Here is a 64,514-nt window from a genome sequence, read left to right on the forward strand (position 1 = left end):
ATGGAGTCTGTGAAACAACCAGCCCAGAGATTGAATGGACGTTCATTTCCTGTCCCTGGCATTGAGCTGAATCCTTGTCCAGGACTCTTTCTCATAAATGACTCAGTCCATTTAGCTGTAAGTAGGTACCATGGCTCACTGCACTGGTGAAGTCAATGAGAATGTTTTGCTTGCTTGCTCTATTGGAGGAGTGGGGGGTCTTTTTGTGGGTTTAGGTGAAAAGCACATGGCCTGGTGGTTAGGGTGGTGCACTCATGATTCTAAGATCATGGGTTCAGTTCCTGGACTGGGTGGTGCATTGTGTTCTTGAGCATTTCACATTACTCCAGTCCACTAACCATTAAATGAGGAACCCTGTGTCCAGCTGGTGACCCTCTCAGAGGGAACATTGTGATTTCAGTCACTTATTTACTATAGAAACCGGGTGACCGACCCTGTGAGTCTGAGGACTTGAGACAGTCCAGGAGTGATGATGATGATGATGATGGTGGTTGTGGTGAGCTTAAGCCATGATAATCGTGCTTATAATGTAACCTTTCCTTCAATTCCATCACCACCACCACCATCACCACAGCCACCTTCATCCTTAGTAGATTTGATAATAAACTGTTTTTCTTTTGATGAGACACTGATAATTTTGAAAAAGAAAAAGAGAAAACCAGTATAACTAATTTTCATGACACTCATATATTACTGGTATTTGTTTCAACAGCTCTGCGAATGAAGAGAAGTAGAACTGTTGCTGATGTGATCTGAGAATGGTATATATGAACCGTCTGCAAGTGTGTCATAAGTCTTTGAGGTGAGTAGGAAAAATGCTAGAATATTTAATAATAATAATAATAATAATAAAATTATTGTGTACAGTGCTCAGGTGCACTACAACTCATTAAAGGTGTATGTATGGTACATAGAGTTATGTACAAAAGTCAGGAAAGTGAACAGTATATGAGTCATTATATACATGTGTGCATGTGTATGGAGGCGGAGATGTCAGGTGTAGTGTTGGCGAATTTCAGGAATCATGGAGGTTTTCGAGGATGCAATGTCTCGGCAACTAACAACTGATGCAAGTAGTTTGTTCCATGCTTCAGCAACTCTGAGAATGAAAAAAATGTTTCTGAAAATCATGGGAGCTGTGATGCTTTCTGACTTTGTTGGCATGCCCACATGTGTCAGACACATGGAGCTCAAAAACATGCTCAGATTGCCTTGGCTTTGTTATCTTATTTCATTTAACAAACACGCACTCACACATTCACATACCTCTCCCTTTTACATGCACACACATACATTCACACAGAGCTGAAACGCTGTCTGATTTATTTTTTCAGCGTACAATTTTTATCATCCCACTACCAAGTATGACATCACCCCTTCCTTCCTTATTCATCTATCACCGCTTCCTTTCTCATTCATAAACACAAGAGTATTATTATAGTAGATTATCTCGGTAACCATGGGAGCTATGAAAAAGTACAAAGCCCAGCAACACCACTGGATCATTCTACACATCTGTGTAATTTTTCACACAATTCCCCCAGCCGTTTGACCGTGAATCCCAAGACAAGAATGAACTTCCCCTGTCAAATTTATATGTATAGATAAAAGAATGGATTATTCATTTATAAGGTATAAATAAAGAGCAGAGGAGAGAGTATTTTTTGTCTTGTGTTTTAGCATTTCACAGTGAGAATCAAAAAAAAAGAAACGCAAGTATAAAATGGAAGCTTATTAGTTTTAAAAATATCAGTGAAAATCAATAGCCTATGAAGGGCATAGGGGCACAGCAAGAGATACAACCTTTTCCCAACATCTCTTTTGGTCATCAGCCAAACTTCAGGTTTTCCACCATCTGCCTGTCTGTCCAATTTTTGAGGTTGTTCAACCATTCATTTTATGCTCTTTTAATGATGGTTTGTTCATGCATGACCATCAAATATGTATAGCGATTTCTTACATTGGAACAATGCCACTAATTCAGAAAGCATAGTGAATTGGTACTTCCACTCAAGGAATGAAATGTAAAATCAGCTGAATAGGATTGAAGCTCAAACCCTAAAGAAAAATGGTTATAGACTGCAAAAATTTTCCTACCATTAATACTGCTCTTCAAATAAATAAATGCATACATGCACTGCATCATATTACTTGCATACACATGTGCAAACATGCATACATCTGTACATACATCTCCACCTCCTATGAGACTCGTTTGACCCGAAGACCCCTTTAAACTCCAGAAATGAGATCTACAGTCCTTGTCCGCATCTTAAACGTTACCTGCTGCAAGTATGTGATTTCCCGTTCGTTGATTAGGGTCATATAAAAAATAGTTGCGGACACAAACCAACCTAAGGGTGGTAATCCCCCTTCATCGCTTAGGGCCGTAAAAATTTGCTAATTCGGACCGGTCTTAGGGTGATAACCCGTCCCACTTAAGGCTCAAACAATATATTTGATTGTTTACAAAATTTACTGATCGTAATGGTTTTCTATCTCCAGTTTGAAAAGAGGTTATATGTCCGTGGCTATTGGAGTCTGAGGAGTTGTCTGTTAGGCTTAGCACTTTATAGAAGTGGAACCATTGGTCACTCTATGATGGAGGTAAATATACAGTCTTGGTCAGTTTGATGGTGAAAAATATTGGAAGGGAAAGAAGAGTTGCTACCCCTTGTACAGTTCCAGCAGTGGTCAAAATGGGTCAGCTGTGCCTGCATATGACTTTTCCATTCTCAAGTCTGCAAACAAATAAACCACTTTTTCAAAATTAATTTTTTGTCATAGGGGCAGCAGCTAAACATTTCACTCTTTGAAATCAGGAAGACAACTGGATTGTGTGAATTTTTTTTGTGTCATTGTCCTTTCAGGTAAGACTCAGGTTGTTCCAGCAGCTTCCTGCTAATTTTATATGGCATTTACTCTTTTTAATTGCCATATATAGCTAGCTAATATTGTAATGTTGTGCTTCTCTGAGATCCTAAAAGACCTGTGATTATTTAGCCTGGCCTTAAATGGGTTGTCCTTTGCTCCAACATATTTCTTCGTACGTGTGTGTGTGAGAGAGAGAGAGAGAGTCCTTTCATTACTGCTGCTACTGTTGGACACCATCTCTGCTTCATAGACCACAGCTTCAGTGTTGCATTGACCATTCACAGAGTACTCACTGCTAGCCCTACGTGAGCATCCTGCTTCTGTACTGGGCAAAGGATTTTCACTAATATCCTTTCTGTATGTGTGAGAGAAAGAGAGAGAATGTGTATGTGTGTGTATTATCATCATCATCTCTTAAGCTTTTTCTTCCATGCTGGTAAGGCCTGGATGGTTTGACAGAATTTGACAGGTTGGAGGGCTATCTCATACTCAAACAATTACTTCAGCATAGTTTCTATGGTGGGATGTCCTTCCTATTTATTTCTTTATTGCCCACAGGGGTCTAAACATAGAGGGGACAAACAAAGGGTTTTAAGTCGATTACATTGACCCCAGTGTATAACTGATACTTATTTAATTGACCCTGAAAGGATGAAAGGCAAAGTCGACCTCGGTGGAGTTTGAACTCAGAACATGACAACAGACAAAATACCACTAAGTATTTCACCTAGCATGCTAATGATTCTGCCAGCTAGCAAGTCAGAAAAATATGCCTAGTTTTGTCTGCTTTGGTATGGTTTCTACAGCTGGATACCCTTCCTAATGCCAATCACTTTATATACACACACACACACGTGTGTGTGTGTGTATATATATATATATATATATATATATATATATATATACACACACACACACATATATATGTACAAGGTCTGATCAAAAGGTGTTGGGACTGGTGCCTTAAAAAGAAAACTTCAACATATTTCAATTTGGCATTGAATCCCCTTTGAAGTGTTCCCCTTTTGAAGCTGCACATTTTATCCAGCATCATTTTCATTGATGGAAATATTCCTGGAACTTCTTTGTTCATCACATTCCCTTGGATTTCCTCAATGTCTTAAAAATCTTGTTGCGGTGGGGGTCTTCTACTGTGAAGACTGAGCCTTGGTTATGGAGTTATAGCCATTGACACCTGACACCTTTTGTCACCTGTTATGACCATTTTCAAACGTTTTCCATCTTCCTTGACACAAACAAGGAGATCCTTCACACCTGTGACCTGATCTTCATCTTGAGACAATCACTCTCTACACACCTTATTTCCAAGCACTGCTATAAACAATGGAAATGAGCGAGAATATTATAACTTAATGTATGCGTGTGACAGAGTTCAAGGTGAATCGGTACCGAGTAGCTTCACACTGCATATTTTACCTCTGTTACCATAGCAACAATCTCACTACATTTTGATTTATATCATCCTTATCCGCATCCTCATCATTTAATGACTGTTTTCCATGCTGGCATGGGTTAGACTGTTTGACTGGAGCTAGTAAGCTGCACCAAGCTCAAGATGTGTATTTTGTCTTGGTTTCTTTGGATGGGTGCCCTACCTAACATGCCCACCACTTTATAGAGCATAGTGGGTGCCTTCTACGTGTTACTGGCATTGGTGCCTTTCATGTGTCACAGGCACAGGTGCCTCTTATGTGTCACCAGCACTGGTCAGCTAGATAAACAGACAGACTGATAGAAAGAAAAATAGATAGATAGATAGAAAGACTAATAGATAAACAGACAGACAGCTAGCTAGATAGATAGATAGGTGGACGGCCGACCGGACAGACAGATAAATAGATAGATAGATTGACAGACAGACAGAGATAAAGAGACAGAGACAGACAGATGGCTAGCTAGCAAGCTAGATAGATAGATAGACAGACAGACAGGTAACTAGATAAATAGACAAATAGATGGACAAACAGAGACAGATAGATTATTATGTACTTCACCAGGCATGAGATAACTTATCTATAAATTCCTTGAAGTACCGAACAAATAGTTAGAGATTTATTAATGCTATGACAAAAATATCTGTATGAAGGAAATAGAACAAGATGCAGGAACCTTGAATTTATCATAAAAAGTGGACATGGAGGTTTGTCTGTATGTAAATATATGTGTATGTAGATATATCATATGTGTGTGTGTGAAAGTGCTTGTGTGCGTGCATGCGCGCACGTGTGTGTGTGTGTGTACATGCACACATATATATACAAGTTTGGTTTCCCCCAAAAGATGGTCAGAGTAATAAAATCATTCCACAATGCTATAATGGTTTCCATGATGAAAAGTAGTTCAGTTGCTGATTATTTCCATGTAAAGATTATTTCCATGTAAAGCTCTGTAATGGTCCTTGTATTATTTGCTATCTATTTCTCAGCCTTGCTGCAAAGTGCATCTAGGAATATCGATGAAATTGTGCATATCCAATTTCGGTCAGAACCAGAACCAAAGTCAGGGAACAACTTCTGTGAGCGTTTGCATTTGCAGATGGTTGTGCTTTGATTGCACTTTCACAGAACATCTGCTAAATTCTTTGGTCAAACCATCAGCTTGAAGAAGACCGAGGTTTTGCACAAGCCAGTACCTGGCCGCCTGAACAGGATCCTATTGTCCTAAATGCTGTGCCAAAATTTTGCTACTTGGAAAGCATTCTGTCAAATAATATCTAGCCTTGTGTCTATGTTAGAAACCATTATGCTTAAAATTTGTATAATTTCTTAAATTCCACTGTCTAGTTAATGTTAACGACCTAATTCTTGAACTACTATCATTATTTAAAAAATACCGATTTTGTCTTTAGGCGCGTTCCATAAACAAGCTGGTGAAAAAGGCGGGTACTACTAAAGCAGCACGGTCCCGAACGCGCAGTCGCGCTAGCTAGTCGTGAGTAGTCGATCCTAGCCCTGTCCCTAACCCTAACCCTGTCCCTAACCCTATCCCTAACCCTAACCATATCCCTAACCCGCGTTTGTAAATGAATACGTGTTTAGGGTTAGGGTTAAGGTTAGGATCGACCACTCACGACTAGCTAGCGCGGACACGCGACGGCGAGTTCGGGACCGTGCTGCTTTAGTAGTACCAAAAGGCGTAACGCTTACATTATATTGTAATTAACGAAATAATATAGATTATATAGGGGCATAACTACAGATGTGTGTCCTTTCATTGACTTTGTTTCTTTATGACTTTCTGAAAAATGCATATTTTTTAATGAAATTTTCAACAAACATGTTTGAGATTATGTGGATTACGATTATGTCGGAAGTGTAAAAAAAAAAAAAAGATTGGGGTAGGGGTCAGAAAAATCACACACCCAGTCTTTATTTCCTCTTACGTTCAAATGAGATGTAGGAATAAACCAAACCCTTTTTGTTTCTCCATCAAAATCCGATATACACCATGTGAAACTGTATTAAAAAAAGAAATATTCATTTTTCATAAAGTTATAAGAAATCAAAATCGATGATGGACGGGGTACACAACTGTATTTATACCGATTATATTTAGCTTTAATAACGTACTTAGTTTATTAAAAACGAATCGTCGTCTTTTTTATGTTTGTTTTTGCAATGTTTTTTCTTCCCTCAAAAGGCAAGTGCTCGAAAATCTAATTTCAGTTTCTCGAACTCTCGGCTGTCACTGTTACCACTTAAGTCCCTTGCTGTCAAGCCGCTGACAAGTTGTGTCCCTTTATCCTCCTTAACTGCAAACGTGTAGCAGCTCCTCCTTTGCTCTTTGCTTTAAACAAGTAAGTCGATTCTTGCACATTTTTCCCATTTTAAAACTAATTATTTCATCTTAATGCTGCCGATTTTAAGTTTTTAAAATCATCTTTGTCCTAAAGACATAAATCTGGAAATCGCCCTTGTGAAAGTATGCAATCTACATTGAAATATACATCTCTGATGTGTGCAGTTTTCATTTGAATATTAATTTGAAATGAAAATGTGAATTATTTCAATATTTAGGTCGGAATTATTATTTAAGAAATCTGTAATATTGTATTTTAATTATTGATATTTCCAATACATTGATGCGATTCCTAGCTGTAGCCACATGTAACTGTTTTATGACCAGAAACTGGAAACTAGAACAAAAGTGTTTAAACCACAAATGGTTTTTTTAGGTTAATTTAGTAGATTTAGTTTGTTTCGCAGGTTCGATTTAACTTTTATCGAATATATTGCAACTGTTTCAGTAGTTGGTTTGCCATGAATCGAAAATTATAAAACTTTATCCTGTTAGATAAGAAGTTAATGCAAACGATTTTTAAAAAAATGAGCTCTTATGAAGCCAGCGTTATCATGAGTCTCTTGACATATTTAGTTACAATGAAGAAGAGGTGGAAAGGTTTAGCAGACATAGGAGTTAGGTGGAATCTCGACAGCTCTCAGCGAAACTCTGCCGAATATGGTATTAGATAGGGATTGATTGGCATTTAATTGAGCACTTGTTAAATAACCGTTTAAGTTTAAAATTGGAGAATCCAGTGAGGTAGATTTCTAAGCGATCGTTCGATCTGCTAGATATAACAGCTAGATTCCCCTCGATAATGTCTTAAAGTAAGAAAAGTGCGTTGAACTTATGCAGTTTAACAGCGCCATCTGGTCTTTGGATGTCTTTAGTAACATCTATTGTTGCAAATATTCAAAGTGTCTGATCTGATTGTTTCTCCCAGCATTCCTCCCTGTCTCTGAGACCCCATTAAAAGGTCATGGGCCTGTCCTTTCTCATGTGACTTAATGAAATATAAAGACTCCAGTCACGCTGCTAGAACGCGGCGTGACGAGTCATACAACTGCTCACAATCTGGGTTAACCTGAGAATTAAGAGGGAATCCAACAAGATCAATATTTCTGATATATATGGGTGATGGTTTGAAAATATATGAGAGCCTATAAGCCTCAAAATTTTAATCTGAGAACAATTGAGAGAACTGGATTTTCACAGGACAGTAGTGATGGGCGATCTTTAGACTGAAAGATTGACTCATATAATAATACTTAGAGCATTATCTTAGTATCGCAACGAGTAAAGTATCAGATCCAACAAATTGGGGACAAAGTAGGTGTCCATTGGTTGGAATTCGTTATTTAAACCTAAGAAATAACTAGCATTCGTGATCCTTTATAAATTCTAAACCAGAATACAATACGAACAAGAACGTCATTAAATTTTCTCGTGTAACAAAAAATAATGCTTTAAATATCTATATTTAATTTTTTTAATGTATAAAATATGTAATTATATAAAATATATATTAAGCAAAGATAATATTGTTTGATCGAATATAAAGATCAACTCTACAGCATTCGTGTATTGGCGACTAAACACGTAATCATGTTTTTCACAAAGAATATGTTGAAGTCGCGACTGTACTGGGCGAAACAATATTGTTACATATATATATATGTGCGTGTATGTGTGAATCAGTTTTGGTTGGTTTCTTTTTTTGTTTTTTGTTTCTTTGCATTGAGAAAATTAAATGAAGTTCATGTTTGAAGTATTATTGTATTCTGGTTTCGGTATTTCTTCTGAGTTTCTGCTCTTAACACGAGGGATCGCTTCAGTTTTCTTTGTCTGTTTTCGATGGTCACTGATCAAACAGATCTACTACTGTATGTAGGAAATGGGCTGCTCTACCGTCTCAGGTCAACTGGGTAGAGTAACCTGCTCGACGAAGTATCACTCCAGATCCTCATCTATATCGTGTTTCCTTATGGCCGAGGACCACATTTCGACATACAGAGCAGAATTACATGTATATAATAGTCTAGACACGTTGCACTCTCTACATTCATAGATTCTAGTGCGTGCCACAGTGTCAAGAGTGGGTGAAGTGGACTTATTTCTTATTCCTCTCTACGTGTTAGTACGCTCCTGTTACAGTATTAGGGTCTAGTGAGCTATATCTATGCATTACAGCTATATCTGTTCATTACATTCTTTATGCTTGTTTAGGCTGAATGGAGGAAACAGTATTTTAAGATGTTGTAGCAGTCTTTTGGAGGGATTTCAAGATTTTTTTTTTTTTGTAGTGACGGACAGGGCTTGTGTTGAAGCTTGCTGTAGAATCATTCTGTGTCCGTCACATGTCTAAGAAGTCTTTTAGTTTTAATATTTTGGAGCTACTACAGTTTTGCACGACATCTGTTACGTTTTTCGTTTGTCACCTAACAATTCCGCTTTTTTTTAAAGACTTTTTTACTTGACGCCCACCTGTATGACGCTGCAGAATTCCTTTGGCCATTCGACCTGTTAGAAATAGCAGTCATATCTTCCTCAAAATAATTCGAGTCGCTTTTATTTTACAATTGGCTTTAATTTCCTGTAGAAACTACTCATCTGAATGTTACCCTCCTGTCATTCTTTGTTGAGCACCTTTAACAGACTTCATCTGTAGGTGTGCTACTGTTTAATGAGATTCCTATCACAAATGTTGACACTATTGGAACGATATTTAAAAAGTATTCTCCAAAACAAGACGTCTCAGGCTTTGCATAAGCTGTATCTTTCTATATCTTGAATTGTACAGATCAATCTGTATCAACACATAGTTGAATACCTCCCTGGGATCCTGCCTCATATTTAGAAACCACGGAAGTTCTTCATAGTTTATATAATTTCTGTGTGTGGCTCTTGTATAGTTGTCAGGCTGAAGCGAAAGTGTGAGAAAGCAGAACTGTTCCAAAAGGAAACCCGCGAGAAGTGATGGAAAGAGACCAGATGGTCTTACCCTTTGTCCCTGGGGAAGAGGTAGGTGCCTCATCTGGGGCTCCACGATCTGTGACTCTTTTGCTCCCTCCCATATCCTGAGTGTGCGGTAAATGGGAGGGTCACTGCTTCCGTAGTCGAGCGGAACAAAACCCTGAAGTATCAGGACCTGGCAGTGAACTATCTCTTCCCGCCTGTGATATTTGAGACGTTTGGAGGGGGCTGGACCTCTAACGATGAAGTTCTTGTCATTGTTGGTAGTTCGCCTTGCCGAGTTGTCAGGTGATGCCCATAAGGGTGCTTGGCTTTTCCAACGTCTTAGCCTCGCCATCGCCCGTATTAATGCCGCGAGCGTGTTGGCTTGTTTCAATACGTTCCGTTGAACCTTGTGATAATGCAACCAGTTAAGGCATTTGCTGATGCATTGTTGTTGTTTTCCTTTCTTCTCTTTTTTTTTTTTTTGCTTTGTTCTTCGTTTGTATAAATTGTACAGAAAATCAAATGTTTCTTAGAGGTAAAAACAAACAAACAAGCAGAAACAAAACCTATGAGGTAAGGTACGAAACTCTCCTGGCGCCGTTTTATTTATTGTGGTTTTGTTGTTGAGAGATTGAAGCCCCAGGTAGAATTGAATCTATCTTTTACTTGTTTCAGTCCTAGGAGCATGGCCATGCTAGGGCACCACATTAAAAAATTTTTCTCGACCCCAGGATTTATTTTCATGTCTGGTACTTGTTCCTTTGACCTCTTTTGCTGAATCACAAGTTCACGGGGACGTGTATGGGCTTCCACATAGTTTCCTCTCTACCACATTCACTTAGAAGTCATTGGATGGTACGTTGCTAGAGTAGAAGACGCCAGCGTGCCGTGTAGTGGGACTGAATTTGAAGCCACGTGGTTGCAAAGCGAGCTTCTTAACCACTGTACACCATCGTTAAATATTCCTCTTGATCAAAAGTGGTTCTTGAGATCACTCTTGTTGGTATGTTTTGATTCCAGTGTCGTAAATGTGGGGATGTTGTGACTTCTACTCTTGTTGTCTTTTGTATATCAAGTGTGATGGTTTTATATGATGTCCTCTTGTGTTGCTGGTGAAGATCTGGTGTATGCTGCTGCTTTAAACTTGTTGTTTTGGATCCAAGTTTCTTAGTGACCAAAGCATTTTCATAAGTTTGTCCTTCATGTCTGAGCTTGGTTTCAGACTTTAAGTTAACCCTTGAAGTAAAGATTTTTGCCAACATAACATGGCAGTTCTGGTTTAGGACGAATGTTGCTGCAATTTAGCCCCAGGAGACATCATCTCTAGCTGGCTATACGACACGATCTGTGTCCTTATATTTTCGAACAAGGGAATCTAGCACCCCCTCTCAGCTCAAAACAATATCTGTATATCGCAGTTTCCAGGTTATTTCCCTTCAACAGCACAGAATAATTGTTCGGCTTGAGGTGGTGCTGCCAAATTTCCCCATTCAAAATATATAGTTTTCAAAGTGACAACTAGTCACTAATCTATAAATTAAAAAATTACTGTTTTTTTAAATCACACAACGAAAGAGATTAGTTAACCTTTGTTTTATATATTCTCAGTAATATAAAGCTTTCCTTTCATTAGTCTTAAATTACTCTAAGGTTGAAGGAAAAATATGGTAATGTGCATCATATACAATGCATAGACACCAAGGAAATAAATATATCCTGTGTATCACATGTGATTCAAAGGTCAAGCAAAGGTTCAAATAAAGTTAAAGCACCATTTGAGCACGATCGTTTCCAGCTTTGCCTTACTGGCACTTGTGCCAGTGGCATGTGAACAAAACATTGGACTGACTCCCGTGCAGGTGGCACATAAAAAGACACCATTTGAGCATGGCCGTTGTCAGTACCACCGAACTGGCACATAAAAAGCACCCACTACACTCTCAGAGTGGTTAGCGTTAGGAAGGGCATCCAGCTGTAGAAACTCTGCCAAATCAGATTGGAGTCCCCAGTCAAATCGTCAAACCCATGCTAGCATGGAAAGCGGACGTTAAATGATGATAATGATTTGTGGTGTGGTGTCTGGATAAAGGTGGAAGGGTGTGAATGTTATTACCCTCTGTGTGTATGGTTGTCTGTATGTTTTGTTGGTGAAAGAATGGATCCATGTCATACTTCATGCAAGAAATTGCATAGCCTTGGTGGTCTGACTGGTAGTTGGCTAGCTTGTATTTTGTGTTTCTTGAATGGACAGTGGTGAATGGAGTTGAAAGGTTTGTTAAGAAAGGGCACTGGTTGTGACCCTTTCAGGTCTGAGTGTGCTGGGAGGCTATCCTCAAACTGGAGACCTGAATACGTTTGTTGCAGTGGACACTACTTGAAGACATTCAGGTGCACTGCTGTGCCCCCTTCTTTGCAACCACTTTCATCTCATTTGTGTCTTTGAGTTGTTGTCCCCAAAGACCAAACAAGTAGAAGTCAGCACCAGATCCGGGCTGTATGGTAGAGGGTGGGGAAGACCATTGATCAATCCAATTTAATGATTGCCTGATTTTATTGCCAAAGATGTGAGATTCTTGTTTGGTCTTTTCTTCCTAATAGCTTCCCTAAGCCTTTTGGATATTTCAGTGTTTCTTTTGCTGTTCACATTGAAATTACATTCTAGAAAATCATGAATGACATCCTTGTCATCCTCCAAGAACATATTGCTATGACTTTCGGTGTCAATTGCTGGCTCTTGAACTTCTTATGTCTTGGAGGAGATATATGACACTATTTCGTAGACTCAGCCTTTGTTTCCTCAACATAAATACAATCCCATTTCATTCCCTGTCCTCAAATTGGAAAAAACCTGACCCCCATTGGCTACAAATGCAGATCAGAGCAGACTTCTTGCCTTCTTTCCTTCAAATGCCAAGGTAGCCCCCACTTTGGATAGACTTTCCAATACCCAAAATCTTTCACCATCTTCTTCAATGCATTATGACCACAGTCCAGTTGTGCAGAAAGCTCATGGATTCTGACATGTCTCTCTTTTGTGCAAATCAATTTGTCCACTTACTGGCAAATTTGTGTCAATGGTTGCAGCTGATGGTCTCCCAACTGTGTGGCCCGCCTCTAGTGCTGCTGGCTTCCCCTTCTTTAAACTTCATCCATTTGTGCACATTGGTCTTGTCAATGGTGTCATCTCTGTAATCAGCCTGATGCCTTTTGTGGATGTCAGACGGTCTGTGTCCTTCCTTCATGAAGAACTCAATGGCTGCTTGTTGCTGCTATTTGGAACCTATTATTTGCTTGCAATGAAGAAGAACAAAGTTAGTGTAGAAGATGAGTTACTCTGCCAACCTATGCCATTTGAACGACTTGTGCCATTTAAGATTCTATGCCAACATTTTTGCATTACTTGTAGTTGAACCCTCATATTGGACCATTGGGTCTCAGGAATGTCTACATTATTTCATGTTTATTAGTATGTAGAATAACAAGATAACATATTTAGGCTAAACCAATGGCTTTTAGCAGTGACTTTTATGTCACATCAGTATATGGAAGAACAAAATATGGGGAGGAAACGTTTTGGCGCAGCCATTTTAGTGCTGGTTGATTTGATGCTTGCTTGTTTGACATCAGACTCTTTAATGTTTCCCTGCCTCCCTTTCTCCCTCTTTTATTATGTGTGTATTTAGTTATGTGTAATCTCTCTCTCCAATTGGTAGGTTAGTTGATGAAGTTGCCGTTTTAAGAAAACCGCTAATCTCTTATTTTGGTTTTGCAGTTTAAAAAGATTTTTTTTTTTTATGGTGACTTTTCCTATGGTAAAATATCTTACAACAGTGTATATTTCTGTGCATGCACCTGTATTTGCTTCCAATACCAAACTGTACTTTCACCAAAACAGGTTGGATGTCCAGTCAACCATGCCAATTTGTTGGTGTCTTAACTGCTGTTGAGGTTTTTATCATCAAAAAGGCATGGCTGTGTGGTTTATTACTGGTTTCACAATCAGTCCACTGCACATCATGGGACATATCTTATTACACAGCCTCAAGTTGATCAAAACCTTGTAAATGAAATTTGTTAGTCAGAAATTATGGAGAAACTTGTTATAGAGGTTTTTTGTTCTTGGTTGGGTAGACTTACCCTGTCCACCATCACCTGGTGCATGAGAGTCTTTAGTGGTGTCCACTCTGTTGTAAGCATTAAGACCATGCTTCCCGTTTACCAATTACTTTCTTTTATTTTACCAGACTCCGAGACCTGAGAAAAGTCATGAATGATGCCTGACTAAGCGATTTATGAAATAAGCCTTATATCTTAAAAATCTATAATTTTACTTAGAATTATTTTTTCTTTTCTTTTAAGTTCTATTTTAGTTACTTCTGAAAATGGCTAAAGATAAAAAGAATAAAACTACTGAAGGGTGTGCCGAGAAAGTTGAAGTAAATTTGAATTCTTCAGGGGTTAACAAAAAACCCCAAAAGAAAGAACAAAAAGGTCCTAAAGAGAGTAAGGTAAACGAAGCGCCATCTCAAGGGAAAGATAAGAACATCAATGCTGTACCAGCAACAGGTAAATATTCCATTGTTGATTTTGATTTACCAGTTTTCTATATAAAAAAAAAGGGACTGTTTTATTAATCATCATCATCATCGTTTAACGTCCACTTTCCATGCTAGCATGGGTTGGACGATTTGACTGAGGACTGGTGAACCGGATGGCTGCACCAGGCTTCAATCTGATCTGGCAGAGTTTCTACAGCTGGATGCCCTTCCTAACGCTAACTACTCCGAGAGTGTAGTGGGTGCTTTTATGTGCCACCTGCACAGGAGCCAGTTCAACGGCACTGGCAATGACCACGCTCAAATGTATTCTAACATGCCAGTAAGGCAACGCTGGTAACGATCACGCTCAAATGGCGCTATTTACATGCAACTGGCATGGAAGCCAGACAGTTGCTCTAGCAATGATCACATTTGGATGGTGCTGTTAGTGCTCTGTTGATCGGATCAACTGGAACAGTTGTCATCATAACCAAAAGAGTACCAATGCGTTCACTTGTAAAAGATATGAATTCTTATGTTTTAGTTAGTGTAAGGTTTTTCTCATAACTGCATTACATCACAGATTAGAAAAGGATGGTCATGCCTGGAATGCTTTTGTTATTTGTAATGTGTGCTACCTACTAGTAGCTATGCAAACTGGTCAGAGCTATGTCTAGCTAGGATCATTATAGAAACTGCTCATCTCTCAGTTGGTTTTCTGTTAATTGATTCAATTGATTTTTATTTTCTCTGCTGTATTATTTCACAGAACTTGGTAACATTTTCTAATAAAAGGCTTTTTTTTTGTTTTAGATGCAGAGAAGAAGAAGAAGCAGCAGAAGAAGAAACCGAATGGACTTAATGCAGAAGACAGCAACAAACAAAATCATGTGGAAGGTGTGTGTGATTCGGTTCTCTTGTTACTAACATAATTGTTCAGTTCTATATGTCCACAGGCATGTGGCGTAGTACTTAAGAGCATGGGCTACTAACCCCAAGATTCCGAGTTCAATTCCAGGCAGTGATCTGAATAATAATAATATCGAAAAATACCTTAGGAATGAGAACCCAGGTTCAAAATTTCCCCAAGACACCTGATGAAGGCTGGAGGGTATATCAGCCGAAACGTTGTGTTAACAACAAACAAGATGAGGACAAATATCCATCAAATGTAAATAATGTGAATAATGAACATAATTGTTGGTATTAACATTTTTCTGTCCATTTTCAGAGTTAGCATGTAGTAGTGGTGGTTGTTTGACCTCAGTTCAAGCCTGGGTGATCAATGAGGGCTAACTTGGGGGCTAAACAGCAACAGTTGCTAACCCTTAAAAAAAGACTGTCCCGGTTTTCTTTTAAGGCTTTAGTAAAACTACATTAACCCTTTAGCATTAAACTGGCCATGTCATGCCCAAATATTTTGCTTGTTTGATGTTTAAACTGGCCAGATCTGGCCTCTCACATCAATCCTACGATGTCATTCTAAAAATAAACAAATCACATCATTGAAATTTTGTAGCTACAAGATAATGCATGATTAATTCAAAACAAAATCAATAAATATGCATAACATTTGGTAGAGTTATCTGAATGCTAAAGGGTTAATTCGTGGTCTTATATAATACAGTTTCATGTGCCCTGACAGATCACTAGCAGGTTGCATGACCACATAAGAGTCTCACTTGTTGACTCTTCGTAACCTAGGTTTATGCATCTCTTATACAGTTGACTAAAGTTTTTTTGTCATCTCATCTGTGACCATCATCATCATCATCATCAAGCACAAACGTTTTTGTATTTTTCTTTGTAGGAAATGTGAAAGCAACAAAACAAAAGAAATCCGAAGAGAACGTGACTGGCGGTAGGTGACTTTAACCATTCAAATATATGATTGGGAGTTTTTGTGAATAGGTGCAGGAGTGGTTACACAGTTAAGAAGCTCACTTTGCAACCACGTGGTTTCAGGTTCAGTCCCACTGTGTAGAACCTTTAGCCCCAGGCTGACCAATACTCCATGCAAATTTGATTGAAAGAAACTGAAAGAAAGTTGTGTGTGGTGTGTGTATGTATACATATATATATATATATATATATATACACACAAAGCAAACAGAAAATGGAGAAGTACTGATTAATAGCAATTGACTTACATCAATTATTTAAATTCAATACAAATAGACTGCATCCCATCTAACAGCTGTTTCTGCTTCCAGTGTGATATGGCATTGCCATTGATATTCAAAATATGTAAAAAATATTAATCATATTTGGTGATAAAACCGATCAGAAACAAGGAGCTTCGTATGATTAATATTTTTACATATTTTGAATATCAATGGCAAAACCATATAACATTGGAAGCAGAAACAGCTGTTAGATGGGATACAGTCTATTTGTATTAAAAAGTAATAGTTAATGTTAGTCAATTGTTGTTCATCAATATTTCTCCATTTTCTTGTTTTTTTTAAATTTTGATTCTTGATAAACTTATGTTTATCCTTGTCTTTACTTGTAATTTTATGAGCATGATATGTTTGCATATGTATGCCCAGGGTTAAACATAGGTAATATACTGGTAGTGTAATGGATACTTCTATCCCTTAGACAGTTATTTTTAACCTCTAACTCAACTAACCTATATGTATATATATATATATATATATATATATATAGATGTAAGAATTTACTGTGATTAAGGCTGCATGACATTTGATTATAAATAAATAAAATAAAAAATACACATTGTGTACAGGACATCACCAATGAGTGAAAAATATATAAATGCAGGAGAGAAAAGTACAGGACAAAGTACCAAAAGAAGATAACTCACACGTCAGTTATTAGACAAGTAATAAACAGTCCGACAACTGATGAGGGAGTCATCTTCTTTTGCATTTTCTCCTGTACTCTTCTCTCATGTGTTTATGTATTTTTCACTTGTTGTTGATGTCCTGTACATAATGTATATTTTTTAAATTTTATTTACCGTAAATCCTCAAGTATAGTCCGCCCTTGAGTATAATATGCAGGGGATTTTTAGGGAGCTGTACCTCTGAAAAACCTAAACCTTGTGTATAATACGCACCTCTTCTCTAACTTGAGTCAAGGAGGTCTATATAACGTCCTTTATTATTATTGTGTATATAACATAATGCAAACGTGTAGCTTTTTTGTGCACTTTGTTTGCAGAAAATAAAGAAATAACAGTAATAACATCAGTGAAAAATAAATATTAAGTAAATTGCCTTTACATATTTATCACTTAGAAAATTTTGCTTAGAAAATATTTTCCAGTTTTAATCTCGTATATAGTACATACTAGAAATTTTGACCAGTAAATTTTTGGAAAAATGTGTGGATTATACTCGAGAATTTACGGTATATATATATATATATATATATATATATATATATATATATATATATATATATATATACACACACACACACACACACACACACATACAGGGTGTTCAGGCCAAATTTGACAGTTTACGTAAAAATAAGAGAAAACACAAAATCTCATCCACAGATAAAAGTATTTTAAAAAATCAAAAAAAATATCGACTAAGTTATGGCTGAGAGATAACAGCTTATTCAGAAGCTGCCCTCAACTTCCACCACGGCCGGTTCAGAAATCTGGTGCATGCATTTCTCACTCTGTGCCTGGGAAGATATTCAAACACTTCCTTGATCTTGGCTACCAGCAGGCAGAGTGATTGGTGTTTTTCTCAACCATGCCCCACACATAGTAATCAATGGGATTGCAATCAGAGTAATTAGGAGGCAAGAAACAGGGGAGTGTGAAGCCTTAGAAATTCTCCAACAACCACTTCTGACTCTTTCCAGAGGTAATGCAAGGAGCCACACATATGGCCTTCCAGCAGCAACCCTCTCCAGGTCAGGGGTTGACCACAATCTCCAGCAGATGGACATAATGGTCTGAATTGAGCCTAAGACTGTGTTCAAAGATGTGGAGATGAATTCCATCGTTTGGGTACAGTTAGAACACCTGCTGTGTCCCTTCCTGCTGCCCATGGCTTCATAGTCGCTGTTGCAGCAATCTCTGTCATGTCTTTCAGCCTTTACAGTGTCCGCAGAGCATTGAGCAGCAGTCATCCTCATCATTTAACATCTATTTTCCATGCTGGTATGGGTTGGACAGTTTGACTGGAGCTGACAAAGCCAGGAGCTACACCTGGTTCCGTTGTCTGTTTGGGCATGGTTTCTGCAGCTGGATGGCCTTCCTAATGCCAACCACTTTATAGAGTGTATTGGGTACTTTTTATGTGGCTCCAGTAGTAGCAGGGTCACCAAGTTCCTTGCAATTGGGAGTTGGAGAAGTAGAATTAAGTGGCTGTGGCTTGGTGCCAGTTGAGAGATTTAAGGTATAGAAGGTACAGATATAGGTGTCTTGCTGCAGAGTAGATTCTTGGACACCCCAGTTGGGAAATAAAGGAGAGTGATAGTGAGAGAGATGATGGTGGGGATGTTTTGGGACATGCCCTCAAGGGACATTGAGGATGGCAAAGATAGGGGAGGTGATATAGAAACTTGGGCTGGGGTGTGGGCAGGATGAAGTGACTGTAGCAAATGATGGAGAGAACTATAGGAGAGGCTTGGGGGCAGGGGTTGCAGTACATATGTAAGGACATTGAGGGTGGTAGCAAAAAAGTGAAGAGTGGATGACAGAGAACAGTCAGATGGTAAATAACATGTCCAGAGAAATATTGCTTTCATTCATTTAAGATAATAATACTATTATTATTATTATTAATTTCAATATTATTGTAGAGCTTACTAAAAAGAAAACACAGAAGCAGCAGAAAGGTAAGAATTTTTAATGTTTTCTTTTATGAGTCGCTCATTTTAACCCTCTAGCATTTAAACCGGCCAGATCCAGCCTCTCACATCTATCCTACAATGTCAATCTTAAAACAAACAATCACATCGTTGAAATCTTGAAGCTACGAGACATAGCAAAGCATTACATTCGACAGAATCACCTGAATGGGTAGCCTCTCCTTTCCGTAGCTGCTTTTGGAAATTGGTCTCAAGAAAAATCTATTAAGATAACATAGAATTTGGTGTTGCTGAAGGAAAGCCTGAAAAATGAACCATTCAAAAGAAGTCTTGTTACTATTATCAGAAATAAGTCTATCAAGTTTCTGGAAGTGTGTTTTAGATTCTGGTATCAATGTCAGATTATCCTATCGGAATAGGCTACAGATTATCCTATCAGAATAGGATAATCTGTAGCCACAGAGAAGAGGATATGCACATTCACCAAATCTTGACCCTTTAGTATTTAAACCAGCCATATCTGGCCAAAATATTTGACTTGTTTTATGTTCAAACCAGCCAGATCTGGCCTCTTGCACCTACTCTACAATGTCATTTCAAAAATAAACAATCACATCATTGAAGTCTCAAAGCTATGGAGATAATGCGTAATCTAAAACAATGTGAATAAATAAACATTACATTTAACAGAATAGTCAAATGCTAAAGGATTAAAGCTATAATGCTACAGAGCTGATGCTTAATAAGATCAGTAGGCCTTTGTAGTCCCATGTCTTTTGGAATGTAATAGAAAGTCTGTCATTATTATTTTGTAATTTACGTCAGATATTTGTCAGGCTCATTCATAACTAATTGAAGCCATTGTGCCATAATAACAATTGGTTTTATGCTATAAATATGTTTTTTTTTCTCTTTCAGAAGAAACTCCTACACCAAAGACTGGGCAAAACAATGCTTTGAAAGGTAAACAATTTTTGTTGTTGTTAGATAGTTTTAAATGTTAATGTTGCTTCTACATGTTAATGTTGCTTCTACATGTGTGCCTAATTAACACAAACATCTTTGATGCAACATCTTCCACATTTTAGTGTTTTCTTTGTTATTTTTCCTTTATAGAAAATGGGAAAAATAAGAAACATAATACCAGTGGAGGAAATGTGACAGATGGATCTGCTGGAGAAGGTAGAATAATATTTAGCTACTGAAATATATATTGCTGCTTTAGAATTTTAATTTAATCTACATTAAAAGAAAGCAAAATAAAAGTTCTAAGAAATTGATGGCATCAATAAACTACCTCTAATTCGAGCTCCATTAAGCAGGTTATCATCTCATTTGGTGCCTTAACCAGTTTGTTCTCATCTCATTTAAGGTGGCTGTGTGGTAAGAAGCTTGCTTACCAACCACATGGTTCCAGGTTCAATCCCACTGTGTGGCACCTTGGGCAAGTGTCTTTTACTATAGCCTCGGGCCAACCAAAGCCTTGTGAGTGGATTTGGTAGATGGAAACTGAAAGAAGCCTTTTGTATATATGTATATGTATGTGTGTGTCTGTGTTTGTCGCCCCAACATCGCTTGACAACTGATGCTGGTGTGTTTACGTCCCCGTAACTTAGCAGTTCAGCAAAACAGACCTATAGAATAAGTACTAGGCTTACAAAGAATAAGTCCTGGGATCGATTTGCTCGACTAAAAAAGGCCGTGCTCCAGCATGGTCGCAGTCAAATGACTGAAACAAGTAAAAGAATAAAAATCCTCCCCCACTCCAGAACCAATTCTATTCCTCCTCATCTTCCTCCATCCCTCTGCTCTTTCCCCTCTCCTATACTCAAGCCTTAACACCTCCTTTATTCCCTCATCTCTCCTAATGCCACCCCCCCGAACCACTCCTATTTCTCCCACTATCAATTACTAGTCATCTCTGTTTCCTCTATCAATCTCTCCTCACATTTTTATGAGGCTTCCCCCACCTGTCCACTCACCCACTCCAGTCCTCTGTATTCCCTTCGGCTCTGTACCTCGAGGGTGTGTCCTAATACACATCCATCACCCTCTCTATCTTTCTCTTAGCCTTTCTCTCTATCCCTGATTCTCCAACTGGGCTATCCTTGTAGATAGGTGCCTTGTAACAAGGCACCTATTACTATCCCTCTGTTATTCTTTTAACTTCTCATCAACTGGATGGAAAATGGACGTTAGATGATGGTGATGATGATTTTCTGAGAAATATCAGACTGAGAACGGTTGGTTAAATTCTGTCATGACATCATAAAGTACAAATTAAATTGAGAATTGATGAAAAAACTCACTAAAGATACCTTAGACATTCACTTGGGGCTAAATTGTATAACGTGTTTATTTTGTATAAAGAATACAACATATTAATTCTTTTGTTACCAACCCAGCTGAAACTGGCTCTGGCTCTGTAGAACAAATGTTTTGTTTTCGTAAGTTCTGAATTAAAATCTTCCACCAAACCCTAGTCACAATTTATGTTCCTGACACTAGTTTAATGATAACAAAGTTATTTTGCTAAATTCTCTGTTATATTTAAAATTAATTGAAAGAAACACAGAGCATCTCAGCAAAAGTATGGTAACAAAAGGGTTAATAAATGAGTAATTTAACCCTTTTGATGCCAATCTGGCTGAAACCAACTCTGGCTCTGTAGTACAAATGTCTTGTTTTCATAAGTTCTGAATTAAAATCTTCCACCAAACCTTAGTCACAATTTATGTTCCTAACACTTAGCTTAATGCCAACTAAGTTATTTTTACTAAATTCTTTATTATATTTAAAATTAATTGAACGAAACACAGAGCATCTCAACAGAAAAACAGTAATGAAAGGGTTAAGATCCACTGAAATTCTCAGCCATGCGATCTCCTTACTGCTGCTCTGGGAATATTTATCAACAAACTGTTTAGTGTGGGAAAAAACATTTATCATCATCATGTTGCTTCTACATGTGTGCCTGATTAGCACAAGCATATTTAATGCAACAGCTTCCATATTTTGCTGTTTTCTTTTGTTGTTTTTCCTTTATAGAAAATTGGGAAAAATAAGAAACATAATAGCAGTGAAGGAAATGTGATACACACACACACGCACATACACACACACGCACACACACACACACACACACACACACACATACATGACAGGTTCATGTTTCTTTTTTTTATTTATGTGCAAATTAACGTTTGTGTACGTGGTGTTCCCATGCAGATAACTAACGCAAGGGAGGATAATCATTCCTTCAACGTCTTTGGCGGAATTAGAAGATGGAATCAGAAATTTGGCATTAAGGAAAATGATGCATTGGATGTGAATATTTATTTGATTTGTTGGTTACTTGATGTGAAATAATGTTCATATGAGTTGTTAGAATCTTTCTGAATTGCTCGTTATCATTTGTACACGTGTTGCTAACGATCATTGTAGACTAAGTCAGTCAACAAATAAACTTCATGCTAGACATTCTTGAGGCTTTGCAATGTTGTGATAGAACATCTCTGTTTTTTTTTTTTTTTTGTTATTAGCGTTCAACTCAATCACTATGTCTGCATCAAATTTTTCATGGAATTTGGTAAGATCTGCTACCAAGATCCTGTTCCGTTATTTCTTTTGTTTGAACCTGGTGAAGCCTCCTGGCTTGCCAGTCCCCAGTCAAACTGTCCAACCCATGCCAGCATGGAAAACGGACATTAAAAGATGATGATGATGATGATGATGATGATTGTCTTATGCAATCCCATACTGTGTCATCCTGTGCCTTCCTAGAACTTTTTTGTCAGTCATTGTGATTATTATTATTATTATTATTATTATTATTATGATTTAATTTCAATATCATTGTAGAACCTGTTAAGAAGAAGAAAAAGCATAAGCAACAGAAAGGTAAGGTTTTCTTCTCTGTCTAATTTCATATCCTTTCATATTCATAATTGCTTTTGAAAATTAACTTCATCTGATATTTGGGTCTCGGAATATATCTAATGAGTTCACAAATGGAGTTTGCTGCAGTTAAAGTGGAACAAATGATTGAATACATTAAAAAAATCGATTTTTATTAGTTTACAGTTGTCAGAAATGAGTTTGTTGCTTGTGGGTTGAGAGTGTCAGTATTTCTGGATCCAATTGGCAATTAGTTTGCTGAAAGCTGCATATAATAACTAGACAACACCGAACAAACATGTAAACAGGATTTGTTATACCACACTTGTCATAGAAAAGATGTTCACGTGTCATCATATATATTTAGGATCAACAAGATGAAAATAGTGTAATACAACATGCTAAAAACTGTCTTCCCAAAATTTAACACTGGGACTGGTTCTAGTTTTAACACAATGAATAACATAATGAATGTGTGTGTGTGGTGTCATGTCTAAAAGGAGTGTGTATTCATAATGTACTCAAGAACATGCTGAATTTGGTGCTGAAAAGGACTAAATTATTTTACTAAATTCTTTGTTATATTTAAAGTAATTGAAAGAAACACAGAGCATCTTAAAATAAATACAGTAATGAAAGGGATAAGGAAACTTCTAGAGCAATCCGGAGAAGCTGTCTTGTGAACACTAAGCCACCGATTGGGCAAAAGTTTGGCTGCACACCTGATCAAACCATTGCTGTGTCATGACATGAAATTCATAATATGGCAATGCAAGTTCACATCCTGCTACCAGTTCATCTACAATTTGTAAGAGATTGTTTTAGATTTTGTTAGCTGAATGTATTAGGGTTCCATGTAAAGGAAGAATATTTATGTACTCAAAGATGGTGGCCTCAGCAGCATCTTTAACGCTACATTGCAACAGCACCGAGGCTTAGTAAGCAGTGATTGGTGAGCATTTTGTAAAATATTGTCTCGTGTGCTGTGGATTGTAATGCAGTGTAGGAACAGACCCGACATATTTAGTTTGTAGGTGACCAAATTAAATATTTGTCTGGCTCTAGTTCTGCTTGTTTGCAGATGGCTGAATCTAGTGTTCCATGGCAATAATTGTGATAATTGGTGGTTTTATGCTATAAATAAGTTTCTTTTCTGTTTCAGAAGAAACAACAACTACAGCAAAAGCTGGGCAAAACAACACCTCATCAGCTCCAAAAGGTAAACAGTTTTATTTCTATTAAATATCTTTAAATATTAACATTTGAAGCATTTGTGTCTAAATACCAGAAACATCTTTGGTATAACTATTTTCCGTCTTTTATTTTCCTTTATAGAAAATGGTAAAAAGAAGAAATCCAATAACGGCGGAGAAAATTTGCCAAATGGATCTGCTGGAGAAGGTAGAAAACTTATTGAAATATTTTGTTGCTGTTTTAGAATTTTGATTTAGAATACATTAAAAGAAAAATATCAAATCAAAAACTCTAGATAAATTGTAGTTATCATTAAGATGGCCTTCATTTTATATATCGTTAAGTAAGAGCCAGCTCTCTCTGCAACATTTGACCTCTTGTTACTCTTTCTATATCTTAAGGTCAGAAGGCAGTCCTCAATTTCTAGGGCAAAGAGCACTTCTCTTACATGAGATTAATGGTATTATGTTACTTTCTGATGATATATTTGTGAGAGGCAGCTCTACAGCAATATGTGAAAGTATCTGATGGTATAGTTAGACAACTTGTCCAGTGAAATACGTTTTCCTTTAAAACAACAAAATAGCAAAGGCAGAGAGCTTCTTACAATGCAAAAAGAAAAAGTTTATGTATTTCAGGCACAACAACCCATCATCAGAAGTGAATGGAGTAAAGAAATGTGAATATGTGTAGAACCATTCATGTTGATTGTTGAGTGCAGACGGGTTGGTACTGTATTGACTCACATTTCTTGACTACATTTACTACTGACAATGGGCCTTTACACCTGAAATATATAAAGTTTAATGAACTTGTCCCTTTTAGCATTGTAAAAAGCTCTCTCTCTTCATTATTCTGTTATTCTACTTCTTTATCATATTGCTTCAAACTGGATGTCCTGCTCTTCTTTCTTAGTTTTGTTTATTTATTATATTATTTCTCATTTCAATATCATTGTAGAACCTGTTAAAAAGAAGAAAAAACATAAGCAACAGAAAGGTGAGATTGCTCTTCCCTTTCTAATTTGATGTCTGCTACCTTAAATGTTTGCATGTTTTTTTCACACCTATTATGAGTTTGTACGGTTTGCTGCAGTTGATGAGAAAGATTTAAAAAAAAAAAGAAACTCAAATTTTTGTTTGGTTACGATTATCAGAAATGAGCTCATCTATAATTTCTGAGAAGTAGTTTTAGATTTTCTTATCTAACTGTAATCGGATTTCATCTGAATATGGATCTTGCTCACAGCATATAAGAGAAGGACCTGCACACTCAGGAAAATGCTAGCCCCAACATCTCTCAAACATTGCTGAGATTTAATAAGCAACAACTGATGAACATTCTGTAAATCATTGTAGTCTTGTATTTTGCACAAAATAATAGAAAGCTACAACAAATTTTTTTTACATATTTCATTTGTTGGTTACCAATGAAATACTGTCTGGTTATAATTCTGTTCATTTATAACTAACTGAAGCCATTGTGCCATAATAACAATTGTGTTAATTGGTTTTATGCTATAAATATGTTTTTTTTTCTTTTTCAGAAGAAACAACTCCTACACCAAAGACTGGGCAAAACAATGCTTTGAAAGGTAAAGTTTTTTTCTTGTTGTTGTTAGATAATTTTAAATGTTAATGTTGCTTCTACATGTGTGCCTGATTAGCACAAACATCTTTGATGCAACATCTTCCACATTTTAGTATTTTCTTTGTTATTTTTCCTTTATAGAAAATGGGAAAAATAAGAAACATAATATCAGTGGAGGAATTGTGACAGATGGATCTGCTGGAGAAGGTAGAATAATATTTAGCTACTGAAATATATATTGCTGCTTTAGAATTTTAATTAAAAGAAAAAATACAGCAAAATAAAAGCTCTAAAAAGTTGCTAAAAGTTATCATTAAACTAGCCTACAATTTGAATACCTTCAGGTAAATTGTATTTGATCCATCTGTGATCTGTCAGCTATCAAATAGTGTTTGATTTTTATTATGAAATGGTCCAAAGCATTCTCTTATTTGGTTTAATCACTTGTCTATCAGCCAGATTTTCATTTTAAACCTTCTTTCACTTTTCTGTGCTAACGTGTGTGTGTGTGTATCACAATATTGTCGCAAGGTTTAGTTTTTTTTCTCATCTCATCTTTACACAAGGCACAAAGACACACACACACATAGAGTAGTTCTAGAGGGAGCTTTTGGGGAATATTTATAAACAAATTTCAGTATTCATTCTACATATTGCAAACATATTTTTAATGTAATTTTCCCATATGTATTATAAGCTGGTGGTGAGGGACACAAAAACTAACAGAAATGCGATGACTAGATCTGATAGCTTATTCTCTGTTGCCTCTTCAGCTCCCTGTGGAACTTTTTGACCCATGAACATGTCTTTGATTCCTTTCACTTTGTCCTCTACAATCTTCAGGTACACTTTCCATTTTCTTTCAAAGGTTGCTGAGAGGGTTCTCAGCTTTTTCTCATTCCTAGAAGATTAGCAATCTCTAAGGATCATTAAACACTGAGTTCTAATCCTTGATATGAGAAGGGGCTCCAGCCTCTCTAGTACTGCTTTAATCTGTGAATGTCCTCACTCTTCCTTTACTCTAAATAAGTGGACATCCTTTTGCTTTCTGTGGTTTTCTTAGCAAGAAATGTTTCTGTGCTGTAGATCTGTTAATTCTATGAAGAAGCGCCAGCCTAAAGGATTTGGCCTGTGTTTAGCAGCCTTTTTAATATTCTGCCCACAAACAAGTTATTGGTGTTATTTTTTTAAATGTCTGAGAGAGCAGCATACCTAGATGTGGAGATTCTGATGGCAAAGGTTCTGAGATTCTGATGGCAAATGTTCTAAACTTGTTCAGTGAATGTCCATTTTCCATCCTGACATGTGTTGGTCTGACAGGAGCCAACAAGCCAGAGGACTGCACCAAGCTCCATTGTCTGTTTTTGCATCGTTTCTACAGCTGGATCCCTTCCTAACGCCAACCACTTCCCAGAATGTACTGACTGCTTTTTATGTGAGGTCACCAAGTAATTTCCAAGACAAGATCCTCCATCAACTGAGGGAGGAGTAAATTTGAGGGATGTGGCTTTATGCCAGAAGGTGGGAGGTGATTTTCTTCAGCAAGAAAGTGTGCCTGAAATGCCATCAATTACAGGACATTAACCACTAAGTGTTGTTTCTTTCTTTAAACCTTTCTGTTGCAATAAACTGCTTTTGTTACAGTTAATTTTGAAAATAAGAAGAATTTGTCAAGGGATTGTCAATGGAGTTCCAATCAACCATAGGTTGGTCAAAGGATGATGATGAGCGGTTAAAGTCTGAGAGGGGGACAGGAAGCAGGTGTTTTGCTGTAGGGAAGTGTATTGTTTTATATTTGTTTATAATAATATTTAAATTTCAATATCATTGCAGAGCCTGTCAACAAGAAGAAAAAGCACAAGCACCAAAAAGGTAGGGTTTTATTCTTTCTTAAATTCTATCCTCTTTCATGATTCTGACCATTCAATTAGCATATTAAAGTTATATATGGTTTTTTTTGTTTTCATGTTTATTTTTTGTTCTTTTGGATATTAGCTCAACCGATATTTTGGTCTCAAAAAACAAATCTAATGAAATCATTATTGGTTTGCTGCAGCTGAAGGGAAAAAAAATGATTCAATGTTTGTTTGGTTACCATTGTCAGAAATGAGTCCATCTTCAGTTTCTGAAAAGTTGTTTCAGATTTTGATTTCTGAATGTAAGAGAAATTCCATCTGAATATGGTAACAGGCACTGAGAGGAGGAGATGCACACTCACCAAGATTATGGCCTCAGCAGCATCTTTAACGCTACATTGCAACAGCACCGAGGCTTAGTAAGCAGTGATTGGTGAGCATTTTGTAAAATATTGTAGTCTCGTGTGCTGTGGATTGTAATGCAGTGTAGGAACAGACCCGACATATTCAGTTTGTAGGTGACCAAATTAAATATTTGTCTGGCTCTAGTTCTGCTTGTTTGCAGATGGCTGAATCTAGTGTTCCATGGCAATAATTGTGATAATTGGTGGTTTTATGCTATAAATAAGTTTCTTTTCTGTTTCAGAAGAAACAACAACTACAGCAAAAGCTGGGCAAAACAACACCTCATCAGCTCCAAAAGGTAAACAGTTTTATTTCTATTAAATAACTTTAAATATTAACATTTGAAGCATTTGTGTCTAAATACCAGAAACGTCTTTGGTATAACTATTTTCCATCTTTTATTTTCCTTTGTAGAAAATGGTAAAAAGAAGAAATCCAATAACAGCGGAGAAAATTTGCCAAATGGATCTGCTGGAGAAGGTAGAAAACTTAGTTATTGGAATATTTTGTTGGTTTTAGAATTTTGATTTAGAAATACATTACAAGAAAAATATCAAACCAAAAGCTTTAATAAATTAATGAAGTTATCGTTAAGCCTTTAATTTGTGTCAAATAGTCACTCATCTGTCACCAAACACTACAAGTCATCATCTCATTTGATATGTCCTTGAATCATTTCTGTATCTACAAAAATTTCAGTGATTTAATGTTCATCCTGAGTTGTCAAATTGCATGGAATTGACTAACTTAGAAACAGCAAAGTATTTTATTGGGGACTTTTGCCATTTATCGCTTTGTATGAGGTTGAGTATATTTCGTACTGCTTCTGTGTTTAGTGAAGCTACTGATGGGTAGGTTAGATATTCTAACTCTTCCACAGTTAAAAACAAAGAAACATTAATTATGCATGGTTCTTAATTTCAGTTCTCGAAGATTGCGTAAATAGTTTTAATGATAATTCTTCTTCCTCTATTTACTGTCAGACAAAAGTTACTAATCTGTTTTCCGTTTGTAAAAATGCTAGATTTATTCATTCAAAGGAAACAATGAATCATAAACACCAAGAAATAGTTCAGATCATTTTCAATGTTATCAACCTAACGATCCTAAGCATCTTTGATCTACTTCAATATTTTACTATTTTCTATGATTTGTACAGATAGTGCAAAAAAGAGGAAACGCAAGATCAGTGAAGAAAATGTGAAAAGTGGTGATGGTAGGTTACTTGTTCATTGGAATAATTTGCTGGCATTGTTTAACTTTACTCTTGTATAATTTAATATACTGAAACACTGGACGCAGTCAAGGAAATTGACTGGAAGAAAGCTATTTTAGCCTTGGATTGCCGTACCTAACCTACCACATTCTCACATTAAATAAGCAAAGTGTAAAAAGTAAAAAACAGGAATTTTATATATATATATATATATATATGTGTGTGTGTGTGTGTGTAAAAAAATTCGATGAAAAACATTGTGAAGAATTTTTATAACTTTCCCCAACCACTAAATATAATTTGATTCATTTGAACATTGGGTCTTACCGAGACCTTTGGAGATATGCTGTGCTTGAGAAGACCCGACAAGCCAAGTGAGGCCGTAGCCCATGGCCTATGCCAGTGGGTGTAACCAGCCCACTTATGAATACCCCTCATTCATTGGACAATAAACCTTGCTTGTGAAGACCTATTCAGGCAAGTGAAATCAAAATCAAAATCGCTGATGTGGCTGATGACAGTACCGCCTGATTGGCACTCGTGCCAGTGGAACATTAAAAATCGCATCCGAATGTGGGGTGTAACCGGCCCACATATGAGTACCCCTCATTCATTGGACAATGAACTTTGCTTGCGGAGACCTATTGAGGCAAGTGAAATCAAATCAAAATTGCTGACGTGGCCGATGACAGTACCGCCTGATTGGCCAGTGGAACGTTGAAAGCACATCCGAGTGTGATTGTTGCCAGGGCCAAGGATTGGTTCCTGTGCTGGTGACACGTGAAAAGCACCATTTGAGCATGATCGTTGCCAGCATAGCCTTACTGGCATATGAAAAACAACATTGAAGCGTGGTTGTTGCCAGTGCACGTAAAAAAAACACCCTTTGAGCATGACCATTGCCAGAACTGCCTGACTGGCCCTTGTGCCGGTGACACATAAAAGCACCCACTACACTCTCGGAGTGGTTGGCGTTAGGAAGGGCATCCAGCTGTAGAAACTTTGCCAGATCGGATTGAGCCTAGTGCAGCCTTCTGGCTCACCAGTCCTCAGTCAAACCGTCCAACCCATGCCAGCATGGAAAGCGGACGTTAATCGATGATGATGATTTGAAATCTAATTGATTTTATTGAAGATGAGCATTAATTACAGTGTAAAGCTAACAAGATATGCTTCTGTAAAGTTGAGGGTTTTAATTCAATTTCTAAAGCAGAGGTGTCTCAGATTACCATATTTGATGGCATAAAAGATGTGCAGACATGAGATGCATCTCAATTTCTAAAGCAGATATGCAGGAAAAATGGTTTTAGTACATTAAAGCATGTAATCATCATCATCATCATCATCATTTAACTTCCGTTGTCCATGCTGGCATGGGTTGGATGGTTTGACCAGGGCTGGTAAGCTGAGAGGCTGCACCAGCCTCCAGTTTGATTTGGCATGGTTTCTATGGCTGGATACCCTTCTTAATGCCAAAGAGTCCCAATTTTACATATAAGGACCCAGGGTGATTTTTCTTTAGCAAGAAAATATGCCTCATATGCCATCAATTACAGGACATTAACCAGTAGTGTTGTTTCTTTCTTTAAACCTTTTTGTTACCATATTTCTGTTGCAATAAACTGCTTTTATTACAATTAATTTTGAAAACAGGAAGAATTTAATAAAATTACTTTGTCATAATAAAACTGGTGTTTAGAACATGGATTAACACGAAATTTTGGTGGAAGGTTTTAATTTTTCGAACATTTTTAAAACCGGGAGTTTGTGTCATAGAACCAGAAACTGTTTCAGGTGAGTTGGTATAAAAGATGGCAGGGTGTCGGTTGAAGATCAAACGACCATCCAGAGACTTCTTTATTAACTCATTTGTGAGGGTGTAGTGTGTTGGTGTAACAGACGTAAAATCTTTAGTGAGTGTTTGCTGGGAGTCAGTTGTAAGCTAAGATGTACAGTGATGATGATGATGATATGTGGTGAAAGTTTGTAATTTAGTAGAAAATGTCAGGAAAAACTGGGTCATATTTCATTGTATAGGTTGATTGATGATTGGAAAATATTTGATCAGTTCAGTCTGTTAATTGTGACTTGAACCTGGACAATTACTGAATAGTTGATTGCTTTCTACAGCAAACCTGTTTTTTATTTGGTTCTTTCAGACAAGAATAAAACCACCAAACCAAAAGGTGCACCAAGTGACAACTCTCCAGCATCTCAAGGTAATCGATGTTTGTTTGGTGCTTTTGCTTCATCGTTTTTCTCTCTACAACTATTTCAACAGTAATTCTTACTCTGCAACTGTCTCCAATCTATGTAAATTCTTTCAGAAAACAATACAGTTGTTCTAAAAATGAAGGAGCCATTATGTGAATTTCTTCAATTTGTTTCTGTATCATAGTGTTTGCAGGATTCCACCACTGGGAAAATAGGTTCTTCCAATTCATAATTCAGTAGTTGACATCCTAAAAGTGGCTGAGATACTATGATTTAAACTGATTACATAGCTTTATATAACTTAGTGGTTCTAGGACTAACCTGTGGTTCATCACATTGTCATAAAAATGCTTAATTCCTAATCATGAGATAATTTGTGACAAAACTAAAATGTCATTGTACCTGTACCAAAGAAATAAAAATAGAAATTTCTTGGATTGATCCTTCTATGTGACTGACAACTAATAGTTCTAAAGATGAATTTGAAGGGTTTTTTTTTTCTTTCTAAGAATACTAAAAATATTGAGAGAAAACATTTTAACTTTATCATCATGAGTAGTGAAAATGTAATTAAAGAAGTAAAATTTCTATATAAGACAAGTGCTGAAAATGCAAAATTTTCAGGACTCAAACATTAGAGATAATTACAGATTTTCTCATTATGCTTTCTCCTTCAGCATTGTTAATAGTGAAACACTTTTGGCCAGGTACTACAGGGTTGTGTTCTTAAGCATTGGGAATAGTTTTTTTTTCTCCTTTGGTCCATAGGTAGCGTATTTTGTAATTTCAGTTTAGGGTTATAAAGGAAAATAAATCTAAGGATTTCTGCAATATACTTCAAACCAAATTTGCTGTTGCAAAATTATCCTTATACCAAGTGACATCTTGCTTCTCTTGTCAAGTATGAAGTCATGGAACACACATGGAATCAAACTCTAATAGTGAATAAAACCATAATTGATCATAGACTTTTCAAAGCTGTGGAAGCTATGTACAAAGTTGTATTATGTGTGGGTGAGAGTCAGCAATGATTTCAGAGAGAGTAGGAGTCCAAACTCAGTCTTTAATCCTTTCCTATTCATCATAGTCTAGTGGCCATGCTGTCCATGGGGACTGATATGCTGATATTCTAGTTCCCATAGCTGAATCTCTGAGAGCATTGGAGAAGGCATAGAATCAAAACTTAGAACTGAGAGGTTTTAATGTAAACTTAGCAAAGATGAAGTTTTTATTAAATAGTAAAAAAGACACTGTTATTCTCAGGGAAATGGCTTTGCTATGCAGAACTGGAGTAGGTATAAATTCTATATATTGTACGTACTGTAAGGCAAGGACACAGAAGATATGTAGTGGCATCACAGGCAGACTAACAGATAACATTATCTACATATGTGATGGATGCTCTGGAGCAGTACATGCTGTGAGCATACCAGAAATAGATTGTCTTAAGATAGCTTTTGTTAGCAAGATGTAATAGGAGGGGAGGTGATTGCTCTGAAAGTATAGCAACCAGGACAAGAACAAGTTAGAGAAAGTTCAGGGAGTGCTTGCAACTAAGGTGTTTTTCCTTAGAGATAGGGCAGATTGTATGATGCATGTGTTAGAAGTGTAGTACTGCATGGTAGTGTGACATGGGCTTTAAATGCAGAGGACTTGAGAAAACTGGAAAGAAAGGAAGCTTTGTTGGACGTGCAATGTGAATGTGCATGAACGACATGGTACAAATTTGGTGAGAGAAAATCTGAGCATTAGAAGAATCAGATGTAGTGTGCGAGAAAGAATACTGCACTGGTATGGACATGTGATGCATATAGATAAGGATATCGCTATTTATTTAGAAGTGCCGATCACTGAATGTGGATGGAGTTTGAAAAAGGGGACCCAAGAAGATTCAGTACAAAGTAGTGAAGATTGATTTCAGGACACCGTGAGGGAGATGAGAAGTGACTGGGATGACTGGTGATATGTGGCCCTTGAAAAGACACATCCAAATTGGCACCCATCAGCTCTCTGCAGCTTTCCTTTGGTTACACTACTTTTCCTCGCAATCCAGAGCCACATCTTTATACTCTCTTCTCTAAGCTGTATTGTGCTTTAGAATCAACATACAGTCTCAGATCAAATCCCTTGCCAGCTTCATGCATCTTCAAAATATAATTTCTGTTTCAGATAAAAAGAAGAAGTCTAAGAAAAAGAAGGGTTCGAAGGCTGATGATAAACCAAAAGAGGCGATTTTAGGTGAAGATGAAGCGACTACAGAGAAAAAGGCCAAGCAATTCTTAAATGTTTGGTACACAAATAAGAGTGAATGGAATTTTGTAAAAGCACGTCAGAACTGGTTGGTTCATCATATGTATGATCCTGAAAAGGTCAGTTTTAATAACATTTTAACTTCTTTGCTTTAACCGTTACAAAATGGTCACAATTAGTGATTTATTAATTACCATTGAATATTCAGTATGCACAGGTGTAGCCATGTGGTTTAGGAATTTGCTTCCCAACCACATGATTTCAGGTTCAGGTCCAGTGTGTGACATTTTGAGCAAGTGTCCTTATATATATATATATATATATATATATATATAAAACCCTGCCCACCACAACAGAATCAAAATCCTAAAACGAAGGTGCCACATAAAAAGAGTTGGTGTGGATGCTGGTACCACGTAAAAATCATCCAGTATACATTGTAAAGTGATTGAGATTAGGAAGGGCATCCATCCATAGAAACCAAGCCAAAACAGACGATAGAACCTAGTGTGTCCCCTGGCCTTGCCAGTTCCTGTTGAGCTGTTCAAACCATGGCAGTATGGAAAATGGATGTTAAATGATGATGATGGTGGTATATATAATCTAGCGTGTATGACTACTACTGTATCAGTTAGAGCCCCTTGTTGATTATCATAGCCCACCTTGCTTCCAGTTTAGTGGTTTGGTTACTGTTATAATTAGTAGTATTACTGCTTGTGATATACAGAGCAAATGTATGGAAGAAACTAAGGTAAATACAAGTTTATGTCATTTGTTGTTCCTACAGACATTTCACCATTGTGGTTGTTTGAAACATCCAATGATGAATTCTAAATTACTCCAATGATGAAAGGTCTGTGGCGACTAATGATTTATACTTGTTTATCTAATTTTCCACTAATATATATATATATATATCATCGTCGTCATCATCATTATTTAGCGTCTGTTGTCCATGCTGGCATGGGTTGGACAGTTTGACCAGGGCTGGCAAGCTGGAAGGCTGCACCAGGCTTCAGTCTGTTTTGGCATAGTTTCCATGTCTGAATGCCCTTCCTAATTCCAACCACTCCAAGAGTGTTTGGGTACTTTTACATGCCACTGGCACAGGTGCCATTTGCGTGACACCGATATCTGCCATGACCGGTATCTGCGGTTTTAGCTGGCTTGATGGGTCTTCTCAAGCATGGCATAATTCCAAATGAACTCGGCCATTGCTTCCATGAGACAATGCTCAAAGCACAGCATAATGCCAAATGGTGTTGGTCCTTGCTTCCATGAAGCCCAACGCTTGGAAGGTGCTTTTATATGCCACTGGCACAGGTGCTACTTGTGTGACACTGGTATCTGCCACAACTGCAATTCTGCTTGGCCTGATAGGTCTTCTTCTCAAGCACAACATAATGCCAAAGGTCTCGGTCATTGCTTCTGTGAGGCCCAATATTCGAAAGGAGCTCAACCACGTTTCCTCCGTGATTTATATATATAATTTGAATGTTTGCCTTTCCTTAGACATCATGTGATGATTATAAATGAACATCATCATCATCATACAAGCGATGTTGTTCATTTCTAGTCTTCTGTGAAAAATCTGTTTGATCATGGAGAAAAATTACTTTGCCTGGAAACAGGCAAGGGTTAGTGACAGAAAATGCATCCAGCTGTAGAATATCTGCCTTGGCAAATTCCGTCTAACCCCTGCAAGCATGGAAAAGTGGATGTTAAAATGATTTCTCTACCCCTACAATGGGTTTGAACACAGATTCTTTATTTCATACTGTTCTTAACCTAATCCTAATCTTCCAGCTTCTATGGCCATTATAAACCACTTATTTTCCTATAAATTCAAATTGTATTGAAATTATCATTAATGTCCTGCTTTTATTTTCAGATCCCTGACACAACATTTCAAACTTTACTCAAGTATCTTGCTGGCATGAAAGGTCGTAGCCGAGAGGAAACTAAGAAGCAAGCACAGAGCTTGTTTGATGCTGTTACCAAAGACAAAAACGCACTTCATAAAAAAATCAAGTTGTCTGGTAAGTTAAGGATTCCTATATAATTTCCTGCTTTTTAATTAAAAAATTTTGTAGTATGCTGGAGGTTGAGTTTTCATGTTAAACCATTGAGAGAGTCTTCTAAATGTTGTGAATGTTTATAAGATTTATCCAAGTCAACTGAGTTGGATATTAAAAGATATGGATCTATGACGTTTTGGCATACAGCTGTTCTGGCATTGCCTATTTGGTAATGCTGATTCAATGCTGACCTATTTGACATCAGGCATTAATCATAAACCTTTAGCATTTAAACCAGCCATATTCAGCCAATACATCCTACCTGTTTTATCTTCAAACCTGCCAAATCCAGCCTCTCATACCTACCCTACAATGTCATTCTAAAAATATGCAATCGTATCATAGAAATCTTGAAGCTACAAGATAATATATGATTAATCCAAAACAAAGTGGATAAACAAGCATTACATTTGACAGAATAATCTGGATGCTAAAGGGTTAATCTCACTTTAGTATTTCTCTCATTCTTTCTCTCCTTCTCTCTTTAGGCATGTGGCCTGGTGGTTAGTGTGTCATGCTCACGATCTTGCAACCATGGTTTCAATTCCCAGACTGGCTGTGCACTGTGTTCTTGAGCCAAAACACTTCATTTCACGTTGCTCCAATCCACTCAGCTGTAAATGAGTGACCACCCTGTGACCGATTGGTGTACAAGGGCGAGAGGGTAACTCAGGAGAATCCCCTGAACGGAGGTCTTGTGAGCCCAGTTTTGTATTTAGCAATTGAAAGGATGAATTGTACAACCCATTCAGTGAATCCTGTTTGGTTGGGACAGGTTCACCATCTCTCTCTCTGTATAAGGAGAGGGAGAGTGTTCATGTCAGTTGTGCTCAATTAATAATCTCTTCCTCTCTTTCTCTCTCTCATGTTTTCTATCTGTGTGTGTGTGTGTTTTTTGTTTTCTTCTCGCCCCCAGTGCCAAACCATACTACTCTCAACACAGACTGAATGTCCAATCAACCATGCCAAAATTATCAACATCCAAATAGCTACAACCAGTTGCCTCATTTCATGGAAACGTCAACTGGTATTTGGAGGTGTGGGGCACAACTGTATTGCTATTGTTGTATCACACAGACTGAAGAAAACAAACCGATGGTGATATTGGAAAGTAATCAATGTAGAATGGGTTTGGAATGAAATAATCCAGGCACAAGAGTTGAAATGTTTGGGGGAAAGGGAAGTTGATCACATGGACCCTAGTATGCAACTGGTACTTTATTTTCTCGACCCTGAAAGGAAGAAAGACTAAGTTGACCATGGCAGAATTTGAACACAGAACATAAAGACGGATAAAATGCTGCCAAGCAATTTGTTTGGCGTGCTAATGATTCTGCCAGCTCAGCATCTTGAAATGGATGTGATGAGAAACGTCTGTAAGAAGAGACATGTGACTGTGGAGGAGGAGGAGGAGGAGGGAGGTGTAGAAGCTGAAATGTGCCTCTGCTCGAAATATATGTTTAGAGAGAAGATTCTAAGAGATGTGAAGGAGGTGGATGAGATGTTGATTTGTCATGAGTGAGAGCCATGGCTGGAGCAAGATAGCACTCAAGTAGAAAGTGAGATGGTAATGGAATGGGGAAAAAAAACAGCTCTATGAAAAAAAATTTGGATGAAAGAGAAGCAAGGAAAATTATCAGATAGAAAAGAGTGTTGACATAAGACCAAGATTAGCTGAAAGAGGTTCCCTGATGCTCAGTGAAGGGAGGATTAAAGATGTGAGGAGTGTAAGTGAAGACTTAGAGTGCTCACTTAGTCTCACAGCTGAGAAAGAGGCTTGGAAATACTTATAAGAGAAGTTGTTGAATATAGAGAAAGTGTCAGAGAAAGTGATCCAACAGGGGGACCAGCTATTGAAGTGGACAGGTTTAATAGTGCAAGTATCGTTAAGAATGAGGAAAGCAAGTGGATCGTCAGGAGTAGTTACTGAGATGCTGAAGATATCTGGCAGTGTAGGGCACACACTGCTCACACACATCATCAATCCTGTAGCAGAGAGAGAGATGTCATACTGAGTGATAGAAATGCTTGAAAATTGGTGATGGTTTGTTTACATCCCTGTATCTTAGTGGTTTGACAAAAGGGGACCAATAGAATAATTACCAAACTTGAAAACTGGAGTCAATTTGTTCAACTAAAATCTTCAAGGCCTTTCCCCAGCATGGCCACAGTCCAATAAATAAAACAAGTAAAAGATAAAAGATACGGGGCATCAGATGGTGGGTGTGAGATTTCTGGTACAAACGTCTGATACTTGTGGAGGGAGGAGTGTTAGGGAAAGAAATGCTAAGAGACTCAAACGGAGAGACTCTGAGGAAGAGAGGGACCAAAGTGGTGAAGGCGACATCAGGGCTACCGACCTACAAATGAGGGTCTGCAACAAGAAGCAAGAAACTGATGAACTGAAGAAGACTTATCCAGCTTATACAAACATAGAAACGGGCATAAAAATGTCTGCCTGAAATACATTGAAACTGATTGAGTCAGGGACAACTTTTGATGTATAAAGAATTATTCTTGAGCTTAGCCAAAACTATTTTTTGCCCTTTAGTATTCATATTATTCTGTCAAATCCAATACATAACGATTCACGTTGTTTTGAATTAATCATCCATTATGTTGTAGCTTTGAGATTTTGATGATGTAAATGTTTAATTTCAGAATGATATTGTAGGGTAGGTGCAAAAGGCCAGATCTGACTGGTGAACTACTAAAGGATTAAATATATTTATTAAATGACTGAAACAGTGAATGTATTGTTTGCAATTTGTCTTTTTAATTTTCTTTTCTTTTGTAGGGGAACCCGGGCTTCTTCAACGAACCAGAGCTGAACAAGTCATCCAAATACTGTAGCAGTTCTTACAGTCATAGGCATTGTCAAAACATTTGATATTTTTTTTGTCATTTTTGTCTTTTGGCAATTAAAAAGTATGTTTTAAAATACCTATTAAATGCAAACTGTTTCTTTTGTTATCAATCATCAGTGTGAATTAGAAACACAAAAGCAGGCAGTTATAATCGTCTTGTGCTTTACAACTCATAATTGTCAGAAAACATTATTTTCAGCCATAAATACAAGACTATGTTTTGTAAAGATTATTTGCCAACATAACATGGCAGTCCTGGTTAAGGACGAATGTTGCTGTAATTTAGACCCAGGAGACATCGTCTGGAGTTAAATTACAGCAACATTTGTCCTAAACCAGGACTGCTATGTTATGTTGGCAAATTATCTTTACTCCAAAGTACTGTTGCTGAATATTTCTCTTTGAGAGATTTACAAATAGTAATTTTCTATGTGTTTTGTGTCTTAAAGGGGGTTTGGCGAAACGAAATTACGCCCCCTAAAGCGTACTTGAGATTTGACCAGTTAAAGCGGTGGCTCTCAACCATGTTTTACCTATGGATCCCCTCAGTTCCTATTTTACTCAGATGGACCCACTTAAACATTCCATATTTAAAAAATCCTTTTATATTTTTATAATTAAATATTAGGAATTGCGTAAAAGATTTCTAAAATATTTCGTGTATTGTTGATGTATAAGCAATTTATTGCAGATAAATTTTAACCCCAAAATCTCATATGGACCCCAGTTGCAGACCACTGGGTTTAAAGTGGTTGGAAAAGTCTCCGTCTCATTTGTCAGTCCTCCGAAGGGAGATAATTCTGTTCTTATTTGATACTTAGCTCTTCTCTCTATGAAAGACCATGGATTTCTCCAAGAAGTTCTTCCACTTGATGACTGGTTTTAATTTTAATCCTGCACATGAATTGTGTGACTGCTGTGCATACGCCTCTGAATGTGTATGGCCTAGGGGTTAGGTTGTTGCACTTGTCATTCCAAGATCATGCTTTCAATTTCTGGATCAGGCAGCATGTTGTGTTCTTGAGCAAAACCCTTCATTCCACATTACTCCAGTCCACTCAGCTGTCAAAAATGAGTCACCTTGTGGCAGATTGGTGTCCTGTTTAGGGGAAAGATTTTGGTCACTTATATGTCCTGGAAACCAAGAAAGGGGTCCTATGAACCCTAGGACTATGTCTCAGGGACTATTTTTTACTGAACATATAAGGACAACGGATGGCAGCCAAAGTTACTTTACGACTGTTAAACCTCAGTCAATTCTGAGTTCAAACACAGCCAGGCTCAACTTTTCTCTTCATACTTCATGAAGGAAATAAAATAACAATTAAGTACAAGACTTTATTCTTTGCAGTATTTAGCTGCATATTTTAGTACCTGGGTTTAAATCCTGTCAAGATCAACCTTACTTTCTAGAATTGATAAAATATGTCCCATTTAAATACAGAGGATAATTTAACATCACCCCACCCACCCACCCAATTTGTGGCTTTGCATGCAAGTGTGTACAGTAATCCCTTGCCATATTGCGGTTTATTATTTAAGCCTATGTCGATTCCTCTGTGGTGTTGTTTTGCATTTATAATAAAACAAATATATACTTCTGCCACATTCCAGGGAGAAAAACTAGAAGCAGTTGATAGCTTCCGCTACCTAGGTGACCGAGTCAGTAGCGTGGGAGGGTGCGCTGAAAGTGTAGCTGCTAGAATAAGAATAGCCTGGGCAAAGTTCAGAGAGCTCTTACCTCTGCTGGTGACAGAGGGCCTCTCTCTCAGAGTAAAAGGCAGGCTGACACATGTGTACGAACATCCATGCTACATGGCAGTGAAACATGGGCTGTGACTGCTGAGGACATGAGTAAGCTCGCAAGGCACCTTGGGCAAGTATCTTCTACTATAACCTCGGGCCAACCAAAGCCTTGTGAGTGGATTTGGTAGACGGAAACTGAAAGAAGCCCATTGTATATAATATATGTATATGTATATATGTGTGTTTCTGTGTTTGTTCCCCTCTCACCATCGCTTCACAACCAATGCTGGTGTGTTTATGTCCCTGTAACTTAGCAGTTCAGTAAAAGAAACCAATAGAATAAGACATAGGCTTACAAAGAATAAGTTCTGGTGTCGATTTGCTTGACTAAAGGCAGTGCTCCAGCATGGCCGCAATCAAATGACTGAAACAAAATAAAGTGTACTGTTTGTATTTTGCAGATTTTCACCTATCATGGGGTGGTTTTGCAATGTAGCACCTGTGATAGTTGAGAGATTACTGTAATTATAATTTTTCAGTTAGCAAATGAATGGTAAAATCAGAAGAGAATATTCCACACAATTAGTACAATGCATTTTAACATAATAAAGAATATATTTTACATTACTGTATTTAGTTTCATTCATATTTTAAAATTTAAATCCTGCTGGCATAAACTTTGGCATATTTCTCATTGAGATTAATAAAATTAGTTCTAATTAATGTAGTGGTGTCAATGAAATCAATTATTTATCCAGCTGCCAGCAGTTTGTAACTTTGTACTAATCATTAACATCATGGAAGATTAGCAGAAATGGTAGTGCAGTAAGAATTTGGTTTTATTCATTTACATTCTGAGTTTAACTTCTCTTGGAGTCAATTTTATCTTTCATCTCTCCAGAATCATCATATCATCATTATCGTTTAATGTCTGCCTTCCATGCTGGCATGGGTGGGACAGTTTGACAGGAGGCAGCAAGGCAGAAGCCTGCACCAGACTTCTGAGACTGTTTTGGCAGGATTTTTACAGCTGGATGCCCTTCCAAACACCACTCACTCAATAGAGTGGGCTTACTGCTTTTTATGTGGCACAAGCACAGGCGAGGTCAGTTTTGGCAAGGTTTTTACAGCTGGATGCCCTTCCAGATGCCAACCACTTTTCAGTGTGGACTGGATGCTTTTTAAGTGGCATCTCCACTGACAGGGTCACCAAGTACCTTAATACCAGTTATGTATTAGGGTTGGTTCATTTATTACATAATCTCTTAAAAATGGTAGTCTTAAAGTCATAAATATGATTAGATTAGAGTTGAAAGTAAATTCCTGGAAAGCAAACTCTACTTTTTTCTTTCAATTCCGAAAAGTAAATATTTCACCAATAAAACAGTAGAATCCATGTTTTGTGTTGGGAAAAAGTTAATTCAAATACTTGAAATTGTGGATTGTGTTTTATGCCACAAGGAAGCAAAGAAAGAAAAATTAGCGAGAAGGCGTTTCGCTGTGGGAATAGACACGGGTGAAAATTCTAGGCAAAATGTGTGAATGCAGAAATTTGCATTTATTAATATCGATTCGCGCGCACACACAAATACAAAACAGGTGGGGAGGTGGGGAGATCAAATTGAGTTCAATGCCAAAAAGGCAGACGAAGGGAAATAATTCTTTAAAACTCAGTTGATTAATGGAGGTCGGTGAGTACCAGACTAAATAGTTCGCTAGCAATTGATATATAAATATTATAAGGGCAAAAGCGCAGCTCACCTACCTCGCGGGTCCTCCTGTGTTGTTGATCTTGTCCAGGTGAGATATATCCGTGAGACCCATACCTGCTTAATTTCTGGCCAGAACCTAGGGCAAATTCATCCAATTCATACAACCACCACGTCTGTCCCAAGCTGCAGCCCTAAACTAAAAAAAAGGACCAATCTAGTTGGCCTTCTGCTCACGTGACGTCACTGATTCTAAAAGCAGCAAGGTTCCCCCCTTACCAGCCCCACAAATAATTTTTACTGAGGATCTGTGTCTGGAAAAATCACAAACAGGAAGGAATTCTTGGAAAGTGCTGTTGTTAAATTCCATCAAGTACAGTAACTATATATATATATATATATATCATCATCATCATCATCGTTTAACGTCCGCTTTCCATGCTAGCATGGGTTGGACGATTTGACTGAGGACTGGTGAAACCGGATGGCAACACCAGGCTCCAATCTAATATGAGGAGTTTCTACAGCTGGATGCCCTTCCTAACGCCAACCACTCAGAGAGTGTAGTGGGTGCTTTTACGTGTCACCCGCACGAAAACGTCCACGCTAAAAATGGTGTCTTTTATGTGCCACCCGCACAAGCCAGTCCAGGGGCACTGGCAACGATCTCGCTCGAAAATCCTACGGGAGCCAGTCAGGCGGTACTGGCAACGGCCACGCTCAAAATGGTGCATCTCATGTGCCACCCGCACAAGAACCAGTCCAGGGGCACTGGCAACGATCTTACTTGGCTTGCCGGGTCTTCTCACGCACAGCACATTTCCAAAGGTCTCGGTCAGTAGTCATCGCCTCGGTGAGGCCCAATGTACGAAGGTCTTGCCTCACCACCTCAGCCCAGGTCTTCCTGGGCCTACCTCTTCCACGGGTTCCTTCAACTGTTAGGGTGTGGCACTTTTTCACGCAGCTATCCTCATCCATTCTCACCACATGTCCATACCAGCGCAATTGTCTCTCTTGCACACCACAACTGATGCTTCTAATGTTCAGCTTTTCTCTCAAGATACTTACACTCTGACGGGTATTCACATTGACATTACACATCCAACGGAGCATACTGGCTTCATTCCTTGCGAGCTTGCGTATGTCCTCAGCAGTTACAGCCCATGTTTCACTGCCATGTAGCATGGCTGTTCGTACGCATGCGTCATACAGTCTGCCTTTTACTCTGAGTGAGAGTCCCTTTGTCGCCAGCAGGGGTAAGAGCTCTCTAAACTTTGCCCAGGCTATTCTTATTCTAGCAGCTACACTTTCAGCGCACCCACTTGGTCGCCCAGATAGCGGAAGCTATCGACTACCTCTAGTTTTTCACCCTGGAATGAGATAGAAGTTGTTTCCTGAGATATATATATATATATACACACACACACACACACATATATATATATATATACACACACACACACACACATATATATATATATATATACACACACACACACACACACACACATATATATATATATATATATATATATATATACAAAATATTGAGGTTCACAGATGATCTAAATGATTATGTACGCTAGGTAATTGCTGGAACGGATTACTAGGGCTCCAAGGTTATAGCCGAGATGGTAGTTATGGAGCCATTGCAGATTTCCAATATAAACAATTGTATGTATATATGTATATATATATATATTGCCAAGATGGAGACAAGTACCACTGTCCCTATGTTGCAGGCTTGATAACTGGTGGGAATTCTCAGCATGAAGCCATTAGTAGGCTTGTTAACTCACAAATAAAGTGTACATATATGCATACACACACACACCCCCATTTACGTATAGTTTTAAAAAAAAAGACAAAAAAACAACAAGACGAAGACATGGTACTTGCAAACTATTAACAGAAACTCAGGGAAGGAAAGAAAGAGTGTTTTATGTTTCGAGCAAAGCTCTTCTTCAGAAACAGGAGACAGAGGTAAGTCCATATTCACATACATATACACACACATTTATTTGTGGGTTAACAAGCCTACCATTGGTTTCAGGCTAAGAATACCCAGCAATTATCAAACGTGCCTCATTACTCATAATAAACACCTACTGAGCACCTAGGCTAAGATTTGAAAGTGAATCCACACTGTCAAATAAGTCCTCGGTCTATTGTCTTTCTGCACTAAGAGATTAATGAGAGTGAGTTGACCTCTTAGACCTTTTTTGAGGCACTCCCGGGTCTAAACTGATATAGTGAAGAATTCCATTGTTTTAGCTTGACCTAAAAGAGAATTAGAGAAGTTATGAAGACACCAGCAAATATCAGTTGATCTCTTTAGGTAATCCAGCACCTAGCTGAGGAGAAAGCTTTTTCTTTCTGTTTGTGGTCAACCCATCTCCAGTCAAGGGCTATGTTGATTAATGTTTGCAAAGTTAGACCTCTTATCATTTCTATTTGCATACAATCCTTTTATCCTGTCTTTCTCTCTAGCAGTCACAGAGATTAACACATAAAGCGTGACGGGCCATGATTGTGGGTGTCAGGCACAGGTCGACAGGCCATGATTGTGGCCCAGATGTATTTAATTTATGGGTGTTTGTTGGGGTCTAATGTCACTCAAACACTCCGATACCCCCTAAAACGCAAGAGGATTAAAAGTTCAACTAATGACTTTTCAGATGATGTAAAACTTGCCACCATTATATACTAAGAAGATATTTTAAAACTATTTTTTTGTTTTTTATGTGTGCAGAGTAGTCTCATTTTCATAAAATGGGCTCAGCAGTCCATGCTATGTAAGAACAAATCCCAGCGCTTTATGGGTTAAATTAACTAATGTCATACAGAATGAACTGCAGATTTACAAACAAGCTGTCTACATGCAAACAAATTGACAAAGTTGTATCATCATCATCATCGTTTAACGTCCGTTTTCCATCCTGGCATGGATTGGACACTTTGACTGAGGACTGGCGAGCCAGGAGGCTGCACCAGGCTCCAGTCTGATCTAGCAGTGTTTCTACAGCTGGATGCCCTTCCTAACGCCAACCACTCCGAGAGTGTAGTGGGTGCTTTTTTTAAATGCCACTAGTACAGGGCCAGAGGGGTTGGCATTGACCATGATCGGATGGTGCTTTTTATGTGCCACCAGCACGAGAGCCAGTGAAGGCGGCGCTGGCATCAGCCATGTTCGGATGGTGCTTTTTACATGACACAGGCACAGGGACCACAACTACGATTTCCATTTGTTTTGATGTACTTGACTCAATAGGTCTCCTTAGGCACAGCATGTTGCCCTACGATCCAAGGTACTTTTTGAGTGGGCTGGTTATGTAACACTGGTGTAGGTTACAGCTGTGAACTCACGTTACGGTTAATATTATAATCAACTTAATAAACGACTTGATAATTAATATTGTTCTTCAATTATTTCTCTGATGCATCTTCACATTAAATTCCATCATTACATACTCATTTATGTCAAACTACAACTAAACAGATCCGGAGGAAGTGAACAGAAGTCATTGATAATAATAAAATAGGGAATAAAAAAAAAACAATAACAGCATTTGGTATACATTGGTGCTAACATTCACAAATAATTATTAGAATTACTATCTTAAACATTACACATTACATTTTGTTTGTTAATTTATTTATTTTTGAATGGGGGAGAGAGTCTGAAGAAAGGGTTGTGTCCGTGGTCTTTACCTGTTCTCCTGAGACCAGAACATATGAGATTATCAAAGGAATTCTATCAATAACTCGTTTCTGTTTGTATGTGCTATCCATGTTCAGTAACTTATTTGGATAACGTTAATATCTGTTGTACTTGAGGAAATTTTGGCTTTTCAGCCAAGAGAACATGAGTGGCTGTTTTAGTCAATCAAGAATTCTGAAAAGATGTTTCCTTACAAATATATTCTAGGAACGAAGTATTGTGATTTTACTCTAACAAACATTATAGTTGGTTACAAACATTGTTGTAAAGATTTATAACGGGAATAATCTTGATTACTGTCGATTGTGAATATTCGGCCCAATATTCACAGAGGACAGATTTGGAACACCGGTTAGTTTTTGGTATGACACCGGTAATCACTAAGAGTTGTCAAGTAAACAAAGACAACATGGAGGACACAACTGATAACCCGAGTTCTCGAAAGTTACCTCCAATATCACCCCGCTCTCTTCCTTTAATAAAACCACCCCGTTCGACATCCAAGGGCAAAGTGAATGAAAGTTTTACAAAATCACCATCTTTGAAAGAGAAACCAACTCCCTCACCACGCAGAAATAGCCGCCAATTGCCTCCTTTGCAGACTTCAAACGAAAGTATCCCTGAAACAGCAACTAAGAAGAAAAGGAAGAAAAAAGCTGTTGTAAGTGTTAATGTATTTTAATATATACTTTGTATTGATGTGTCTCAATAGTTACTTGTGGATTTAAGAAAAAAAGGACGCCCTCATTGTTTTCAAATGTAGAATACAAAAACAATTTGGAAAAATCTCCACAAAAAGAGGAAACTCGTTACATACGCTGGCGTTTCTTTATGACTTGATAAAATTGTCAGAGAGAAAATAATTCTGAAGTTTCAGGTAAAGCTCTTTATTTTCGGAGACCATCAGTAATCTTCTTAAACTGTTAGTTTGTGGATCTGCTTCATTGGCCAAGAATAAGGTTTTTCAGTGAAAGTTTCGACTGTTTGTATCTCGTTACTGGCATTGCGTTGTTTTCACCAAAACAAACCATTGTTGGTACAGTGAATTGGGGCAGAAATGTGGAAGAGACAAAATTCTGAGTTGGACAACGTTTAATAAATTGCTCACTCTCCCGATAAACTAAACAATTTTAATAGAAAGAAAATTAGGTAAACAATGAAGTTAATATCATTTATGATAATTCAATAATTATTAAATTGAAATCATCGTCATTTAATAGCCATTTTCCCCCATCGCTGACATGGGTTGGATGGTTTCATAGGAGCTAGCAAGCTGCTCCAGGCTTCAGTTGTCTGTTTTGGAATGGTTTCTATGGCTGGATGCCCTTCCTAACGCCAACCACTTTACAGAGTGTACTGGGTGCTTTTTATGTGGTGCCAGTATGGGGTGCTTTCTATGTGGCACCAGCACGGAAATGAAAATTGAAAAAGCTAATCTGAATAAGGAAATGTTTCCTCTCCCCAAAATAAATAAATGATAAATGCAGAAAGAATTCAAACAACACATAAATAAATTTTAATTGTGAACAATGCACTAAATAACCAAAGGAAATGTTGACAATAGTAATATCTACAGAACTGAAACAAATGAAGCTATTTATGTTGTACAAACTTTGGCTATTGTTGTCTTTATAAGTCCACCCAAACTTGCTTCAATGGTTCTGTGGCAATTAGGTACTGATTAAATATACCTCCACCTGACTGGGGGTCATACCCCACATTTCAACATGCAGAGAGGAATCATGTGATGAGATACAGTGTGATGGTCTGGACATGTTACAGTCTCTTTACTGCTTAACACACAGACAGAATATTAATAAGAGCCATTGTCATCACAAAATGTCCAGTTTTCCATTCATGCATGGGTCAGACGTAATTTCTACTCAGGCAGATTTTCTACTGCTGGATGACCTTATTGTCATCAACTCTCACTTGTTTCCAAAGAAGGTAATATCTCTCCATGGCCTGACAGAACACTGAAAACACTCATCATCACTTCTGTGATGATGATGGTCATTTCCAATTGTCATGTGATTTCTAGACAAGGCTGCACTCAAATGCACACACACACATGCACGCACATATATATATACATAATGGGCTTCTTCCAGTTTCCATCTACCAAATCCGCTTATGAGGCTTTGGTGGACTTGGGGGTATAGTAGAAGAAACCCAAGTTGCTACACAGTGGGACCGAAGCCAAGATGGCATGGTTGTGAAGCAAGCTTCTTAACCTTATGGCCATGTCTGCAGAGGAAAACAGCTGCTACGCTCCAGCTGCTGCTGCACTCTCCTCCCATTTCCCAAAATCTGGGGTCTTCAGAAATGGAATGAACAGTAGTGAGACTGAAATATGTTCTGAGACTCAGCATGGAAGAGGCATAGTTTCAGTGGAAAAAAGATTTGTGGCCCTAGAACTGCTTGTTATGAGCTGACTTGGGGACTACCCCCACCCCCTCCTAGGTGTTATTTTGCATGCACATACACACACACACAAATGTAATGTATTTATTGTAAAACTACCATCTTTACAGAATGGTTCTCAAAGTTCATCTGGTGAAACATTACAAACCGAACAAGAAATCAATAATGGCAGTCAGACTAGTGTTGTTCCCAAGAAAAAGAAGAAAAAGAAAAAACAAGAAGAGATGCAGTTGTCAAGTACCCTCTTAAATTACCTGGGTGGCATGGAAGAAGATGTTGTTGAAAATAAAGAACCAGCCGATGAAATGGTTCAGCCTGTAAAAAGTGCCATCATCACAAGTCAACCTGTTGATAAGTTATTTATTGAAACTAAAAGTATGTTAGCCTTTGAGTTTTTCTATCTTTATCGTCAGGTATTGACATATTTAACATGCTCATGTGCATTTGAACATGGAAAGACAATACACTGCTCAAGTATCTTGACAGAGGACATTCTCCTTATGGGTGTAAACATACCACTAGGCCACGAATGACATCACTGGACTGTAGGACACATGCATTTCTGTGTCATTACACTTTAATCAGCTATGTATACTGAGCCATCATTCATGGCCACTGAGAGCTGGTTGCTCTGAAAATAGAATATTGTACATTTGGTGTTGTGAGAAAAAACTTTGAGCATTTGTTTATTCATTGACTCCATTGTATCTCCAAACACCCACTTCCTTGTGTAATTTGCTCTGCATGAAAATGAATGTGAAATGACGTGTTCAATCATCATCGCCATCATCATCATCTAGCATCCATTTTCCATGCTGGCATGGGTTGGACGGTTTGACAGGAGCTGGCAAGGCTGGAGAGCTGCACCAGGCACCAGTTGTCTGTTTTGGCATAATTTCTACAGCTGGATGCCCTTCCTCATGCCAACCACTTTATAGAATGTTTTGGGTGCTTTTTATGTGGCCCCAGCACCAGTGGACATCAGCATGAATGCTTTCTACATGGCACCAGCATGGGTGCTTTTATGTGGCACCAGCACAGAAATACAGTAACAATAAGCAGAACATCAATATAGGAAGAAAGACATTATGTTAATATTCTATACAACTGAGAAATCATCCAGAGAGTTGATATAGCATTATGTGTGTTTTAAATGGACAAAATGACATATGTAGAAATTGTCTACTATATTTTATTAAGAACATATTTTTTCAGACAAATAAGTTCATCTTTGGATGAAGTCGATTTAATTATGTAAACCTCTTACATTAATTTTGTGTCTAGTAAATAAATAAATGAATAAAAAATTATTTAGTAAAACTTGATAAATTTACTTAAGATGTCTTCCTCTTCCTGTTCTTCTTTTTTCTAACCAGGGAGTTTCAAGACTGAAGTTAAGAGCAAACTTAGTGCAGATAAAACAAAAGAAAAGCTGAAATTGGAACAATATGGTGATGGTTTTGTTATAATGCCACAAACCTCCTTAGAATTTGCTATTAAAACTCATCGTCTGTGGCAGACTTTCTGTTTGTTCTTCCATGGCCTCACTGCAGGTATTGCTCTGTGGCAGGTTGTCATTGTATATGTATTTGAAAATAACCATCAACAGGACTTTGTAGAGAGTTACAAAATAATGGCTTTACCTGTTCAAAGTTTATTCTATGGCTTGTTAGTTATCTGCTTGGTTTCTGCATGTGACAGGTAAGACAAAATATTCTTCCATTGTTTCTGTTTGCCACGTGCGTTAGCTGGCTGCGTTAGTAGGGGTAACTGGTTGAGTTGAGGAATGAAATATGTGTTTCTCAGGTTGCATGAAGAACTAACTGAACAACACCTGCAAACGTTTAACTGCCACCAGCACCAGTACTTTATATGTGACACTAGCACCTGTGCTTTTTACATGGAGTCAACACGGGTGCTTTTTATGTGGCACCGGTTATCATCATCAGCATCATCATCATCAACATCTATCTTCCATGCATGCATGAGTAGGATGGTTGACAGGAGTGGGCCAGGTAGAAAATCTACCCAAGGCTACTGTATCTGTTTTGGCAGGGATTTTACGGCTGGATGCCCTTCTTAACACCAACCACTCTGTAGAGTGGACTTGGTGCTTTTTATGTGTTACTAGCACAGGTGAAGTTAGTTTTGGCAGGGTTTATACAGCTGGATGCCCTTCCAGATGCCAACCACTTTACAGTGTAGACTGGATGCCCAATTACGTGGCACCAGCACTGACAGGACCACCAAGTAACTCACAAGACAAGGAATTATGAGAGGGGAGGGGGCATTTGAAGGTGTGGAACTTGTGTTAATTGATGAAAGGTTAGAGTGTGACAGAGACAGAAGCAGGTGTCTTGCCACAACAGAGGGGAGTCATTAAAGGAGGTGATCCAGTATGAAATGATGAAAGGTGAGAGTGTAACAGGGAAATAGAGAGGCAGAAATAGGTGTCATGCTATAGAGGAGGAGGTACATGAGTGTGTGAGAGAGAGAGGTGCAAAAAAGAGGTGAGAAACAAGAAGTGTGCTGATGGAAAGGAGATATTTGGTTACCTGGTCAGAGGAAAATCAAGAGAAGGGGAGAGAGAGAGAGAGTGTGTGTAGGAAGCAGCAAAAGTGTGAGAGAGAGAGAGAGAGAGAGTAGGAGAGAGAGATGGTGTAGTGCTAGGGTATACTCACAAGTAACAAGAATATGAGTGTAGAATGTGGTTAGAAAAATAGGGGGCTTTTTATGTGACAGTCTCCTTGTTTAAGTTGGTGAATCCTTGCCTTCAGTTCATCCTTGGTGTTACAGGGGTTTTCGTTGGTCTCTTGCTCAACTGTGCTCCACACATAATAAACAAGGGGGTCGCAGTCTGGGGAGTTAGGTGGCCAGATGTTAAGGGTGGTTTCAGAAATTGTCTGACTAGGTTTTCCTGCTTGTGTGATATGGTGCAGAGTCCTGCTGCCAGACATAGGGTCTTCCAGCAGCCACCCTCTTGACACAGAGCAGCACTACCTTCTCCAGGCACTTGATGTAGGTCTCTGTGTCAAGTGTGAGGCCATGTGGGAAGATGAATGGAGGCATAATGTCGCCATCACTAGTGATCACTCCGAACACCATGGTGTTGACTGGATGTTTGATTTTTATCACTCTCAGTACTCGTCCTCAGACTGACACTCAAACACTCTGAAATGTTTGTATTGGAGCTTCTGGCTCAAATGCCAAGCAGTACAGCATGTTGTTTCCAAATTTCTGTCAGAGTGAATTGCATCATGGTGCTGTTTTTCTCACAGATGGTGCCCAACTGACCCTACTGTAGTGTGTAGTCAGCAAAATCAAAAAACAAACAATGCGCATGCACAAAATTAAAAATATAAAATAGCAACAATTTACCCATCGCACCCTATATATATATATATGTGTGTATATTAAGAAAAAAAGTTGTCAGAATTTGGGGAAAAAAAATCTTATTTCTTCATTATTATTAGCGCTTTCGTTTGTTTCTCAAACTTGACATGTTCAAGAAATGAACGAAAGCGCTAATAATAATGAAGAAATAAGATTTTTTTTTTCCCAAATTCTGAAAACTTTTTTCTCAATATTCAATTTCTGTACACTACACCTAACACTCTATACATCTCTCTCTCTCTCTCTCTCTATCTCTCTCTCTCTCTCTCTCTCTCTCTCTCTCTATGTATATATATATAGATATATAGATAGATAGATAGATATAATATCACTAATTATACACATTGTATAAACATATTTCTGTCTCGTTTATTAGATATGATATCAGTAACATCAACATGAAATTCATGTTGGATGCTGTGACTCTCAAGTCTGGAGCACTTTCAGTTGTCATCTACTTCATCTGTATTGTGATGCACGTGAGTGTTGTGCACATTGATGACAAGATGTTTCTGTACAACACTACTTCTCTCTTCAACAACACACAAGTAAGTTACAAGCACATTGTTTTACATTTCACTATTTTTTCATCATCATCATTGTCGTTGTCGTTTAATGTCTGCTTTCCATGCTGGCATGGGTTGGATGGTTTGACTGAGGGCTGGCAAGCCAGAAGGCTGCACCAGGCTCCAATTCATTCTGGCAATGTTTCTACAGCTGGATGCCCTTCCTAATGCCAACCACTCCGAGAGTGTAGTGGGTGCCTTTTACGTGACACCGGCACGAGGGCCAGTCAGGCAGAACTGGTATTGACCACGCTCGATGGTGCTTTTTTAAATGATATTCATGACTGATTTCACCCTCTGCCCATGGCCACCACTCCTTATGATCTTTAGTTTCAATAGTTATTCAGACTAAATGCTTTCAAGTATTGAGTTTTATTTTTTTTTAGGCGTAGGAGTGGCTGTGTGGTAAGTAGCTTGCTTACCAACCACATGGTTCCGGGTTCATTCCCACTGCGTGACACCTTGGGCAAGTGTTTTCTACTATAGCCTCGGCCGACCAAAGCCTTGAGAGTGGATTTGGTAGACGGAAACTGAAAGAAGCCCGTCGTATATATGTATATATATATATATATATGTATGTTTGTGTATATGTTTGTGTGTCTGTGTTTGTCCCCCCAACATCGCTTGACAACCGATGCTGGTGTGTTTACCTCCCCGTAACTTAGCGGTTTGGCTAAAGAGACCGATAGAATAAGTACTAGGCTTACAAAGAATAAGTCCTGGTGTCGATTAGCTCGACTAAAAGGCGGTGCTCCAGCATGGCCAAAGTCAAATGACTGAAACAAGTAAAAGAATAAAAGAGTAAGTTCAAATATGTGAAGGTGTGTCGCCCATTGGTTACGATGTTGCACTCATGAAAGCTAGAACATTCCCAGTCTGAGTGGCACATTGTACTCTTGGGCAAAACACTTCATTTAAAGTTGCTCCATTCCATTCAGCTGTTAAATGGGTCACCCTGTGATGGAAAGGCTTTCCAATCGGGAGGGGGTGCGAACGGACATTGGCCTTCTCACCTGGCCAGTGAGGTGGCATCACGCAAAAGCTAAAAAATGATGCAAAGCACATTGTGACCAGCGATGTATAACAACATCTGATAGGCTGGTCGATCATGTGTTACTGTGAAGTTAAAATATACCATGGATTTGTATTCTGGTTTTAGAAAAGATACACCATGTCACTGCATGTTGTAAGTAGTGACTTAAGGAATGGCAAAAGATAGGGCATCTTGTTGTAAAACACTGACTTAGAAAACCTGTCCAACCCATGCCAGCATGGAAAAGTAGATGTAAAATGATGATGATGATGATACTCCAAGTTTTAAATTTCATATCAACTTTCCCTTTCATTTTTCTTTGGTTCATAAACAAATACCAGTCATATCACAGGGTTGATTCAGTTGACTATAACCCTTCCCCTTCAAATTGTGTCAATGTGAGAAACCAATATATCTTTGGAACATCTACAGTTTGGGCCGTATTGCCTTTGAGAAGGGCACAAAATCCATGAAATACCTTCAATTTCACTGACTTTTTTTTTTTAAATTCAGTTCTGAATCTAAATTCTGCTGGTTTCAATTTTCCCTTTCATTCCTTCAGACGAAGATTTAGTAGAAGACTCTGAAATGTGTTGTGGGTCAGTTGCTTCTCCTGTAAATGCTTGACCTTGTGTCAAATAGCATTCAATATTTAAGTTGTCAATCATGACCCATTAACCTTGTCCACCCCTCTGGACCCCTTCATTTATGTTCACCTTTCTGTAACTCGAGGAAAAGAAAAAAATGCAAAAATATTAATTAACCTGAAAATGGGATAACCATGAATGCCCTCTACAGTAACACACTTGTTCCCGTCCCTCTATCATATGTTAACCTCATGTCACCTGGTATAAAGCTCCCCCCCCCCCTTCATTCCTATAAATATTGTTTTAGCTCTGTTTATTCATTGAGTAACTTCTTCACAGTAACCTTCCTGATACTACATCATTATCATCATCATCATCATGATTTAACATCCTCTTCTATGCTGGCATGGGTTGGACAGTTGAACAGAAAGTACTGAGGCCGGGAACTGCACCAGGACCCATTGTCAGCTTTGGCAGGGTTTCTATGGCTGGATGCTCTTCCTAATGTCAATCACTTTACAAAGTGCACTGGGTGCTTTTTATGTGGAACCATCACCAGTGCTTTTTACTTCTATGGCACCAACAGCAGTACTTTTTATGTGGCACCAACAGCAGTGCTTCTTAGTTGGCACCAACAGCAGTACTTTTTATGTGGCACCAAAAGCAGTGTTTCTTATGTGGCACCAACAACAGAGCTTTTTATGTGACACCAACAGCAGTACTTTTTATGTGGCACCAAAAACAGTGTTTCTTATGTGTCACCAACAACAGTGCTTTTTACTTCCATGGCACCAACAGCAGTACTTTTTATGTGGCACCAACAGCAGTGCTTCTTAGTTGGCACCAATAGCAGTACTTTTTATGTGGCACCAAAAGCAGTGTTTCTTATGTGGCACCAACAACAGAGCTTTTTATGTGACACCAACAGCAGTACTTTTTATGTGGCACCAAAAACAGTGTTTCTTATGTGGCACCAACAACAGTGCTTTTTATGTGGCACCAACAGCAGTGCTTTTTATGTGGCACCAAAAGCAGTGTTTCTTATGTGGCACCAACAGCAGTGCTTTTTATGTGGCACCAACAGCAGTGCTTCTTATGTGGCACCAACAGCAGTACTTTTTATGTGGCACCAAAAGCAGTGTTTCTTATGTGGCACCAACAACAGTGCTTTTTATGTGGCACCAACAGCAGTACTTTTTATGTGGCACCAAAAACAGTGTTTCTTATGTGGCACCAACAACAGTGCTTTTTATGTGGCACAACCAACAGTGCTTTTTATGTGGCACCAAAAGCAGTGATTTTTATATGACACCAACAGCAGTGCTTTTTACTTCCATGGCAACAACAGTAGTTCTTTTTATGTGGAACCAACAGCAGTGCTTTTTACACACTTTTATATTTACTCCCTTTGGTTCTCTCTTGCTAATAACCATTGAATTTGTCTTTTTTGTATTCACATTTCGGCATTTCTTGTCACTTTGCTCTCTTCAACCATTTCTTATAATTTCTGCCAGAAATACTGTATCAATGGTGTATCTTATATTCTTACCGTAACATTATAACATAACAGTTCAGTTGTTGTTATTGTTTGTTTTTAATAATAATTTCCCTTGAATCAATCAATCTGCTTTGCTTTTGTTTTTCGCTACAAATAAAAATATCAATATTCGTCTCCTTTCAGGAATTTTCAGAGGATCTTGCAACCTGGAAGATCATCAACCTACTCCGAAGTGTGGCCGTCATACTAGCGTGGCTTTTGCTGTCCATTTTCCCCAATACTGACCGTCTGGCCAAGAATCTATCAGAAAGTGTTGGCAACATTCTTGGTCAACACACAAGAACTCAGAATATTTCTACAATTTCCTAAAAATACATCAGCATTATTATCATTGACAAGGTGCAAATGAGCAGAATTGTTACCATTCTAAACAAAATGTTTCGTGGCATTTCTTCCAACACTTTATGTTCTATGTTCAAATTCTACTGAGGTCAACTTTGCCTTTAATCTTTTTTGGGATCAATACAAATAAGTACCAGTTATGCGCTGGTTTGATGTAACCAACTTCCTTCCTCCTTCCCTCAAAATTACTAGCCTTGTGCCTATAGTAGAAAGAATTATTATTATTATTATTATTATTATTATTATTGTTATTGATGACTGACTTAATGTCTTTTATCAAAACACCCATATCTTTTTATTTTAAAAATCTATTTATGATAAAATTCGTGGTTGTAGGGTTATATATGTTTGTAAAATCCACTGAGGTTATAAATTCACCTTTTGATCAAATGGGTTTTTTTATGTTACTTTACTACTGAGGCTCAGCTAATCAAACACTCAATGTTGGCAAGTCAAAATAGGATATTTATTCAAGTATAATATGCAGTGAGGAGCAATCTTGTGATTTTAGTCACTTATTCACCATGGAAACCAGGTAACCAGCCTTATGATTTCCAGGGCTGAAGAGAAATTTATAAAAACAATATTCTACAAGAAAGATATTTTTTCTAGCATTTTATTGATCATAATCAAGGGTGTGCATTATACACAAGTGCATCACCATCATCATCATTTAACATCTGTTTTCCATGCTGGCATGGGTTGGATGGTTTGACAGGAGTTGGCAAGGCCAGGTGCCTCACCAGGCTCCACTGTCTACTTTGGCATGGTTTCCACAGTTGGATGCCTCTCCTAACACCAACCACTTTACAGAGTGTGGCCTGGGTGCTTTTTATGTGGCCCCAGCACCAACAAGTGCATATTATACACAATTATAGTGCTACAAAACATGTTTGTTTCTGTTTTAGCATGTATCTTGTGTTATGTGAGGGCTGTTTGTTTTATTGTAGCAACCAAGATGTTGCTCTTGTTGATGCATTACTTGGTCTAACATTGGAGGGTCAGGGTTATCTGGGTTCAGAAAGACTGGTTTTCTGAGATGGAGAATGGTAATAGGAGGTGGAGTAGGAACTCAGAATATAAAGAATCAAAACAGATATCATTAATCATTTTGTCTGCTGCTTTGCTTTGAGATCTGTTCTTGTCTGATCCATTCACTGTTTCACTTTTCTACTAACTTGGAATGGTACTTTAATTGACCCACGAAAAGAAAGAAAAAAAAAATGAAAGGCAAAGTTGACCTCCCCTGGATTTGAACTCAGATCACGGGTAACCAGAATAAATACTGAAGTCATTCTCTCTCTCTGATGCTCTAACAATTTGTCACAATTTACTACTTTAATACAAAAAGAAAAAAAAAAAAAACTAAACAAACTGTTTTTACAAACCAATTAAAAAAATATCAGACTGTTTCCACTCACACCTGGAATTGGATTAATTCAATTTTGTGAGTCATTTTCTTCCGTCCAGATTTGTTGAACTGAAACATTGAAATAATGTTTAATAGGTCTTTGGATTCACCTGTGCCAAATGTTTAGTCTTTTGAAAGTCTAAATACTTTTCCAAAATATAAGGACCCATATGACCAAACCATTTCTCAATTGTATTTTCTGGAAGTGAATAAGGGACAAATCTCTTTGAAAACAGCCTATTAGTCTATCACATGTATCTTTCTGACTGGGAAAACTGAACACAGCCTGACTGGGTAGTTAAGAAGTTTGCTTTCCAACCACATGCTTTCAGGTTCAATCTCACTGCACAGCACCTTGGGCAAGTCTCTCATACTATAACCCCAGGCCTTGTGAGTTGATCTGGTAGATGGAAACTGAAAGAAGTGTGTATGTGTGTATATATATATCTGTGTATGTATGTATGTATTTATGCATGTGTGAGAGAGAGAGAGTACATTTGTGTCTCCTTGTCTTGAGATCACATAATGCTGTAAATGATTGTCATTCATTTTCCTTCTTCTGGAAAAATGTTACCTTGGAAACAGGTTAGGATTGGTGACAGGAAAGGCATCCAGCCATAGAAAATCTGCCTCAATAAACTCCGTCCAACCCATGCTGTCATGGAAAAGTGAATGTTGAAATGATAATGATGTTTGCCTCAGTGTTACTGCTGATGACAGTGAGATGTAATTTTCATGGTACTCTGCTGAGAGTGAAGTACCTTGCTCACAGACAAGCTACAGTGCCAAAGATTTGGACAGAAATTTCAACCTGTCACCTATTCCTCTAATTTCCATTTAATCAAGCCATTCTTTCTATCTCATTCCAGGGTGAAAAACTAGAGGTAGTCGATAGCTTCCGCTATCTGGGCGACCAAGTTAGTAGTGGGGGTGGGTGCGCTGAAAGTGTAGCTGCTAGAATAAGAATAGCCTGGGCAAAGTTTAGAGAGCTCTTACCCCTGCTGGCGACAAAGGGACTCTCACTCAGAGTAAAAGGCAGACTGTATGACGCATGCGTACGAACAACCATGCTACATGGCAGTGAAACATGGGCTGTAACTGCTGAGGACATACGTAAGCTCGCAAGGAATGAAGCCAGTATGCTCCGTTGGATGTGTAATGTCAATGTGAATACCCGTCAGAGTGTAAGTATCTTGAGAGAAAAGCTGAACATTAGAAGCATCAGTTGTGGCGTGCAAGAGAGACGATTGCGCTGGTATGGACATGTGGTGAGAATGGAGGAGGATAGCTGCGTGAAAAAGTGCCACACCCTAACAGTTGAGGGAACCCGTGGAAGAGGTAGGCCCAGGAAGACCTGGGCTGAGGTGGTGAGGCAAGACCTTCGTACATTGGGCCTCACCGAGGCGATGACTACGGACCGAGACCTTTGGAAATGGGCTGTGCGTGAGAAGACCCGGCAAGCCAAGTAAGATCGTTGCCAGTGCCCCTGGACTGGTTCTTGTGCGGTTGGCACATGAGATGCACCATTTTGAGCGTGGCCGTTGCCAGTACCGCCTGACTGGCTCCTGTAGGATTTTCGAGCGAGATCGTTGCCAGTGCCCCTGGACTGGCTTGTGCGGGTGGCACATAAAAGACACCATTTTTAGCGTGGCCGTTTTCGTGCGGGTGACACGTAAAAGCACCCACTACACTCTCTGAGTGGTTGGCGTTAGGAAGGGCATCCAGCTGTAGAAACTCTGCCAAATCAGACTGGAGCCTGGTGTTGCCATCCGGTTTCACCAGTCCTCAGTCAAATCGTCCAACCCATGCTAGCATGGAAAGCGGACGTTAAACGATGATGATGATGATGATGATCTGTCCACTAATTAAACAGACAATTATCAATTAGCAATACTCTCAGACTTTTCCTCTAACTAGAGTTAGATCTTGTAAGGTAAGAGTTTTCTTGTTATTATTATTATTATTATTATTATTAAGGTGGTGAGCTGGCAGAATCATTAGCATGCCGGGCAAAAATGCTTAGCAGCATTTCGCCCATCATTATGTTCTGAGTTCAAATTCTGCTGAGGTCAACTTTACCTTTCATTCTTTCAGGGTCAATAAAATAAGTACCAGTTGAAAACTGGGGTTAATGTAATTCACTCGTCCCCTTTCCTAAAATTGCTGCCCTTGTGGCAAAATTTGAAACCTTTATTATTATCATTATTATTATTATTAAATAGCAAATGTTATTTACAAGGAAAATTAATTGATAATATCTCAGTTGATTTATAAGTTGTTGCTCTCTATGGCAAAGGAGAATAATTGTACATTATAAAAACTATATATATATATTTTATACCAAAGACCTGAAGGCATTGATTTATTTCTGGAAATTTCTTCATTAAAAAAACAAAAAACAAAAACAAAAACAAAAGACCTGTTCAATTACTTATCAGTTTTCTTGTCATTCATTCAGAGTCCAAACAGTTTTATTTTTTTCTCTGTCAAACAAATAAAGGTTTATTTTATTTTCTTACATTCCTACATGCCGTGTGAACCAATTTGTAAATGAAAAGCATTCAGTCTGTATATCTGTCTGACTGCCTGTCTGTATATCTATCATGATCATCATCATCAGCAGCAGCAGTGTCATTTAACGTCTGTTTCTATGCTGACATGGTTTGGATATTTCGACAGGATCTGATGAGCTTGGGGGCTGCGATGGTCTCTGATATCTGCTTTGACAAAGTTTATACAGCTGGAAAACCTTCCTAATGTCAACCATTTCTTCAGAGTGTACTGGGTGCTTTTTATGTGGCACCAACACTGGCAAGGTGACCAAGTAATTGACAAGACAAGACCCCTTGACTGGGTTAGATACAGTATTGAGGGAGGAGGCTTTGTGGCAGGTATTGAGAGACAAAAGTATGAGTAAGGGATCAGGAACAAGATTTAAGGAAAACATCCAGCCATAGAAACAGACTTTGGAGCAAGATGAGGTCCTCGGATTTGTCGGATTTGTCACAACATACAGTCCATACCGGCTTGGAGATTAGATGTTAAATATGTGGTGACTGCAAGATTGTGGGTTCAATTCCCAGACCGGGCCATAGCATTGTGTTCTTGAGCAAAGCACTTCATTTCATGTTGCTCTGCGATCATTTTGACATCTGACATGTGGCACCCAGTTGCACCTGTACAGGTAATGTCGATTTGATGGAGGGAGTGAGCTTATGTCTACACAAACATTTGATCACTATAAACATATTATCTGTGTGGTTGTTTGATAAGAAATTGTCGAGCCCTCGTACGTTGTCTAACGACAAGAGAGTTCACCATATATATATACATACATACATATATATATATATATATATGTATATATATATATATATATATATATATATATATATATACACACACATACACACACATATATATATATATAGTTGAATAAGAAATAGAAAATCCTTCATACAGTATTATATATTTGAAAAAAATGAATAGAAATGGCTTTTCTGATAATTTAATAATTAGTTGTTTGTAAGTTTACAAAAGGTGACTGATCAGAGTTTCTCACTTAAAAACAGTCTTCAAACTGATATTTTAGAATTCACTGTTTAAATAGGCAATGTTTAATTAAAAACATACACTCACACATACAAACACTAACACACACCTTTTTCTGATAATTTGTCCCACTTTAATAACACTGGTCAACAAAATTAAATGTATTATACTCATTATGAATGCAAGCCAACTTTTTAAAACTAATTTTTCACTCCATTAGTATGCAGCACGTATCGGGCTTTCAGTAGATGTATGCAAATAATTACATATTTGTATATATGAAATCATTAGCATAATAAATAAGGACATGTTAGTTTTAGAATGTAAATGAGTTTATTGAGTTAAAAATCCTTACTATTATTCTACAAAGAGTGAATACACAAAAAATGAGTCAGACAAAACAAAGTTCGAACAACAGAGTTAGAAACATTGTGATTTGGGTTTCCTGTGGCGTTCCTGATCTGGTTGATCAAGGTAAAGTGTCCAGCAGTAGTCAGCCAGCATACTGTCATTCCAAAAGCCTTGGTACCATTTCTCCATAGCACTAATGTCCTGGTGAAATCTTTCACCATGTTCATCAGACACTGCTCCAAGGTTATCTGCTAAGAAATCCAGATGGGAGTCCAAGAAGTGAACTTTCAGTGACATGCGACAACCCATTGCTGAGTCACATTTCAGAAGATACTTGATGCCATCTTTGTAGTGCATTGCCTTCTTGTTGCCCAAGAAATTCTCACAAAATATTGCATCTGAACTATGCAGCAATGAATAATGTTTATTTTAAAGGTATGTTTCCATGACGTAAATGAAATACATGCATACACGTCAATTAGTTGGAATTTGTATATAATGCATGAGCTAAAACCAAAAAACTTTCTCATCTTGAAAACTAGACATGATGTCAAAAAACTAATTGTATATTTGAAATCAGAATTAAAAACTACACTAAGCACACCTTGACAGATGATTGATGAAAAATACCTGTTGATTAGTGTAATCAGTTGTTTATAAGTTTACAAAAGGTGGTTCTGATGAGAGTTTCTCACGTAAAAATAGTCGTCAAACTGACATTTTAGAGTGTTATTCAGTTTAAATAAGAAGTGTTTAATGACAAACATGCACACACACACACACACACACACACACGTACATACATGCAAACACTAACACACACTCACAGACATATGTCCATACATAAACATAGAGAGACATACACATACATAAACATGCACACACACACACACACACACACACACACAAACATAGGACCTTATACATACATGCAGAGAAGCACAAATACACATATCCATATATCCATGTATTTATTCACATATATTCATATATTATTATATATATATATATATATATATATATATATATACACACACACACCAAAACAAAAAAAAAAGAGAATTAAGTGGATCAAGAATAAAGAAAGGGATCTACTTAAATCTCCTTCCCCCCCTTTTTGGTGTATGTATGTATGTATGTATGTATATATAGCCAAGGGATTAAAATTAATCAAAGGACATACTAAGTATGTCGACCTGCTTGAAATAACAGTCAAAACTCTTATTAAATCATCAAAGATATGATTTGATAAGAGTTTTCATTGTTATTTCCAGCAGGTAGACATACTTAGTATGTCCTTTGATTAATTTTAATCCCTCGGCTATTTAATGCTATCTTTTGGCCTGCAGTCTCCTGTGTCATTGATTCTGTTATTATCATTCTTAAAATAGTTACATTGGATGATAATAGAATTAATGACACCTTCGCAAATTTACTTTTTATCTGTATATATATGTATGTATATATGTATATGTATATATATATATATACTTTATTTAAAAGCAGCAGAAATATAACAAAAAAACCGTTACTCTGAGTTTCACGTTCCCGTTCATCGGACAGTTTTGTTAGAAATGGAGGAAGGATAACGATGCAATCGAAAGTAATATAAAATTTAAAATTTAAAACACATGGATTCGTCTGATTGGTTGTTTCAAATAAGGGCCATGGATTGGTCGTTTCAATTAACGGTCAATGATGTGTAATTCACAGACCAAATAAATTTAATACAGATTCACCCTATTAAAAAATATCGAAGAAAACTTTAAATAGAAAAATGGGCTCCAAATACATATTATAGATAATTAATTATATTCGAATTAACGCTTTAAAATCAAATCAATAAAATAAAGCATACGCTGCATTCAAAATAAAATAAAATAAAATAAAATAAAATAAAATACAATAGCGTGTATGTATACAAGGCTATCCACAACATATATATATATATATATATCTACATGTAAATATATACATCGAAATATATATATATATATATATATATATATATATATTAGACAGAATGAGATAACAAATCCAAGGCTCTGAGGAGATTTCTGGACATTTATAATGAAACAGTCTAGAGGCTGCTATGATAGATTCAAAGTTAGGTGGGGTGGAATAGGATAGCTTCAGGGTGGATGTATTAAAGATAGAGTAATATTTGTGTTGACGAGGGAAGTTGGAGTCCAGTATATTAAAAAAGGATTTAGCTAAGTTCTTAACATTAAGTGAGAAGGGGGTGTATACCATAGAATAGAGCATCCACCACTTTTTTTGGGGTGTCTAGGGGTAGTGCTATCTATATTTTTGGAGAATGGAAGGGGGTAGCATGGCCCATTATTGTTAGCTGTTGCAGTATGTATGTATGAATACATGGATATGTGTTTGTGTTTCTCTGTGTGTATGTATGTGTAAAGTCCTATGTTTTATGTATGTGTACATGTTTATGTGTGTGTGTGTACATCTCTATATGTTTATGTATGGGTATATGTGTATGTGGGTGTGTGTTAGTGTTTGTATGTATGTGCATCTATGTTTGTAATTAAACTCCCTATTTAAACACTGAATAAAACTCTAAAATATCAGTTTGAAAACCGCTTTTAAGCAAGAAACTCCTATCAGAGTCACATTTTGTAAACTTATAAACATCTAATTATTAAAGTGGAAAAATTATCAGAAAAGCCATTTCTATTCCTCTTTTCAAATACATATCTCTCTCTCTCTCTCTCTCTATATATATATATATATATATATATATTCTTTTACTTGTTTCAGTCATTTGACGACAGCCATGGTGTAGCATTGCCTTTAGTCGAACAAATTGACTCCCAGGACTTATTCTTTGTAAGCCTAGTACTTATTCTACCGGTCTCTTGTGCCGAACTGCTAAGATACAGGGACATAAACACACCAACATCGGTTGTCAAGTGATGGTGGGAGCACAAACACAGACACACAAATACATACCTACATACATACATATATATATATATATATATATATATATATATATATATATATATACAATGGGCTTCTTTCAGTTTCTACCAAATTCACCCAGAAGGCTTTGGTCGGCCCAAGGCTATAGTAGGAGACACTTGCCAAAGGTGCCGCACAGTGGGACTGAACCCAGAACTGTGTGGTTGAGAAGCAAGCTTCTTACCACACAGCCACTCCTATACATATATGTATGTATGTAAATAATAATGAGCTAAGAGAAATAGCTCAGAGTAGCCAGTGGTGTCTATATGAACAACATAAACACATATCGTTATATCAAATAATTAACTTATTAAGATTCTCTCTGCCTGTAGAAGAAGAGTCACAATTATCAAATGACAATTAAGACCAGCGGCTTATGAGAAGGGGAGATAACCTCAAGAATCAAGAATTCTCTAAACTTGACATGACAATAAGCAAAAAGATAAAACTTATTGTCTGGAGGTATGCCGACAGTCATGGACATGTATTTCTGGTTCAATACCTACCATCAGCATGGCAATTGTCCCATGTTATCTCTGGTAAATTTACACAAAAATAGAGTAAAACAAATTTACGGTCTTGGCAATTTCCA

At 37.7% G+C, this 64,514-nt stretch overlaps 2 protein-coding genes across 12 annotated transcripts; both read left to right on the forward strand.

Moving 5' to 3' along the window:
- Positions 1–6,635: 6,635 nt before the first annotated feature.
- On the forward strand, positions 6,636–38,635 carry LOC106870563 (uncharacterized). Of its 11 annotated transcripts, XM_089355639.1 has the most exons (21): positions 6,636–6,691; positions 13,996–14,202; positions 14,988–15,071; positions 15,985–16,035; positions 18,969–19,004; positions 19,896–19,940; positions 20,094–20,159; positions 22,839–22,877; positions 24,037–24,093; positions 24,210–24,275; positions 25,029–25,067; positions 25,615–25,662; positions 25,800–25,865; positions 27,492–27,530; positions 28,161–28,217; positions 28,334–28,399; positions 29,079–29,135; positions 31,295–31,354; positions 33,519–33,718; positions 35,491–35,638; positions 38,475–38,635. In XM_089355639.1, exons 2-21 carry the CDS (start codon positions 14,019–14,021, stop codon positions 38,528–38,530), a joined length of 1,464 nt encoding a protein of 487 aa, XP_089211765.1. In that variant the 5' UTR covers positions 6,636–6,691; positions 13,996–14,018; the 3' UTR covers positions 38,531–38,635. The 11 variants fall into 11 exon arrangements, with proteins under 11 accessions (XP_089211765.1, XP_089211766.1, XP_089211767.1 ...); XM_089355640.1 differs by lacking the exon at positions 29,079–29,135; XM_089355641.1 differs by lacking the exon at positions 25,800–25,865.
- A 7,424-nt stretch (positions 38,636–46,059) lies between these two features.
- On the forward strand, positions 46,060–59,471 carry LOC106870571 (transmembrane protein 237). The gene is made up of 5 exons (XM_014916697.3): positions 46,060–46,381; positions 48,255–48,519; positions 49,521–49,845; positions 51,914–52,085; positions 55,405–59,471. The coding sequence occupies exons 1-5, from the start codon at positions 46,085–46,087 to the stop codon at positions 55,588–55,590; spliced, it is 1,245 nt and encodes a 414-aa protein (XP_014772183.2). The 5' UTR covers positions 46,060–46,084; the 3' UTR covers positions 55,591–59,471.
- Positions 59,472–64,514: the final 5,043 nt, after the last annotated feature.

The sequence above is a fragment of the Octopus bimaculoides genome, chromosome 7 (genome assembly GCF_046866305.1).
Source record: "Octopus bimaculoides isolate indiv1 chromosome 7, ASM4686630v1, whole genome shotgun sequence".
Lineage (NCBI taxonomy): Eukaryota > Metazoa > Mollusca > Cephalopoda > Octopoda > Octopodidae > Octopus > Octopus bimaculoides.

Bases quoted from the DNA above. Each gene is read 5' to 3' on its own strand.
- LOC106870563 (XM_089355639.1), top strand. From the start codon at position 14,019: ATGGCTAAAGATAAAAAGAATAAAACTACTGAAGGGTGTGCCGAGAAA. The intron at 22,878-24,036 runs GTAAGGTTTTCT...TTTCTGTTTCAG, and splicing joins AAAGCATAAGCAACAGAAAG to AAGAAACAACAACTACAGCA. The intron at 35,639-38,474 runs GTAAGTTAAGGA...TTTCTTTTGTAG, and splicing joins TAAAAAAATCAAGTTGTCTG to GGGAACCCGGGCTTCTTCAA.
- LOC106870571 (XM_014916697.3), top strand. From the start codon at position 46,085: ATGACACCGGTAATCACTAAGAGTTGTCAAGTAAACAAAGACAACATG. The intron at 48,520-49,520 runs GTATGTTAGCCT...TTTTCTAACCAG, and splicing joins GTTATTTATTGAAACTAAAA to GGAGTTTCAAGACTGAAGTT. The intron at 49,846-51,913 runs GTAAGACAAAAT...CTCGTTTATTAG, and splicing joins TTGGTTTCTGCATGTGACAG to ATATGATATCAGTAACATCA.